This window comes from Balaenoptera musculus, chromosome 10 (genome assembly GCF_009873245.2).
Source record: "Balaenoptera musculus isolate JJ_BM4_2016_0621 chromosome 10, mBalMus1.pri.v3, whole genome shotgun sequence".
NCBI classification, from domain to species: domain Eukaryota; kingdom Metazoa; phylum Chordata; class Mammalia; order Artiodactyla; family Balaenopteridae; genus Balaenoptera; species Balaenoptera musculus.
Genome location: NC_045794.1, coordinates 42,948,936 through 43,001,120, shown reverse-complemented (window position 1 = coordinate 43,001,120; position 52,185 = coordinate 42,948,936). Strand labels below are relative to the sequence as shown.

Genomic DNA, 52,185 nt, shown 5'->3' with positions numbered 1-52,185 from the left:
GAATGCTGGTAGCTATATATAAACAAGCAACCAAGGATTCTTAGATAGGTAGGAAGGGAAGTAAAGGTATAGGCTGATGGGACATGGGAAAGGCTGTCAAAATAACTTCAATTTCAGTTTCAAGGGGCCATAATCCAGATTCGATCATTTTAGACACAGGTTGGTATTAACTGAACGTAAAATACGTTGGAGCTAGATCTTGGTTTCTAAATACCATTCTCCAATAAAAAGAACAAAGGCTCCTTGGAGAAATGGCTGATCTAGGGCTGGGGCAGGGAAAATACAACATGAGCCTGAAGCATCTTGTGTATCAGAAAGTAAGAAAGTGCTCAAAAAAATAAACGGATGTAGACATATCAAGGGGACACAGAAGTCAACTTGAAAGCACTCCCAATGTCCAAAGCTGGGACAATTCCATCAAAATAGTGTATAATTGGATTATAACAACCCACCTATAAAATAAATATACGTGAGTACATGCTAGTTTAAATTAATGGAGAAGAAACAGTTTCCTCACAGAAGCTTAATTCCCACCAACCCCATTAAGAGTGGCCTAGACTTACTTCCAAATAGGGAAAGAGAAACAGTGGAGAAAGCAAGCAAACACTACCTTAACCAGGTGCTGAAGGTTTTATCATCAGTAATGTCACGTGGTTATCACATACTCCTTGATAGGATGTGATGAGAAGGGCATTTCACCTGTGTGGGTATTTTTTTTTTTAAAAACCTGTAAGCTCAGTCTAATAATGAGAAAAAAATCAGACAAATTCAGACTGGGGGATATTCTACAGGACATGGCCAGTACTCCCAAAGACTGTCAAGGCCATGAAGAACAAGAAAAGACTAAGAAACTGTCACAGAGAAGACTAGGGAGACATATCAACTAAATGCAACATGGTATCCTGCAATAGACCCTGGAACAGAAAAAGGCCAACAATGGATGAAGCCCATAAAGCCTGGGATTTAGCTAAAGTAATGTACCAGTGTCAGTTTCTTAATTTTGACAATGTACCATGACAATGTTAACAACGGAGAAAACTAGGGAAGGGGCATATAGAAACCCTCTGCACCATCTTTGCAACTTTCCTTTGAATTTAAAAGTATTTCAAATAAAAAGCTGAATTAAAAAAAAGTTGGGCCTGCCCCTGTTCCTCTGGGTCCTCCACATTTCTATGTAGTCGTGGCACACTGATTTGGTCATGAAACTCTTTACCCAGGAGTTAAGTGTAGGACAACTGCACTGATAAACATGTATGTAACAACAGTGTAGCTGGAAACCTTTGTTGGTTTTAGTATATGCAGTTATAACCATATTCTCCCCATTCCCAACCCTCTCAACACACCAGAGACATGGCTTTTTATTAAAAAAACTTTTTTTAATTGGTTTACAAAGGAGCTACAGACTACATTGAACTAATCTTTGTACAAAAAGGCAAAAAAAAAAAAAAAAAAAAAAAAGCCCCAAAACACCCAGAGACAAAAGGTAGGGGGAGAGACAAGAAAGGAAGATACAAAAGAGCAGGAAGAAACTAAGACAAGAGATTAGCATCATACATACACAAGATCAAGGGGAAAAAAGAGCAAGAAAGATGAGAGAGCATTTAAAAGTTATTTCCCCACACAGCCCCGGTGATAATCGGATTGGAACCAACAACAAACACAGCATGAGGTTATTAAGAGATTTTAAAAAGGCAACAGTGGTATGGAGACTGGTTATTGCCAGTGTTAAGAGAGAGAGAAATAATCTTGTTTTAGGCACCAGAGACTGGAGCACTGCCCCTCCCTCCCAGAGGAGGAGACTCGGGAAGAAGAAGCAGGCCCTGGAGCAGCTGCCATTGGTGTGTGTAGACGTGGTCTCCTCAGGTCAACCTCAGCATGTTTTCCCAAAATCTTTGTGCCCTAGACTCTAGGTGAAAGCTATGGGATGCCACTGGGAGAAAGGGGTGATCAGAAATATGAAGACTTGCCCTTGTGCACACTGTTCAAGAGCAGCTGCTGGGAAAGTGGGGGCCTGGGTAGAGAATCCCATTCCTCTGTGGAGAAGGCACAGTGTAATTCCTGAAGGTGAGAAAGAGGAAAACACACACCCCAGGAGAGGTATCAACAAGGTCCTCACCACAGGCAGCCTCAGCCCCTTATGTTATGCTTTTTTCCAGATACTGAAGGGAGCTGAGGGACAATCACCATGCCTCTTCTTGCTCAGCAGGGACATGGAAGGCTGGGCTTGTTTGATAATGAGGAAAGGAGAAAATGGGACAAAATACTCTTTTCCCTCAAATGAACATTGGGGAGGAAATCTTTTTGGGTTCGGGGAAGTCAAATTAGAGAAGAGCTAGGAGGGGAATAAAGCCAGGGACTCCCATTTTTTTTCCCTTTCCCAGACTCCAATCTAAGGCAAGTGAGCTAAATCTGGAAGAGGGAGTAGGAATTTAAGCTTAAGGCTGCTTACTGTCCTCCTGGGGGCTGGTGTTTAGGGAAGGCAGACAAAGAAAAGAAACAGGTCAACCTCAAAGCTGGTCTGCTCATCCTCCTAGATGAGGTCTGTACCCCAGGAGTAGAGCCAAGAGAGGCACCAGAGAGCACACAGGCTCCTAAACAAAAGTAATAACCTACCCATACTTTATCAGCAGTTTTCAAAAGCAATGTTTTCCGGGACTGGAGAAGTGCCATATCCTCCTCCCTTTCCCCAAAGCTACTGCTGCCACCTTTCATCCTTGCACATAAGTTACTGGCTCTCTTCTAAGGGAGATGAAACTCTGAGATTTCACATTTCTCCTCCCAACTCCAAGAGGCTACTCAGCTTTGAATAGGGGAAAGGAGAGTTATGCAAAGGGCCCCTCACTTGAGGCAGCTAGACTATCCTCATTTCCTTGGTACCTGGATCAGAACTCCTTTGATCTGATCCCAAGGTCCAAAAGGCATCAGGGTACTTACAATTGAATGAAAACTTTAAGTAACTAGCACCAGGGCTCCCCCAAAGCACAAGAGGGGCCTGATTAATACCCTCAGAAGAACCCCTCAAAAGGTATATAAATTTATTGCGTCCTAGCAAAGATCTGCAGCTTCCAGTATTCACACAATGTGAAGATATTAACAATACAAAATATATTCTGAAGTCAAACATCTGCAGTTCATAGTGCTTTCTCAGATTTGTTAAAAAAATACAATGCTTAGTTTCCTATATAGGATATACAAAAGCAAAAAATATATATATGTATATAGTAGAAATAAAATCAATCAGCCATAGTAATTTACAGCCTTTGTCTCTAACCCTCCCCCAATCATAATCTTTACACCACACTTCAGTCTATACTTTCTGGGATCAAGAGTTCTATCTATTCTGAACTCTGAGAAATGTCCGTTAAATTGCATTCTGCATAGCACCCACAAACAGAGTGCCAGCTGGGAAGTCCCTGAAGGAAGATGGTGTGGGTTGTTACTGCTCTGGGTAAAAAGTCAGACAGTCAAATGATAAGCAGATAAATGTGACTGGGCAAACTGAACGGACAAGGGAATAATATTACCACTCCTCTGGGCACCCCCCACCCCACAAGGTTTGGTCATTAAGAAGTTAAATAAAAAAGCAACTCTTGAAAAAAATTTAGAATCAATAGCCTGTCAGTTACATTAATTTCTTCTGGCAAAAAGTTCAGGGAAAGGGAGTTTCATCAATAAACTCCTGACTCAAGGAATGTGGGCTCCTAACTTCCTGTGGAAAAGACTGAGTGACTTACTGTTGCTGGGAGACAAAAGCAGAAGCTGCTTCAGTTTTAGGGCCAAACAAGATACTGGATCTGGAGCTTCCTTGGTAAGAAGAAAATAGGGCAAGTGGAAAGAACTGGATATAAATTCACTCATGCTAATGAATGGAGTTGAGGGTAAACCAGCATTCCATTCCAGAGAAAAACATCATCAAATAACCTTCTAAAAGCTTGTAGGCTTCAGCATCATTAAGCTAGTTTATATCTAATAACTTCATACTGGGGAAGATTCCATTCCTTGAAATCTCTAGCGAATACTCACACTTCAGTGAGTTATCCTGCCCCTTTCCTCCAGAAGATGCCTATGAACATGATTACAGACATAAAATAACAAGTTCTGAGTTCTGCCTTTCAGAGGGGACAAAGGGTGCGATAAGTGGCTGGGCATGGATAACTTTTACTTCAGTATTAATAGAATTTGATCTGGGGAGAAGTTCCTTGCAATACTTCCTGTGTTAAAAACAGTATTAAGTCTGCAGAGAAAGGACGAAATGGAGTAAACTTTTGTTTAGATTAAGTTATTGTATTTCAGGTTAAACAACAACACAAACTTACCCAAACCCTAATTTGGATAGATTTTATATAAAATATATAGTAGAATTATAGCATCATCTATTTGTAGTCAAGGTAAATAGATTCATGAAAGGAACTAGGACTCTGCTATAGATCTGGATGTTGGTTTCACTTTCAAACACAAAAATAGTTTCTTCTTTTAAAAGTGCAGTAGAATATCCCCCATTCATAATTGTAACTAATTTAGCAAAAGCAAAGAAATGACCTCAGGAACATACCCAGGTTTTAAGATAGATTTCTAGGTAATGGGCCTGAAAGGCATTTGATCTGAATTTGATTTATTTTCCAACAATTTCAAATATTAATTTCTCATCTGCGTGTAGATATATACAGGCACAAACACACATTCACACACAGTCATACACAAACACTTCACTTTCTATCAGATTAGGGTAATTTTTTATTGCAGGTCTCTTATAGTATTGGCTAACAGAAAACCTATCCCCAACCTAACAGATTACACACATACACACAGCCATTTCCACACTTCCTCACAGTGAAAAGCTCTCTGACAAGATACCAGAAGGTCGAGAGAGACAATGTTTTAATGGCTGGGCCTTGAGGACAACTCTGGTTGCATTTAAATCTCAGTGCCAAATGCACTAAGAGTTCCCTGCCGCTATAATTTTTGGATCAGTCTCTTCAGCAATCAGGCCACGGAGAAAGCAGGATGGTTTTTCCTGATCTCTCCTATAAACCACAGTGGTAAGACAAGATTTCTTTTTGTTCTGGGCTATCATTCCCGTGATCGTGTGTGCTTCCTTTCCCCTTAGGAACCACCCAAGGAAGAGTTAAGGGAAAAGATCAAAGAACCACTGCCTTGCCACTGGTCCATGCTCTGGAGTTTTGCAGAATGGAAACCCAGAACAGGTTCATTGGCTGATGCTCCTTAATAACATAATGGGAAAGAAACTACTGGGGATGTTCAAAAGAGGAAGTGTATTTCCTTTCAGAATGTGAACTCAGAAGCCCACACATCAAAGCTGAGAGCTACCTTGGAAGACAGTTGTACAAAGGTCCAAATAATCCACTAACTCCTGAACTGGACTACTTGAGTCACTTCCGCTTCTGAGCACATCATTTTCCTATTGAAAGCCCCTACCTATTATTTGACCATCTTTTCACAGTTTATATAAACTGATCCCAGATTATAACCTTCAAAGGGTCTCTTGTACAATTCCATAGAAGGACTTCTGATTCTTGATGCTTAGAGCAGCTAATGAAGAGAGAGGTGCCTTTGACTCTCCAGCGCCAAGAGGGTGCCTGCGTCAGTAGTATTTTGAACACTCTCTTCACAGCTACCTCAAGCATTCGCCTGAGCTTCAAGGCTTCTCTATTCTGCTGCTGGGACTAAGGACTTTAAAAGAATGACAGAAGTGCCTCATCCAGGGACCACTACCAAAAACAAAGCATGAAGTGATCAGGTGAGAGAAGGGGAGACAGAAATGGTTGAGTCAAGGAAGGAGTGCAAGAAGCTGATCCCAAATTAAAAGACAAAATTAAGAAAGGAAAACATTATGTATGTATATATAAACTAAAAGCAGAGCATATAAATGCTTAATCTGGTGGGAAGCCAAGACAACATCTATAGAAAATCTTGATGTGTCACAACAAGGCTCAGCCATAAGGAAATAAGGCAATATAAAAAAAAATGACCAAGTTATTTTGGTCACAGAATGGTCTCCTTCCTCCTCCCAGCCAACCCCTGCAAATGCATCTCTATATATCTTTTATATATATATATATATATATATAATATAGAATCTGTTTTTTGTTAAAAAGTATTTCAATGATCATATATATTTATCAAGGCATGATGGCTTTAGGAAAGGGGGGGGATCCATCATGGGGGAGCTGAGAAGGGAAATGCAGGAAGTGGAGGCTGGGGTAAGAAGTGTTAAGAAACTGTTTGGGGTCAAACAAATGCTCATCAAAGGGTGGCACCAACAGAATTTTCACTAATGTTTCCCACTTCAAGGAGGTACTGATGATACAGGTGGATGCCAGGACCCCATCTCTTCTCTTGTATCCCTCCCCCAATTCTTCCCACCACCATGCATTTTTAATGCCTCATGGCTCTCTCTCCCACATGTCTCTTGGACCCATGCTACCTTGCATCCCAGGGTTGATGGGTATGGCCCATATGTCTCTGGCCCCGGGTGCCTGATCTCAGAAGCCATTGCCACTGATATTAATGGACTGCAGATCTGCCACCTGCATGACGTTGATGCCACTGTTGGCAAGACGGGCAATACCCTCTGGACAGATGGCCTCCATGGCTACCATGTTGGTGGTAATGAGGGCCGAAGGGGTGGCAGTGCCGCTGCCTTCTGAACCTGCCCCACTGTCCAGGGGCAAAGTGCCCACACTTAGGGCTACACCTGGGCCTCCCTTCTTATTCTGGTGGGTCTTAATATGTTTTGACAGGTGGTCACTCCTCATGAAGCGCTTGGGACACTCAGGGCAGGCAAATTTCTTCTCACCTAGGTAAAGGAAGAGAAAGAAGATGAGAAACTCACATCTCAGGAAGTAGTGGTACCTTGTCCAATTCACTGCTTTCAAACTATATAAGGCAGAATAAAGCTAGTCCTAGAAGGTGATTACAAACAAGAAAAACCTGGTGACTATCTTTTGCCTTTTGGGGGAACAAAAAGTAAGTAAAGGCTGGGGAGTACTCAGAAAGGAAGGAGTATAGCAGAAAAGTAAGGCAGGACCTTCAAAATCCCACTCAAAAGCTAGCTCCTTCCTTCTTAAGGGTTTTCCAGATTAACTCCAATTCCATTTATGATCCATACATTCAGTTTCAAACATAAGTTGCTCAGAAATTTTAGTTATTCCATAGGTATATTTTGTGTATTTTTCTTTTTTTGACTTGAAATGTTAGAAATTTCTTTATTATTACTCAATAAGCACCAGCTTAATACTGCAGAAATTTCAAATCACTCCCCAAACCCAAATTCTTGATAAAGAGCTCTTTTAGTAAAGACATGCTCTCTTCTCTCCTCTGTATAAAACTTTACAAAATAAAGGCAAAGAACTGTGTACATCTTGCTGTAAATGCTGCCCATAGCTGTGGAGGCAGTGTCTGCCCAAGGCTCCCTTTACGGTCCAGGTCCTGAAAGACTCTTGTTCATGAACTGTCTCTTCGCAAAGCGAGTCCACCACTTGCTGGGTTTATCATCCTGAGGGTCAAAAACTTTCTCACAAAGTCTCAGTCCAGTCTCTTGCCTCAGCTGTTGTAAGTAGGCCCTCATCACTTCATCTTCCTGTTTGTTTGCAGGTTTGGCGTAAATTGCATTAAGTGGAAAACCAGGCTCTCCAGGAATGGGAAAATTAGTGATTCCCAGTGTATACATTTCTTTCTCGCCTTGGCTTTTAGAATTGCAATTTTCTGAGTTTCTTTAGACACTCAGAAATGTAGAGAGTTATATATATCAAGATCCTATCAGCTTCATTCTTAATTTCATAGTTTTTGAAGAAGACATTGGCCTTGAAGTAATAGATAGCTTCATCCACAATATCTGTATCTTTTGTCTCTCTAGGAGTGGGTCCTTTGAACTGACTTCTGATAGGCAACAGTGCCATGTTTCCAATGAGTGTGGTGTCAGGGTCCATGAGGGAAGAGTGGTAAGCCGGCATCTTGAAGGCACCCAGGTTTCAACCCCAATGAGGAGGATCGGGTTAGAGCACGGCGCTATTTTGTGTCTTTTTATTCTGGTCTATTACTACCTCTCCCTTCCCCAAGTTCCTGCTCACCTGTGTGTGTGCGTTTGTGCCTCTGTAACTCGTCCGAACGTGTGAAGCGCTTCCCACAGTATGACCAGGTACACATGAATGGCCTCTCGCCTGTATGCCAGCGCAAGTGTGCCCGTAGGTGTGATGTCTTGCCATATACTTTGCCACAGCCTTGCATGTGGCAAATGTGCTGTTTCTTCTTGCCAGGATCCCCAGAGCCCCTGGAAGAGAGAACACAACTATTCATCATTCATTCTAGAGACAAAAATTAAAGAATCACAAAGTATCCATCATAATTACTGGATCCACTCAAAACTAATCCAAAATTTTATTTAAAAAAAAAAAAGCCCTCTCTTTAGTATCAAAAGATAAACATTTAGTTGATTCGGATGTTTGATGTTTGAAGAGATAATCATTCTCAAGGTGACTTGTGAAATGTGAGAGGCATTTTCTTATATTTTTCGGAAGTTAAGTCTCAATACAAGCATTTTCCATGAGAACTACTGTGAATATGGTGACATGGTGATATTTTTGGCTGGGAACTTACTTAATGAACAAAGCGTCTCTCCATTTAAGCACCTGGTGGAGAACTTTAAAGAAAACATAATATTTTACAACTATAGAACTTTTCTCCTAGAATAAAGGTCAAGAGCCAAACACTAAAGATTAAAAGCTGAAAAGAGGGCTTCCCTGGTGGCACACTGGTTAAGAATCCACCTGCCAATGCAGGGGACACGGGTTCGAGCCCTGGTCCAGGAAGATCCCACATGCCGCAGAGGAACTAAACCCGTGTGCCACAACTACTGAGCCTGCGCTCTACAGCCCACAAGCCACAACTACTGAAGCCCATGTACTGAGAGCCCGTGCTCCGCAACAAGAGAATCCACTGCTATGAGAAGCCCACGCACCACAATGAAGAGTAGCCCCTGCTCACTGCAACTAGGGAAAGCCTGCGCAGCAACCAAGACCCAAGGCAGCCAAAAATAATTAAAAAAAAAAACAAAAACTGAAAAGACAGAGCAATATCAGAGACTTCAGTGGAAAAGGACGATGGGATGGATAAAAGTTAAAAGAGAGGAAATAAGGATCCTAACTAATTCAAGGTATGTAAAAAAAAATATTCCCTATATGGAGCAAATCCTAAGCTCCTCTCAGGAAATCAGTTCTGAAATGTTTTTGCCAAACCAATTTGTACCATGTGTGAACCATTAGTGGGCACTGGGGAGATTTCCAAGAGGGATTTTTCTTGGGTTTTAACAGCACATATTAGTGGGGCAGGGGGAGGGGGGAACCAACCATAATAGAAATGAAATCATACTGAGGTAGAAATCACAGAATTTCCTTCAAAAACTTAAATCCACTTTAAGCTTTGTGAGAGGGAAACTCTATTGTACTCAAGTGTTTCTGATTCAGGTTTTTCCTGTAATATAGGGTAACCTACAAAGAATTCAAATTATTTTTTGTTTTGGTACATTTATTTTTATGTTTATTTTTAATGGAACAAAACTTTAACAGATTTTTTTCAAAGGCATTTAAAAAACTACGTGGGGGCTTCCCTGGTGGCGCAGTGGTTGAGAATCTGCCTGCCAATGCAGGGGACACGGGTTCGAGCCCTGGTCTGGGAAGATCCCACATGCCACGGAGCAACTAGGCCCGTGAGCCACAATTACTGAGCCTGCGCGTCTGGAGCCTGTGCTCCACAACAAGAGAGGCCACGATAGTGAGAGGCCCGCGCACCGCGATGAAGAGTGGCCCCCACTTGCCGCAACTAGAGAAAGCCCTCGCACAGAAACGAAGACCCAACACAGCCATAAATAAATAAATAAATAAAATAAATAAACCCAAAAGTTTAAAAAAAAGAAAATGTTTTAAATAAAAAAAATAATAAAAAAAAAACTATGTGACTTTTGGGCTTCCCTGATAGTGCAGTGGTTAAGAATCCACCTGCCATTGCAGGGGACACGGGTTCGAGCCCTGGTCCGGGAAGATCACACATGCCATGGAGCAACTAAGCCCACGCGCCACAACTACTGAAGCCGGCGTGCCTAGAGCCCGTGCTCTGCCACAAGAGAAGCCACTGCAATGAGAAGCCTGCGCACCACAACGAAGAGTAGCCCCCACTCGCCGCAACTAGAGAAAGCCCACGCACAGCAATGAAGACCCAACGCAGCCAAAAATAAAATAAATTTATTAAAAAAAAAAGACCCAATGCAGCCAATAAATAAATAAATTTATAAAAAACTATGTGACTTTCTATTCTCCTTCAAAATCAGTGACTTGAAAAAAAGAAAGTAACCTGGAACTCTCCAGAGATAATACTGAATAGCCAGTACACTAATGAGAAAATTCATCAGAATTCTGTTCTGTAGGACATATTAGATTCCTTGATGGAAGAATTTTCTACCCAGAATAAGTATTTTTATCTATTTTGAGAGAAAAAAAGATTATGGAAAACTCATGATTTTTACACAGCCACTGTAAAAAATCATTACAGTAGGTATGTTTCTTTTTCTTTGCCAGGCTGTTTTATAAGCTATCTTGTTAGGGGACTTCCCTGGTGGCACAGTGGTTAAGAATCCGCCTGCGAATGCAAGGGACACGGGTTCGAGCCCTGGTCCGGGAAGATCCCACATGCAGCAGAGCAACTAAGCCCGTGCGTCACAACTACTGAGCCTGTGCTCTAGAGCCCGCGAGCCACAACTACTGAAGCCCGTGCACCTAGAGCCCATGCTCCTCAACAAGAGAAGCCACCGCAATGAGAAGCCTGTGCACCACAACAAAGAGTAAACCCCACTCGCCGCAACTAGAGAAAGCCCGCGTGCAGCAACGAAGACCCAACACAGCCAAAAATAAATAAATAAAATAAATAAATTTATTAAAAAAAAAAAAAAAGAGTTGAAAAGGATCAGAGCTGGAACCAAGACCTCATATACTGGAACCAAGACCCCATATATAATCTAATCAAAAGCACTGTACTATCTCTGATCCCTTTGCAACACTGCCAACACCTAAAAATTAAAAAAAATAACCCTTTCTTTTTACCTCCAAGTCTATTAATTTTTCTTCTTTATACTCTTAAGAGATTGGCTGAGTCAACTTACCTTCCTTCACTATCTTTACAGTAGGGGCAGGTGCATGCTTCCCGCCGGGTCCTCCGACCAGCTTGGGGTTGGGGATCTGGGCTGTTCTCTCCTTCCTCTCCGCCTGTTGGGTCATCATGTATTCCATCACCACCAGCCCCATGGAGGCCAAGCTGAGCTCCATGATCACCTGAAATTAAGAGAGTAAAAGGGTCAAGGTGGGAAGTAGGGGAGGTCATCACAGCCGCAGGCATATCAGTGACACTTCACTTTTACAGCACCATTTCTTCAAAACTTTGAAGTCACATTCACTGATACTGCCCATACTTGAAATCTCAAGAGTCAGAGTTGAAGAGACAAAGAGCCAATAAGTCTATGAAAACATGCTCATTCTCACTCAATTTTTAAAACGCAACTCTATTTATAATAGACTTGTAATTTTTCACCTACTAGTTTACAAAAAGTTAAAACTCTAATAATGCACAGAATTGGCAAGGATACAGGCAAACAGGCATTTTTATATACAGGTGGTGATAAATCAGTACAAACTTTTTTTTTTTTTTTTGGCTGTGCCGTGCAGCTTGCAGGATATTAGTTCCCCAACCAGGGATTGAACTTTCGCCCTCAGCAGTGAAAGTGCGGAGTCCTAACCACTGGACCACCAGGGAATTTCCAGTACAACCTTTTTGAAGGCCAATTTGGCAATATTATTAAAAATTTAAGTGCACTTCTTCAAAGAAGTTTCACTTTGAATCAGCAATGTCCTATGGATATATTCATGAGTACATAAAGATATCTGACAGTAATGTTTTCTGTAGCTTTATAATAACAAAAAACTGGAAAAAATCAAAATGTACACCACTGAGGAACTAGTTAAGTAAATTACGATAAACTTATGCAATGGACTACTATACATGCATTAAAAAGAATGAGATAAAGTTATGTACTGTTATAGAAAGATGTACAACAAATCTTATTCATTCCCAGAACTAAAGTGCTATGGAACCAACCAAATGGAAGTGACTAAAAATAAGACTTTAAGGGATTCCAAACTAGAAAACATACAAAACTGGAAAGAGGAAACTTCCTAAAATGAGCAAAAAATTGTGCTGAATATTCAGTGGGAAATAGTACATGTACATTATAAATTTTAACACAAAGAGAAAAGGAAAGAGCTGAGGTCAAAGTTAATTCTTTTTTTTTTTTCTTTTGGCCATGCTGCACAGCATGACAGAATCTTAGTTCCCCAACCAGGGATTGAACCCACGCCCCTTGCAGTGGAAGCACAGAGTCTTAACCACTGAACTGCCACGGAAGGTCCTCTAAGTTAATTCTGTGTAGCTAGATATACACCCCAGGAAAGTTTCGGTTTGGGATTGGATGCTTTTCAGAATGCTACAAAAGGAAGAAAATATCGTGCATACAATCTATTATGTTACTTGATGTCATTTCCTTTTAAAGATAAATTTGTGGACTTCCCTGGTGGCACAGTGGTTAAGAATCCACCTGCCAATGCAGGGGATACGGGTTCAATCCCTGGTCCGGAAAGATCCCACATGCTGTGGAGCAACTAAGCCTGTGCACCACAGTTACTGAGCCTGCCCTCTAGAGTCTGCGAGCCACAACTACTGAGCCCACGTGCCACAACTACTAAAGCCTGTGTGCCTAGAGCCTGTGCTCTGCAACAAGAGAAGCCACCACAATGGGAAACCCATGCACTGCAATGAAGAGCAGCCCCTGCATGCCGCAACTAGAGAAAGCCCACGTGTAGCAACGGTCCCAACGCAGCCAAAAATAACTAAAATTATTTTTTAAAAAATAAATAAAAAATAAAGATAAATCTGTCTGAATCACTATAATTTCTGTCCTGGTTAAATTAAAATAGATAAATGCTACAAAGCTCCAGGCCAGTGTTTCTCAAACTTTTTAAACTTGCAACCCACAGTTAAAAAATATATATACGACACTGTGACCTAGTATATAAACATGTAACTGAAAGAAGTTTCACAAAAAATGCTTACCCTTATGATAAGCAGGGTATTCTGAAATTTTCTAGACTCTATTTAAATTTTGTTTCCTTAATGCTGGTCATGACCCAGTATATTGATTTTATGAGTTACTAATGGGTCACACTTGACATTTTCAAACACTGCTCTAGGCCAATAGACAGAAGCAATGTTTTAAAGGAATAGATAACATTCTTTTCAAGCTTTCAAATCTACTATCAATAAGCATTCACCTATGAAAGCACCTTGTAAATAAGTTAATGACTCTATCCATATTTAAGATTCCAATAAATGGAGAGTGTTGAAATGGCCAGCTTTGTTTTATCTATTTTATAAAGAAGGAAACTAAATAAATGGGGTAGGTCAGACTTAACATCTAGAAACCTAGGCTCTTGACTTTACTTCTGTACCTAATTTCAACTCTTTTCAGCTCATCAATGTAATTTTGAGTCACAATACCTAATAAGCAGCTCTCTTTGTACTTTCTTTCTCACTCTACCACGTCTAAGCACCAGCTTATTGCATTAAAATAAATTTAATTTGAATATTTTGAGATTTTCATGATACTGGCAGAACTAAAACTGGGGAGTACTGGAGTACAGGTTAAGAACAAGTTTTTTTTGTTTTTTTGTTTTTTTTTTTAAAGCTTACCAGGTTCAGATTATTGCTAATCATTCCTAGCAGTTCTTACTTTATTTATTTATTTATTTATTTATGGCTGTGTTGGGTCTTCGTTTCTGTGCGAGGGCTTTCTCTAGTTGCGGCAAGTGGGGGCCACTCTTCATCGCGGTGCATGGGCCTCTCACTATCGTGGCCTCTCTTGTTGCGGAGCACAGGCTCCAGACGCGCAGGCTCAGCAATTGTGGCTCACGGGCCTAGTCGCTCTGCGGCATGTGGGATCTTCCCAGACCAGGGCTCAAACCCATGTCCCCTGCGCCGGCAGGCAGATTCTCAACCACTGCGCCACCAGGGAAGCCCAAGAACAAGTTTTGAAGTAAGACAGACCCTAGATAAGAGTCCCTACACTATGATTTGATTAGCTTTTCTGGCAGTGATCAAGTAACTTCTCTAGTTATTAATTTCTCCATCAGTAAAACTGGGATGAAATATTAACAATCTCATAAAGTTATTGTGAAAAACAACTGAAATAATACATGTAAGGCGCTTAGCACACTATCTGTCACATAGCAAACATTCAATACATTGTAGCTATTACTATTAGGAAAATATCTTGTGGAAAAAACATAGTGAGAAATCATGGAATAAGATACACCAGTATTTCATTTAATCATTCCACCTTAAAATTGTATGTGTTACTGAGTGGAAACTCCCCCTAGTGGGGATGGAGAATTTATCCTTAAAATAAGCCAAATAGCTCAGCAGACAAGACAGGATGCTAGTTAGTACTGCCAGTGGTTACCTACTAAAAATTACCTTCAGAAGAGAAATTTATAAAACTGTAGATCCAGCTATCTATAATAGGTCTTTAGAAATAAGACAAAACTGTGGTGCATATCAGCAGATCATCTTCTTTGATCTATTTTCCAAGCTAACCTAACTCCATTAAAATTTGAGAAGCAATCCATTAATCCCCAAAGTTCTCCCTTGTCCCAATCAACTGGAAAGAGGCAAATCTTTCTCCACTTTATTGAAATATAACAGTAATATTCAAGATAGGCATAATACACTAAATAGGGACACAAAAAAATACTTAGATATCAGGACTACTAAAACTAAATCTCTAACCCTCTTTTCAAATTCTTATGAAATGGACAGTCAAAAATTAACATCCTCCTGGACCCCCACAATGATTTCAAATTTTTTTAAAATAAGAAAACTGAGAATGGGCTTAGATAAAATGAACAATTTTGAATTTCATTTAACAAAAAGAAGGGATAAAATGTCAACAAAGCATCAACATCAGACCAAAATCTGTTTCCTGCCTCTTTTAATAACAGTTTTAGAAAAAGAACAGTTTTATCTTAAAATGTGGCACTGGTTAAGCAATGAAATAAATTAAAGATTTTCCTTTCCATGATTAAAATAACTGGTAAACCAAAGGCACAGTTTAACGACAGTCTTGCCCAACCCAGTGGTTGCCTCTAGCATCAGTTTCTGAAATAGCTATGGCAGTTACACACTTTTTTAGTTTCCTCAAAGTGAAGAAGTGTGCTGAAGTCATGAACTTTCAAGACCACCACATGGTAAGTCAAACACCCTATTCTTCTCTGAGAAAAAACTTGGGTAATACTAAAATAAGATGAAATAAGAACCTCCTCAATAATTTTCAGAAGGGTGGTTCCCATACACTTCCCTATTTATCTGCTTTCTGAAACGATTTTGGGAACACTGTGTTCTTTAACTTTAATTCAGTAAGTATTAATACAGTAAGACTAAAACTTTAAAACTATACCTATATTAAACACACACTGGGTTTTCTGAATATGTTTCAGTTTACACAACAGATTTAATTCAAAGAAGCATATCTCAGACCACAAAGTGTTTGTGTCTTTTCAGCCATGTTGAAACAGAATATTGGTAACACCACTTATGCCTGAGGAACAGGGTATCCAGAATATGGCCCCAAATCAAGAAATAAAAACGTCTCTAAGGACTTCCCTGGTGGTCCAGTGGGTAAGACTCTGTGCTCCAATGCTGGGGGCCCAGGTTCGATCCCTGGTCGGGGAACTAGATCCCGCATTCCACAACTAAGAGCCCACATGCTGCAACTAAGACCCCGCATGTTGCAACTAAGACCCCGCATGTTGCAACTAAGACCCGGTGCTGCATTAAAAAAAAAAAAAAAAAGTCTCTAGTAACAGAAATAGATGATTCACAATACATAGGGATCCAGGGATTGAACCCAAGCCCTCAGCAGTGAAATTCCTAACCCCTGGACTGTCAGGGAATTCCCCTTTATATTTCTAAATAATAATAATTTTATTAATCTAGTTGCCCAGTCCAAACGAAGTATATTAGAGGTAGCAAATTAGAGAAAAAGGAATAGAAGAATCATACCTTTAATGGCACAAAAACTGACAACTGGGAGTGATATATATAAATGACCCACAAATCCATCCCTATATTGACTATTTGGTTACTCTTGAAGTACAGTCTAATGTAGAAGAGATAGGATAAATGCTTGATTCTGTCAATTAGTAGTTTTTAAAATAATGAGTTGGTTTCCTAGACTCCTTAAAAAGTGACTAATGAGTTTTCCTTTTCTTAAAAATCAAGTTTCTTGAGATACAATTCACATACAATAAAAATTCACCCTTTTAGTAAGTTTAGACCAGGGTTCTCAAACTGGCACCATTATACTCCGCAGGAGACATCTGACAATATAGGCATTTTTGGCATCTAGTGCTGCTAAATATTCTACAATGCATAGGACAGCTTTGCTCCTCCCCGCCCCAATAATTACCTGGATCAAAATGTCAATAGTGCTGAGGTTGAGAAACTATGCTTTAGATAAATGTATACAGTAAGTAATGTAACCACTAATAAAGCACGATACAGAATATTTCCACCACCTCAAGTAGTTCCCTTAAGCCCCCCCCATAGTCAGTCTTTTTTGCACTGATACAAACTCATGGATTTAAACATATTTGATGCTTCAATCCACTGCAGTTATTATTCTTACTGATGCTCAAGCTATCCTGCACTTGGCCACAGAAACATCAAGTTGGCTCCTTTGTTCTTTGACAAGACGTCTCACGTTTGATATTAATTTTCTGCTCTAGATCTAGAATCAGCTATTTCTTCAAGTATTCCTAGTTTCTTTTCATGGGAAATTAGTATTCAGGTACCGTAATCTGGTCCTCTAGTCATTTTAGTTATTTGAAGCTCTAGTAGATTCCACAGAAAGGGATCATGTGAACACTATTTCCTTTATTCTTACATGTTAGTGATCTTTATACTTGGAGGTCTATTTGTCTGAACAGAAAATTCTTGGTTGTTGTTTCATTTCCTTGATTCTCTTAAATGTTAATCCATCGCCTTCTAACACTAAACATGCTGTCAAAAAGTCTAGTGAAAATCCATTTTCCTTCATTTGTAAGTGATTAGGTCTTTTTTTGCTAGGATGCCCAAATGTCGTTTTTCTTTAAAGTCCATCAGTTTTAATAGACTATGTCTCAGTGTTGGCCATTCTGGGTCGATTTCCCCAGGCACATTTTTAAATTTTTAAAATAAATGTATTTATTTATTTAATTTTTTTGGCCTGCCTTGGGTCTTTGTTGCTGTGCACCGGCTTTCTCTAGTTGCGGCAAGCAGGGGGCTACTCTTCGTTGCGGTGCGTGGGCTTCTCTTTGCGGTGGCTTCTCTTGTTGCAGAGCATGGGTTCTAGGCGCACAGTCTTCAATAGTTGTGGCACGTGGGCTCAATAGTTGTGGCTTGCGGGCCCGAGAGCACAGGCTCAGTAGCTGTGGCTTGCAGGCTTAGTTGCTCCGCAGCATGTGGGATCTTCCTGGACCAGGGCTCCAACCCGTGTCCCCTGCATTGGCAGGTGGATTCTTAACCACTGTGCCACCAGGGAAGTCCCTCCCAGGCACATTTTGGGAAAGTTTTCTTTCTGTCCCATGCATTTGGCTGTTTTCTTCCTTGGGAACTTTGTTCACATGAATGTTGGTTCCTCTTTGCCTATATTTTGTATCATTTCTTCTCAAACCCCTTTACTTCTTCTTTTTTTTGTAATATTTATTTATTTATTTATGGCTGAGTTGGGTCTTCGTTGCTGCACACTTGCTCTTTTCTCTAGTTGTGGTGAGGGGGGGCTATCCTCCATTGCGGTGTGTGTGCTCATTGTAGTGGCTTCTCTTGTTGCAGAGCACGGGCTCTAGGCACGCGGTCTTCAGTAGCTGTGGCTCACAGGCTCTAGGGCGCAGGCTCAGTAGTTGTGGCACACGAGCTTATTTGCTCTGCAGCATGTGGGATCTTGCTGGACCGGTGATTGAACCCATGTCCCCTGCATTGGCAGGTGGATTCTTAACCACTGCGCCACCAGGGAAGTCCTTTTTTTTTTTTTGGTTTCTTTTATTTTAAAAGCTTCCCTCTTTCTATTACATATAAAAAATTAATTGCTTTACTTTGTGTTTTTTGAGTCATATTTGTTGTCATTACTTTATGTTCCTTTTATTTTCATCTTTATTTCTGAAATGATTTTTTTCTCTTATTTCTAATTTTTTTGTGTGGTCCATCAGTTCTCTTTTCAAATTCTCCTTTTCTCCAATCACCTCAATTCTGAGATTTTTCTAATTAGAATGTAAACTTTCTCTCATAACTTCCATCGTTTCCTAAATTAGCTCATTTTCAATTTTCATCTGTTTGGTGAGCATGTCTTTCCAGGAGCCTTCCACTGCCTTAGGGAATTTTTCTGCTTCTTTCTGTTGTTGCTATTGCTATCTTTTGCTAATAGTAATTTTACATGGATTCAAACTCATTTTTAAACTTAAGTGAGTTTTCCTGAAATTTTATGAGGAAGGGGTATGAGCCAGGATGGGTTTTCTAAGCTTCATGGCTTTAGAGATTTTCTCTTATTTTTGAAAAGTGATTAAGAAACAAAACACAAAACAAAAAACATATAACTCTTCCTTCTTTCTACCCCTCTGCTCTTTCTCTGACTTTTATCTTGTCCTTTTCTTTGTTCCTGTCTTGCTCAAAGTGGATTCTACCCCTAGAAGTTTCCCCTCAGTGCAGTTTTGCATTAGAACTTCAGTTTGTTAATTTCAAAAGTTGCCACAGTTTATCTCCATTCCCTCCTACTCACCCTCTAAGGGCAGAATCCCTTCCCATTTTCAGTTACTGTTCTAGATGTTTCTCCGGTGAATACCTGTTGGTGATTTAGAGGTTCTCCTGTTCTCAGGGCCATCAGAAGCCTTGTTGCCTTCCCTCTGCTTCCTTCCCTTCACAAATGCCAATAATCAAAGATCTACAGTTCATTGTAGATATAAGGTTTGATTGTAAAGTTTTTGGTTTTGCTGTCCTAGTTTCTCTAGCTATTGTAATTTTTTTGTTTTGGAACAATTTTAGATTGATAGAAACATTACAAAGATACTTCAGAAAGTTCTTGTATATTCTTCTTCGTTTAATGTTAACATCTTACATAACCAAAGTACATTAGTCAAAACCAATAAATTAATATTGGTACAATACTAGTAACTAAACTGTAGACTTTACTTGGATTTCACCAGTTTTTCACTAATGTCCTTACTCTCTACCAGGATCCCATCACAATACCACATTGCATTTAATTGTCATGTGTCCTTAGGCTCCTCCCATCTGTGACAGTGTCTCAGTCTTTCAAGACCTTGACACTTTTGAAGAATACTGGTTGGTATTTTGTAGAATGTCCCTCAATTTGGATTTGTCTGATGTTTTCTCATTAGACTGGAGTTATGGGTCTTGGAGAAGAATACCACATAAGTGAAATGCCCTTCTTATCATATCATTTTAAGAGGTACATGATATCAACATACTCTGTTTTTAGGAGGAAGATCCAGGAAGATTTAAAAAGCTGGCTGCCATTATGTTCCCACAATTTTCAGTAAATAATCTTTTGAAAGTTTTAAAGTAAAAAAAGAGGGCTTCCCTGGTGGCGCAGCGGTTAAGAATCCACCTGCCAATGCAGGGGACACGGGTTCGAGCCCTGGTCCGGGAATATCCCACATGCCGCGGAGCAACTAAGCCCGTGCGCCACAACTACTGAGCCTGCGCTCTAGAGCCCATGAGCCACAACTACTGAAGCCTGCATGCCTAGAGCCCGTGCTCCGCAACAAGAGAAGCCACCGCAATGAGAAGCCTGTGCACCACAACAAAGAGTAGTCCCCACTCCACAACTAGAGAAAGCCCGCGCGCAGCAACAAAGACCCAACGCAGCCAAAAATAAATAATAAATAAAATAAATAAATTTTAAAAAATAAAAGAAACAGAGTCATTCATCTAAAATAATTATTTAGGTGGACTCTTCATGCTCTATGTGTGGTCAGTGGTATGCATATGTATGTGCACTAGGCTATGGCGCTCAATAGCAGATACTAATTCTTTTTTTTTTGGCTGCTCTGTGCAGCATGTGGGATCTTATTTCCCTGACCAGGGATCAAACCCACGTTCCCTGCATTGGAAGTGCGGAGTGTTAACCACTGGACCACCAGGGAAGTCCCAGCAGATACTAATTCTTGTTCCCAGTTTTCAATCTCTCTTTCTTTCTGCCTAAAAGCCACCTGATTTTTGTTCAGGGTAACAGTGCGCCAGGTTAAAAATATTCTCCTTCCCAGATTCCCTTGCAGATCAGGAGTAGCCAAGTAACAAGGTCTTGGTCAATCAGGTATAAAACAAAATTGCTGGATAAGACTTTCAGGAAAGCTCTTTAATTGGGAACAACTAGGTTTGCTTCCTCCTTTATCCTGTCTGGAAAGAGGTCACAATGACCAAAGGTGGAGTAGTTGCAAGCATGGCAACTGTCTCACACTAAGGCAAAAGTAAACGTGGCAGGGGTTCCTACTGTTACCTGGAGATGCCACACCAACTCTGGACTCACTACTTCCAGATTTCATATTATATGTGAACAATAAACCCCTATCTGGTCAAGCCACTGCAATAGGTTTTCTAGTACATACAGCTGAATGCATTCCCTAACTACAAAAAAAAAAAAAAAAAAGAAAAAGGGAATTATGTTTTCTTAACGTGAGTCATGACTACATTGGGCATACAAATTTTTCTTGACTGCAGTCTGTATCTCAGTATGTTCTACCAGTATTTTGTGTCACTATTTTGTGTGACTCAAATTGATGAGAGTCTTTAATTTTCTTTGTCCAACTCCCAGAACTATGCCGTAAGTGGGTAAGCATGTAACAAAAAATTCTGATGATAATTTTGTATTAAACTAGACCACATAAGAATAGAGAATGGGCAACAGAAATTTATTTCCTTCTGCTCCAGAATGCAAGCCCTTGCTAATTCATCAGTAACTTGTGTTCTATACAAATCCATATATATACCTTGTTTCTAAACTTATTTATTACACATTGAATCTTTCCTGTTTTAAAATTACCACAACATATTTTATACACACACACACACACACACACACACACACACACACGCATGTATAAGTTATAGGCTTTACTACATATAAACTTACTTAAGAGCTTATCCCTATAGTGCCTTATACCACCATGTGGACTCCCTAAAGGCAATCTGTAGAAATGTTTATCAATTATTTACTGTCTATTGCTCCAAGTACTATACAAAGCTCTGAAGATTCAAAGAAATAGTTCTCACTGTTGAAAAGCTTGTAGTTCACTAAAGAGAGAAACAGATAATTTCAAAATAATGATATAAATGTTACAGTAAAAGCCATTCAAAAGATGTTCCAGAATTGAAAAGGGTAATTTCTCCAGTCTGGAATTTCAGAGAAGGCTTGCTTCCTAAAGGAACTGAGATTTGGGCCAAACTTCAAAGAATGCATAGGAGTTAGCCAAGTGAAAAATGTTGGTAAGGGAAGGGCATCCCAGGCAGAGGGAAGACTATGAGCAGCATAAAGGAATGTAGTGGAGTGTGGGATGATGGTGGAATAGAGGGAGAAGATGTAGGTGGAGAGATGAACTTCAAAACAGATGATATTATTAGATTCAAGACAGATATTTAAATGACTGATTTTTTAAAAAGGTGATGGTAGAGTATGGAGAGATAAGCATTTTCATACAACTGCTAGTAGCATGACTGCACTAAAGCATATGTCAGGGAAACAGCACGGTGTGTGTAGGGCATGTTGGCAATACAGACCAAGTCTTTAAGATGTGACTAATATTTAACCCAGCAAGTATACCTCTAGGAATAAGGACACGTGCCAGATATTGTATCAGGCTCTGGAGATAGATATAATCCTGGCCATTATAGAGCTTCCCAGCTTCATTATCTCACTGGGAAGACACAAAATGAAATCAACAAGTATAATATCTGTCCTATAATTTGTATATTAAAGTACTAATAAAACACTCTAATAAGAGAAGTATTAGAGTTGGGAGGGGAACTATTAGAAGGAAAAAAGTGGAATATTCTGGGCTATTTCATTAGATAATGGTGAGAGATAATAAAGGTCTAAAGTAGGGCAGTGGTTCCAGTAAAGAGAAAGGCATGGATAAAAAAGTATTTAGGATTTAAAAGAAAGCAGGATTTAAGTGGCTGAATACAGGGAACTTAAAAGTTTCTGGGATATAACTGAAAACAGCAAGACTGCCAGGGATATGAACAAAAGACAGGCAACAAGCATTTTTAAAGATTTTTCGAAGATACAGACTAAGGGACTCATTAAAACTAAATAACCCAGGGAATTCCCTGGCAGTCCAGTGGTTATGACTCTGTGCTTCCACTGCAGGGAACCGGGGTTTGATCCGTGGTCAGGGAACTAAGATCCCGCAAGCTGTGCAGTGCAGCCAAAAAAACAAAAACAAAAACTGAATAACCCAGTAAATTCACTCCTAGGTATATAATCAAGAGATATAAAAACACCAGGCTTCCCTGGTGGCGCAGTGGTTGAGAATCTGCCTGCCAATGCAGGGGACACGGGTTCGAGCCCTGGTCTGGGAAGATCCCACATGCCACGGAGCAACTGGGCCCGTGAGCCACAATTACTGAGCCTGCGCGTCTGGAGCCTGTGCTCCGCAACAAGAGAGGCCATGGTGGTGAGAGGCCCGCGCACCGCGATGAGGAGTGGTCCCCACTTGCCGCAACTAGAGAAAGCCCTCGTGCAGAAACGAAGACTCAACACAGTCATAAATAAATAAATAAATAAATAAAAGAACGTGAATTTCTTTAAAAAAAAAAAAAAATGTCCACACAAAAACTTGTATACAAATGCTCAAAGCAGCATTAGTCATAATAGCCAAAAAGTACAGACAACCCAAATGTGTATCAACTGATGAATGGATAAACAAAATTCGGTATACCCACACAATGAAATATTATTTGGCAATAAAAAAGAATGAAGTACTGATACATGCTACAACATGAATGAACCTTGAAAACATTATGCTAAGTGAAAGAAGCCAATCCCAAAAGACCATATATTGTATGATTTCATTTATAAGAAACATTCAGAACTGGCAAGTACATAGAGATGGCAAGTAGATTAGTGATTGTCTTGGACTGGGGATGAGGAACGACAATGGGGCATGATAGCTAATGGGTCAAGTGGTGTTTCTTTTTGGGGTGATGAAAATGTTCTTAAATTCGAATTGTGGTGGTAGTTGCACAATTCTGTGAATATACTAAAATCCACTGAACTGTACATTTTAAATGGGTGAATTATAGAGTATATGAATTATAGCTCAATAAAGCTGTTTTAAAAAGCAAACTATAGTTTAAAAAGTTCTTTTTTAAAAAAGGAAGGAAGGAAAAAAGAAAAGGTTCAAAGGGGAAAAGTGAAAAGAAAAACCCTACACTGTCAGGGATGAGGGGGGTACCACAGGAATAGGGAGACAGAAAATATTTATTTTTTATTTACTTTAATACAACAAATCTTTATTTCACCTCTGTTGTGTGCCACACACTAAATTTAGGTTCTACGGTCAAGGACCCAAACTCTAGTGAGATAAAACACACAGAAAAAGGTATCTCTAGCTGCCTTTTTTGCTCTGGATGTCAGGAAGCTGAGAGACAAACCATATGTTCAAAGTAACTTTAGATATTGAAGTTACAATATCACACCCTTGTCACACTTCAAAAATAATTCTGGGCAGATAAAGTTCAATGTTTACAAAAATGTCTGGAAAGAAAGACTGGAAAAAAATTTAAAAACACTAATATTGGTTTCTTTAAATGATGGGTTGACTTCTTTGTATTTTTCATATTAAACAATGAAAAATAAAGGGAGGGAGGGGAGTTAAATACACACATATATATATTTAAATACGAAAAGAAAACAATTATTAAACTTTTAGGGACTTCCCTGGTGGCACAGTGGTTAAGAATCCGCCAGCCAATGCAGGGGACACGGGTTCGAGCCCTAGTCCGGGAAGATTCCACATGCCGTGGAGCAACTAAGCTCGTGTGCCACAACTACGGAGCCTGCACTCTAGAGCCCATGCTCCGCAACAAAGAGTAGCCCCCACTCGCTGCAACTAGAGAAAAGTCCGCGCGCAGCAATGAAGACCCAATGCAGCCAAAAATAAATTATTAAAAAAAAAAACTTTTATAAGGCATAGACCGTAGAGATCTATGTTATGATTTTTTGAACTCATTAAAGAAATCACAAAAGAAAAGATCAATTCATTTGACATACAAAAATGAAAAGCTTCTGTATTAGAAAAAGCCAGTAAGAACTTGAGGAAGTTATTTTCAGCAAATGAATTTCTTTATTTAAAAAAAGAGCTCAGGCAAGTTCCTAAAAATATTATCATGCCAGTAGACAAATCAACTGGTATGATCTGTAAACAAGCAGAAGGAGGGCTTCCCTGGTGGCACAGTGATTAAGAATCCATCTGCCAATGCAAGGCACATGGGTTCCAGCCCTGGTCCAGGAAGATCCCACATGTCCCGGAGCAAATAAGCCCGCGGTACGTGAGATCTACTGAGCCTGCACTCTAGAGCCCGTGAGCCACAACTACTGAGCCCGTGTGCCACAACTACTGAAGCCCATGTGCCTAGAGCCGCTGCTCTGCAACAAGACAAGCCACTGCAATGAGAGGCTCACGCACCACAGCGAAGAGCAGCCCCCGCTCACCACAACTAGAGAAAGCCAGCGCACAGCAATGAGACCCAATGCAGCCAAAAATAAATTAATTAATTAAATTAATTAATTAAAAAAAAATAACCCGCCTGCCAATGCAGGGGACACGGGCTCAAGCCCTGCTCCAGGAAGATCCCACATGCCGCGGAGCAACTAAGCCTGTGCGCCACAACTACTGAGCCTGCGCTCTAGAGCCTGCAAGCCACAACTACTGAGCCCGTGTGCCACAACTACCGAAGCCCGCGCACCTAGAGCCCATGCTCCACAACAAGACAAGCCACCGCAATGAGAAGCCTGCGCACCGCAACAAACAGTAGCCCCCTCTCACTACAATTAGAGAAAGCCTGCGCACAGCAACAAAGATCCAATGCAACCAAAAATAAAAAATAATAAACAAGCAGAAGGAAAAATATTCAACCTCACCAATAAGCAAAAACATAACTTATTTGGGGAAAGGTCAGAGTCCATAAAAATGCTCGTCACTGAAAAAAATCCAACTATGGAAAAAGTCATTTGAACAGACACTCATCAAATTATTTACAACAGCAATAGAAGAAATGAATTAAAATGTAAATAAACTGTTCAAGTAACCTGATGGACTACTAGGCAGTCAGTAAAATTTATGATTAATTAACGTATAACAGTTTAGACAAAATGCTTATGCTATATTACCAAACAAACCAAGAAACACATTACATGCATACTAAGAAAAAGGACTATGCTAAAGAAATACTGCGTTGGCCACAAAGTTCATTTGGGTTTTTCCATAGGATGTTACAGAAAAACCCGAACGAACTTTGTGCCCAACCCAATACATACATTAAAATTTATATAAAGTAGAGCAAACACCAAATTGGTGACTGTAATGGGAAGTGCTATTAGTTTTGTTTTTCCCCTTTCTCCTTCTCATATTTTCTATAGTGTAATTATACAACTTTTATCATCAAAAACACCTACACAGTGAAAACAAAAATCAGCCTATGCATCTCCCCACTTTTTGGTATATTAACAGTGTTTTGCTTTTGTTTTTCCAATATATTTGGCTGCGCCGGGTCTTCAGTTGCGGCACTCAGGATCTTCATTGCCACATTCGGGATCTTTTAGTTTCAGCATGTGGGACCTAGTTCCCTGACCAGGAACTGAACCCAGGGCCCCTGCGTTGGGAGCATGGAGTCTTAGCCACTGGACGACCAGGGAAGCCCCTATCTTTTTTCTTTTTAATTTATTTTATTTTTTATTTTTTCAGTGGACCTGAAACTATCAATGTAGAACTGTTTTTTTTTTAATTGGACTATAGTTGCTTTACAATATTGTGTTAGTTTCTACTGTACAGCAAAGTGAATCAGCTATACGTATACATATATCCGCTCTTTTTTGGATTTCCTTCCCATTTAGGTCACCGCAGAGCACTGAGTAGAGTGCCTTGTGTTATACAGTAGGTTCTCATTAGTTATCTATTTTATACATAGTATCAATAGTGTACATATGTCAATCTCCATTACAGCGTTTTTAAAAAATTGGTTCTTCACATTGCAGAAACTGCATAGTTTTCCTTAAGTACAGGGCAATCAGTCAGCACAATGATTGCAAAGGCTCTCACCAGTAGGTGTCGCTGTAACTAAGTGATAAGTGTTTTAAAAGCCCACCCTCCCAGGGAAGAGTGTTTAGGAGGAAGAAAAAAAGAGGGGAAAGGTGTGCAGTGTATGCACAAATTTTAAATGGGACCATTTGAAGAACTATAATTCAGATGTCTCTCCATCAAAACTACATTTTTTCCCCCAGTTTTGGTAATGTTTCCTTAACTAAACACTCTCTGGTTTTACGTTATCCATCGGTACACATTTCCTTATTTTTCATGTCCAAGAAAACTAAGGATGTGAAAATTTGATCATCATTAGTAACATACCAAAATTCTTATAAATTCCAAGACTTTCACCTACTTCCCATCTCTGTCAACATCATTCCATAGTGAAAATTGTTTTTCAAGACAGAGAAATGAACTAAAATTGTCTTATCTTTCCGCCAGCTCTCACCATAGTGATTATTTCCTGGGAAAGGGACTCACTTTAACATCCCTCGCAAACTAGCTATAATTACCTATTATTATTCAGACTGTTATGATTTAAAATTCATTTAAATATATAATATATACCAGAGGAAAGCTGTGGAGAAGGAGCATAAAGCTTAAGAGAATATAGTCGGGCCTGCGAACATGGCGCTGCGAGTGGCGCGCAGCGTGCGGGCCGCGGTCTGCAGCCTGCGCGCCATCTCTGCGCCCAACGCGCCCTGCCCGCCGCGGCCTTGGGAACTGCGGGCGGGCGCCGTCTGGGCGCTGCGCACCGGCCCCGCTCTGCTGTCGGGTCGTAAATTCACAGACAAACATGAATGGGTAATAACAGAAAACGGTGTTGGAACAGTGGGAATCAGCAATTTTGCACAGGAAGCTTTGGGAGATGTTGTTTACTGTAGCCTGCCTGAAGTTGGGACAAAATTGAACAAGAGGAATTTGGTGCTTTGGAAAGTGTGAAAGCTGCTAGTGAACTCTATTCTCCTCTATCAGGAGAAGTAACTGAAATTAATGAAGCTCTAGCAGAAAATCCAGGACTTGTCAACAAATCTTGTTATGAAGATGGTTGGCTGATCAAGATGACACTCAGTAACCCTTCAGAACTAGAGGAACTAATGAGTGAAGAAGCATATGAGAAATATATAAAATCTATTGAGGAGTGAAAATGGAACCCCTAAATAAACTAGTTTGAAACAACTTAATCTAGCATAGTTGTCTTAAATTAGTGGTGGATAGGTTTTTAAAAAGCAACTTTTAGCAAAAGAAACTACTTGAAACAATGTTGCCTGAAGAAAATACCCCTTAACTTCCTAATGATTTCAGATAAACACTATGCATCTTTTTCACAACACCCTGTGATTTTTAGGCTAGTCTCCAGTTATAATACTCAGAATTCCTGAAATTATCTGTGGTAACACTAGTTATAAAAATTATGTACTTCAAGGATAACATTGTTATCTTAACCTTATATAATATTGTAACTTGCTTACAGCCATCCCTGGATTTGGGTCAAAATACTCAATGAACTTGCCACTGGAAATAAATGACAGTGGAGAAAAGTTTGTTAGTTGTATAGTGTCCAGTGAAGAACATTATTATCTTAATTTTGCAATATACTGTGTTTGCTGGTGCTATTTTTATACAGTGAAGCAACAGCCTTGCAGGAAAATAAGAAACAGTGTAATAATAAAATATTCAACTTCTTAAAAAAAAAAAAAAGAATATAGTCGGGAATTCTCTGGTGGTCCAGTGGTTAGGACTCTGTGCTCTTACTGCTGAGAGCCCAGGTTCAATCCCTGGTCAGGGAACTAAGATACTGCAAGTCGCACGGCCCAGCCAAAAAAAAGTTTTAATAAAAATTAAAAAAATAATTAAAAATTTTAAAAGACACCCTTTTTTAAAAAAGAGAGAATACAGTCGTTTGGTTTAGTAAGAACATGAAAGTGATATAATAAATAGGAGAATGATAAAAATTAATTCTGGACTTATTTCATGCCTCTATCACTTCCCTGATTAAAGGAGAGATGAACACAATCCTAACCACTGGACCACCAGGGAATTCCCTTGACTGACTTTCGAACTGTTCATATTCAACCGACATTTTAAATTACTGAGAGCCTCTGATGATTAAAATTAATAAGGGCCATTACATACACTGTAATGCACTATAATGGTGCAGTTGGACAAACTTAGGTATGAATCCTGGTTTCACCACTTATTAGCCAAGGAACCTCTCTGAGCCTTACTTTCCTCAGGGGCAAAAAGGATACTGGGATAACTAATAAAAATTAATATACAGCATACCTAGCATTGTTCCTGGCACTTAGGAGGTACTCAATAAATCACCATATATTAAGAAAATAAAAAGGCTAAATGTGACTTTTAATGTTTTTTTCCTCCCATCTACACATGTACCCTTACTACCCACAGTATGTGCTTTTGAATTTATCTAGGGGAGTTGTAACACCAAATTCTATCATTAGTGTTTAAAACAGCAGCAATAAAATACTGTAAAACAAAGAATAAAATGCACTGTAATCTAACATTTTATTTCTAACCACTGGATTTACCACTGAAAAAGGATAATCATATTGAAGTCTTCAAATTATACATAATTCCCATTAATAATAGCTTGGGGTTGATTAGTAATGCAGAAATAACTGTTCTGAATACACAGTGTACTTCTGAAAGGAGAAAGAAACTGTGGATAAAAGTTCATGTTTTCAGAAAATTTCCTAGATAAAATATAGCAAGGAGATGTTGTTTGATGATAAAGCACGAAAGAATGCTGAAGCAAAGTAGAGATGTACATAGTAAAGATAAGAACCTCAAACTCAAGTATCCTAGAGGCTTTTGCTAACAAGACCAAATTAATTTCTCTAGTAGGGCCTGAAGAAAAATGAATAATAGTAGCCATCTATCATGTTCTGTGAATAACAGTCTAAAAAATATTTATAGTACTATTAACAGTAATGGAAACCAAAAAGGGGGTGAAAATATCCCAAATTCTACCATCACAACAAATTAACTATTATTATCCTTTTCATCTTCCCCTCAATTACTATTTGCACAAACTTTACATATTTATAATCATAATACAGTAACATTAAGCATAAAAATCTGAATTAATATTAAGAAGTAACTCTTCAGGGGACTTCCCTGGCAGTCCAGTGGTTAAGACTCTGAGCTTCCAATGCAGGGGGTGCAGGTTCGATCCCCAGTTGGGGAACTAAGATCCCACATGCCACTCGGCGGGGCCAAAAAAAAAAAAAAAAAAAAGAGGTAGCTCTTCGGATCCATACCATCCTGAGATCCCTGAAGTGACAATGTAAATAGGCACGTACATATTGGGTACCTTTTAATGATAAGGCTCTCTAAGTTTATGCCCACAGTGCAATTCTATAATCTGATACAGTACAGCTGACATTTTAAACCTCCCAAGCATAAACTCCAAGGTAACTTTTTAATATGACAACTAGACTTCCCCTTGTCTTAATTTGTCCCGTTTACTAGATAAATACTAAAAGCAGATACTCTATTTATATCTAGTGTTACAGAAACACATCACAGCTTTAAACTGTCAGTGACAGTATGACAAAAGAATAAAAGATGGAAATGCTACTCCATGAAAATATACAGATGTTCATCTATGCATTTGTGAACTCCTTTTCCTAAACTGGTTTCCTTCAACTTTTGCTTCATATGGCAATGAATAATTCAGATGTATGCATTTTATTTAACGTATTCTGAGTTTTCTGTTCTGTTCTTTTAATACTGATTATGTAATAAATGAATCAGCTAACATACTCTTGAGACTTATTCTAAGAAAATGATTTAAAATGATAAAACTGGACTTCCCTGGTGGTGCAGTGTTAAGAATCCGCCTGCCAATGCAGGGGACACGGCTTTGAGCCCTGGTCCTGGAAGATCCCACATGCCGCGGAGCAACTAAGCCCATGCGCCACAACTACTGAGCCTGCACTCTAAAGCCCACGTGCCACAACTACTGAAGCCCACGTGCCTAGAGCCCGTGCTCCACAACAAGAGAAGCCACTGCAATGAGAAGCCCCAGCATGCCGCAACTAGAGAAAGTGTGCACGCAGCAACGAAGACCCAACGCAGCCATAAATAAATAGATTTAAAAAAAATAATAATAAAAGTGTACAATTCAGCGGCATTTAGTGCATTCACGATGTTGTGCGACTACCACCTCCCTCTATTTTCAAAACTTTCATCACCCTAGAAAAGCCCCTCTGTCCATTAAGGAATCACTCCCCATTCTCCCCTCACCCCATCTTCTGGCAACCACTGTCTCTACGGATTTTCCTATTCTAGATATTTCATATAAATGGAATCATACAATATGTGACCTTTTTTTGTCTGGCTTCTTTCACTTAGCAGAATGTTTTCCAGGTTCACTCACATTGTAGCATGTATCACTTACTTCATTTCTTTTTATGGCTGAATAATATTTCATCAAATGGATATACTACTTTTGTTTATCCATTGGACATTTAGGTTGTTTCCACCTTTTGGCTATTATGAATAGTGCTGCTATAAACATCTGTGTACAAGTTTCTGTGTGGATGTACGTTTTCATTTCTCCTAGAAATATACCTAGAAGTAGAATTGCTCACTTACAAAATTTTAATCTAAAAAGTATAAACAACAATATTCATCAGAGCATTACTTATAACAGTGAAATTTTAGAAAAAAAAGTACATCAGTAGGGTTAAGCATATCCTAGTACAAACATACTATGGAATTCCCATACAATCATTTAAAATGATGATGTAGATGTATATTTATTATTAGTTATGGAAAATATGTTTATGATATTCTATTCAGTAAATGTAAGATTATGGAGAATTGTGAATAGTATGATTCTACTTCATAAAACAATATGCAGACTTCTTTGTAAATTGTATACAAAGGTACAAAAAGATGTCTGGAAGGATGATCACCAAAATTTCAACAGTGATTTTCTTCGGATAGTTAATGTTCAATAAATTTTTACTTTACTTTCAGTATTATTTGCATTGTTTAATGTTTTTACCAACATCATTTAAACAGGTTACTTAAAAATATATTTAGGGAGTTACCTGGTGGCCTAGTGGTTAGGATTTTGGGCTTTCACTGCCTTGGCCTGGGTTCAATCCCTCGGGAACTGAGACCTCATAAGCCACGCAGCATGGCCAAAAAAATAAATTTTTTTCCTATCCTCAAAGGTATGTTTTCTAATTTTAGCTCTGTAGATCTTTATAAAGTGAATGCTTTGAATTTTCCCATTTCCCACACTGAAACTGTAATTTACATAGCAGTGTGCGTAACCAATGTTCTCCCTTTAGATCATTTATTCTGCACCCATATGTTTATGGTACCAAACATGCTCTGTATAAAGAAAAACAGAGGTGGTTCCTGCCCTTCAGGCATTTAAGATCTAAAACACTGACATACCTAAAATTGTACAAAGAGCAGCTAACAAATGTTTTAGATATTTGTTTGTATGTATTTGTACATCTATGAATTTACATCACCACAAAGAATTGAGCAGCTATAATCATCCTTGTTCTTAGATGAACAGAAGTCAAGAAATTCCAAAATCACTAAATTAAGTCGGTTCAGACCTAACCAGTTTCTCAATTTTTTACTTTCCTTTTGCGATAGAAGATTAAAACAAGCGAGTTTACATACACAACCAGAACAACCATTACTTGATAAAACACACAGTTCAGCAGCAATTTTAAAAAATTTTAGGAGGGCAGACAAATTTTGTGAGCTTTAATAATATTTATAATGTACCATTTTGTGAACTGGGATATGGGTAAAAGAATATCCATTGTATTATCCTTCACACCTGCCTAGATGTCTTAAATTATTTCACAACCATTTTTGAAGTGTTGAGTTTTTTCTCGGGGGGTGAGGGTGAGATACGTGAGACAGGAATTAGCTGAGATTACAAAAGGAAGTAAAACAGTGATTGAGTAAAATCAAGTTCTAGAAAGGTAAAAGAAAAAAATAAAATTGTTTTAATGTACAGAAAACCAAACAACTCTTAAGAAAACAGGGACAGAAAAATGATTCATTGAAACAGAAACTGAGAAACCTAATTATCATTATATGGAGTGTCAACAAAGTGTTCATCAAGAAGAATGTTTTTCTAGCAAACAGTCTGCACCAAGTTCATAACCAGGCCAAAGAGAGATGAAGAAACAGAAAATCCACGGGTAATCCTAAAAACCTCTACTGTCAACTACTGTTTTTACTAGAATGGTTTATGAAAGAACAAAGCATACTGGTTGGAATTTACTTCCTTTGGCAGTTGTGGTAGTTCAATGACTACACCAATGGACAAGAAACATAATGGGTGAGAAAGAACGTGAAGGTCTAGACACAACAACTTGAAAGAGCTGCCTTCAACTAAGTGATTAAAATCCTACTTTTAAATGGATGGGAAGACAGAACTTTTATTGGGAGGTGGGCACTAATATGTGTTGAGAACCTATTATGTGCTCTCACATGTTCTCTACCTCATTTAATCCTAATAATCCCATGGGGGTAAATATTAATACTAACTAACTCTCTTTTACAGATAAAGAAACCTCAGCTCGGGCTTCCCTGGTGGCGCAGTGGTTGAGAGTCTGCCTGCCAATGCAGGGGACACGGGTTCGAACCCTGCCTGGTCTGGGAGGATCCCACATGCCGCGGAGCGGCTGGGCCCGTGAGCCACAACTACTGAGGCTGCGCATCTGGAGCTTGTGCTCCGCAACAAGAGAGGCCATGATGGTGAGAGGCCCGCGCACCGCGATGAGGAGTGGCCCCCGCTCGCCGCAACTGGAGAGGGCCCTCGCACAGAAACGAAGACCCAACACAGCCAAAAATAAATAAATAAATAAGTAAAATTAAAAAAAAAAAAACAAAAAACCTCAGCTCATAGAGGATGAAGAACTTCCCCTAAGTCACATAGCCAGTAAGAAGCAAAGTTATGATTTGGATCCTAGTGTATCACTCCCCTGTCCATACTGAATATCTCATTCAGGACAAACTTTCTTTTTCTTTCACAAAGGATTTTCAATTACTGCTAGTTTCAGAGCTGGAGTTATTTCATCCAGCTAAACTGTTCAATCTTATACTACACAGGATGTGAGACTTGTTCATCTGCAAAAACAGTATTTAAAACAAAAAACAAACCGCAGTATTTTGGCTTTAAGATCCCACTTACAGTCCGTCATCTATAACTTCCCATCCAGAAGAGCACTAACCAAGTAGAAAAACTTTTCCCAACAACTGTTCCCAATCTCCCAACAATTTTGTGGATTTTTATATTGTACTTTCAAAGAGTCATTTCATTTTCCCTCCTAACAGCAGCATAGCAAACAGGAAAAAAAAAAAACCAGTACTCTTTAGCAAGTGCCCGTGTTTGTTCATAGTACCAACATCTCACGGGAGGTTGGGAATAGAAATGGGGGTGGTGTGGAGGTGGTATAAGAAAACAGGAGACATGACACAATATGACTCACTTATAAACAGAACCATTCACGTGCAGCAGTAGCTTTCATTTTCAGCCTCCATTTCAGGTTTCAGAAGGCAGCTGCATGGGCCTGATGGTGGTTTTGAACCAGAATTAGAAAAGCCTCAGAACTTGACTTCTGAACAGAAGCTCATGTTTTCCAAACATAACCTTTATATTTTTGTTTCCTCTAGGTACAATATTGTAGAGCATGCTGAGCACAATGCCAGGTATCTCCAAACCATCCGCTACTGTGGTCCTGGGATACCTGGGGGTCTTCAGATGATGCAACATTAGTAGTCCTTCAGTAACATTCTCATTAAGAGAATCATTCTGGACAATACTATCTATAATACTGAGCCTTTATGGAGCTAAACAAAATGAAAAGTTTGTTGTAAGTTTGATCCTTAGCTTTTTGGAAAGGGACAAATTTCTTGGGTGGCACCACTTTTAAACAGCATCAAACTCCTTTGCAAGCAAAGCAATGATTAAAACCAAACAGTCCATGGAGTAAAAATTTTCAATACTAAGAAAGAAGTACGGGAAATGAAAGTGCCTATTTCATGTAACCCCTCTTACATGTGCCTATTTCTTAAAGTTTAAATGCCTATTTCTTAAATTTTTATGGTAAAACCCATCTAGATAATGTAATATGATAATATTTTATAATGTCTCCATTCTGGTTATTGCAATAAAATTTTAAGACTTAAGTCAATTATTCATCAGAATGTTTTCAGGAATAAATCAAAGAACCATTAGTAATTTAAGTCTGGATGCATCTGAATTTCACATTTCAGTTAAAAATAGTACAACGTGGGGACTTCCCTGGTGGTGCAGTGGTTGAGAATCCACCTGCCAATGCAGGGGACACAGGTTCAAGCCCTGGTCCAGGAAGATCCCACATGCCGCAAAGCAACTAAGCCAATGCGCCACAACTACCGAGCCTGCGCTCTAGAGCCTGCGTGCCACAACTACTGAAGCTCACGTGCCTAAAGCCCGTGCTCCGCAACAAGAGAAGCCACCACAATGAGAAGCCTGCGCACCTCAACGAAGAGTAGCCCCCGCTCGGGAAACTAGAGAAAGCTCGCATGTAGCAGCAAAGACCCAACACGGCCAAAAATAATAAATAAATAAAATAAATATTAAAAAGAAATGCATAATAAAAGACCCTTCACAATCCAGCCTCAATTTCCCTTTAAAAAAGAAAAAAACAACATTGTACCTGCTGTATTAAAAAAATAATAAAATTAGGACTTCACTGGTGGCACAGTGGTTAAGAATCCCCCTGCCAATGCAGGGGACATGGGTTCGATCCCTGGTCTGGGAAGATCCCACATGCCACGGAACAACTAAACCCGTGCGCCACAACTATTGAGCCTGTGCTCTAGAGCCCGCGAGCCACAACTACTAAGCCCGCACACCTAGAGCCTGTGCTCCACAACAAGAGAAGCCACTGCAATGAGAAGCTTGCGCACTGCAATGAAGAGTAGCTCCCGCTCGCCACAACTAGAGAGAGCCCGCGCGCAGTAACAGACCCAATGCAGCCAAAAATAAATTTATTAAAATAATAAAATTAATTTAAAAAAAAAACATTGTATATCATGACAATTTTTTTTCCTTTTTTTTTTGCCGTGCCACACAGCTTGTGGGATATTAGTTCCCCGACCAGGGATCAAACCAGGGCCCCCTGCAGTGGAAGCTTGGAGTCCTAACCACTGGACCGCCAGGGAATTCCTTATCATTAACAATTCTTCATGTGCAATCCTAAACGGTAATAATTCCTGTCTCAAATCTCAATCCTTGAGCTCCATTTTAAGCATCTTACATTACAAATATCCATATTTAAATAATGTAAAAGCAGCTGGATATCAGCTATAGTGTATTAATGATCTTGCTCCATTAGATTAGGAAATCTGGAAATAATCTTACAGGAAATCTGGAAATAATCTTATCTGGAAATAATCTTATAATCAGACAAAAAAGCTTAAAATGTAGTTCTAACTGAAAACATAGTATGGAAACGTAGTTTTTTAAAATCTTTGTTTATAGAAGCTAAAAGCAAAGCTACAAAATATATTTCCTCAAAAAATTAAAAACAGAATTACTTGGGAGTTCCCTGACGTTCCACTGGTTAGGACTTGGCACTTTTACTGCCGGGGCCCAGGTTCAATCACTGGTCGCGGAACTGAGATCCCCGCAAGCCGCACAGCATGGCCAGAAATAAATAAATAAATGAAAAAACTAAAAATTAAAAAAAAATAGAATTACCATATGATCCAGCAATCCTACTTCTGGGTACATATCCAAAAGAACTGAAAGCAGGATCTCAAAGAGATATTTGCACACCCAAGTTCACAGCCACACTATTCACAATTGCCAAGAGGTCAAAGAAAGCCAAATGGCCATCACAGATGAACGGATAAAGAAAATGTAGTATATACATACAATGGAATATTATTCAGCATTAAAAAGGAAGGAAATCCTGTCACATGCTACAATATGGATGAGCTTACAAGACATTATGCTAGATGAAATAAGCCTGTTGCAAAAAGACAAATACCCTATGATTCCACTTACACGAGATATCTAAAGTAGTCAAATTCATAGAAATACAAAGTAGAATAATGGCTGCAAGGCGCTGGGAAGAGGGGGAAATAGGATTTTAATAGGTATAGATAGTGTTTCAGTTTTGTAAGATGAAAAAGTTCTGGAGATCTGTTGCATATCAATGTGAATATACTTAATATCACTGACCTGTACACTTAAAAATGGTTAAGATGGTACATTTTATGTTATGTGGTTTTTACCACAATTAAAAATACTTATTTAAAAATATCTATATAAAAAAAAAATCTATATTACTTTTCATATTCTTTCGTTTTAATCAATTTTTTCTAAAACTACATAAATGCTAGGGATTTAACAGCAACCAAGCAAAAATATCATTAAGTACATCACAATATATATACAAATCTCTTCCCTCTTTCCATGCATCTTCTTTTACAAACTTGAGCCAAAATTATAAGTAAAAGTAAAAACAATTAAGTATTAAAGGACATGACAGCCTTTTTATTTATTTTTTAAAATAAATTTATTTATTTTATTTTTGGCTGCGTTGGGTCTTTGTTGCTGTGCATGGGCTTTTCTCTAGTTGCGGTGAGCGGGGGCTACTCTTCATTGCGGTGGCTTCTCTTGTTGCGGAGCACGGGCTCTAGGCATGCGGGCTCAGTAGTTGTGTCTCACGGGCTCTAGAGCGCAGGCTCAGTAGTTGTGGCGCACGGGCTTAGCTGCTCCGCGGCATGTGGGATCTTCCCGGACCAGGGCTCGAACCCGTGTCCCCTGCACTGGCAGGTGGATTCTTAACCACTGCGCCACCAGGGAAGTCCATGACAGCATTTTTAATTAAAAATAAATAACCTGACAATATATAACACAGTACAACGAGACTATAATATAAATCCAAAATACTGTGGGACCCTATTATTTAATATATTTTGGTGCAATCCTCAGGATTAGTTGTGTGAAAACTGGTTCCCCCCTCCCCGAAATGCACTAAGTGTAGGTAACTATAACGCAACAGCAACTGGAGCTCCAAGAAGGCACGGGAACATATCTGTTTCAATGAATTCCAAGAGCCTAACACATCTGACACACAATAAATGCTCAATAAATTTTGCTAAACTTTGGACTTCCCTGGTGGCGCAGTGGTTAAGAATCCACCTGCCAATGCAGGGGACACGGGTTCGAGCCCTGGTCCGGGAAGATCCCACATGCCGTGGAGCAACTAAGCCTGTGTGCCACAACTACTGAGTCTGCGCTCTAGAGCCCACGAGCCACAACTACTGAAGCCCGCGCGCCTAGAGCCCACGCTCTGCAACAAGAGAAGCCACTGCAATGAGAAGCACACGCACCACAACGAAGAGTAGCTCCTGCTCACCGTAACTAGAGAAAGCCCGCATGCAGCAACAAAGACCCAACGCAGCCAAAAATAAACAAATTTATTTAAAAAAAAAGAGAGAGTAGTAGTGTAGTGGAAAGGATACTCATCTGAAGTCAGAAGACCTCTATCACTCTGTAAATTTTGTCACTGACCTTTGGCAAGTCACTGAATCTTTCTACACCTTAGGTTTCCAAAAGGAGGGTACTGGAGGGACTTCCTTGGTGGCACAGTGGATAAGACTCCATGCTCCCAATGCAGGGGGCCCAGGCTCGATCCCTGGTTGGGGAACTAGATCCCACATGCATGCCGCAACTAAGGAGCCCACGAACTGCAGCTAAGGAGCCCACCTCCTGCAACTAAGACCCAGCACAACCAAATAAATATATTTTAAAAAAAGGAGGGAATTGGAGGGGATCCTCACCCCCACTTCTAAGCAATCCAAACAGGGTCAAGTTAATGAAGAACATATGGAATAATCTGAAAAGATCTATCTCAATAGCATTTAACCTTACTTAGATTATTTGCAGCAAATATTTGATTTCCTATGAAAACCGTTTAAAAATTTTTTTTCAGAGATGCAGATTTTTTGTTTTGTTTTTGTTTTGTTTTGGCCTCACCGCGCGGCTTGCAGGATCTCAGTTCCCTGACCAGAGACTGAACCCAGGCCCATAGCAGTGAAAAGAGCTGAGTCCTAACCACTGGACCACCAGGGAATTCCTTCAGAGATGTAGATTTTTAACTGAGTTCTCTCATCTTGTAAAGGGCAAGTCTTTGTCTTGACCTGGGTATTTTATATTTTAACCCCTTCTTTGAAATCATTAAATTATTATTTATTTTGCACATAGATATAGGGTGAGAAGGATTCATAGTAAATTAGACAGGCACGCCCAACTTGTCAAACAAGTTATACTATGCAGTTTCCATAAGCCACTCAAGAGTTTAAAACACACTGGAGTGAGGGCCTTCCCTGGTGGTCCAGTGGTTAAGACTCCACGCTCCCAGTGCAGGCGGCCCAAGTTCGATCCCTGGTCAGGGAACTAGATCCCGCATACATGCTGCAACTAAAGATCCTGCACACCACAACAGAGATCCCGCGTGCCGCAACTAAGACCTGGAGCAGCCAAATAAATAAATGAATATTTTTAAAATAAATAAATAATTAATTAAAATTAAAAACACTGGAATGAAAAGTATAAATTCAAATTACAGCCCAGATTTGCAACCAACTCTGAAGAAAAAAACTTTCTTCAGAAACTTTTTCAGGGTCTTTTAAGGGGCCCAATTCTTAAAACCTAGAATAGTATTAACAATGTAATCATAGTGTGGCATATACCTTTTAAATAATGCTTCAGAACACCAGGGCCTGCATAATAATGCTAAATGTTAGAGAAAGGGATAGTACTATTGTGATATCCCTTCTGTAAGAAATATGAAAAATATGCCTGTTTTTCAATTAAACAGCAAATTGAAAAATTTCAACTAATTATTATCTATTAATGTTTACAGACACCCAATCAGAAACTTACAAAGCATTATGTAATAAAGCTTTTCTACAGATTTTCATCTTACATTTAAAACATTTTCAAGGAGGGAAAACAAAACAATCAGAAGCAAGGAATGAGCAGAACTAAAGTTTTAGTGCCAACATTTATATGCTACTTTACAAAGTAGAACAATTAAAGGGAAAGGGAGATATGAGAACAGATAACTAAATTTTTCTGAAACACTAGGCACCCTTGTGCTCGTTATTTAATTAAGAACTAAAATGGCCACATTACACAATGCAACGGGATTTAACAATGACGTCATTGACAGAAAGCTACTGGAATGAATAAATAGGAGCAATTGAAAAGGTCTCAAGACTGCCTTCTCAGTCTTTTCAAATCAATCAAGGCACCTAGGTTTTAAAGGAGACCTTTTCTACTTACACTGAACTCGTTTAAAAAGCACTTAAAAAATCACACTAAGAATCAAATATAATATTAGGTACAACAAATGATGCAGAAACATTTTATATTTGATAAAAGTATATTATTTTAAAATAGAAAATTCTGTTGTATAACCTTTTGCACTAGAATGTTAATTTTGAACACATTTAAATCATCTAAACCTACTTATCACTAATGTTCAAATGAACTAGTCTAAAATACAACTCTCTTAACAAATTAGGTCTCAGCAATCTGACCCCAAGTTTAGCGACACTTGGCAAACCAACTCTGGTATCGCATTCAACTTAACTTCTAAGAGGAGACATTTTCCTGACCCCGATAAAACTGAGCAGATGTGAAATTTTTATTTTTAGTGCCAGAAATTTGCTTCTTGAGTGAATTATAGCCATCAAGGAAATGTGCTCTATTCTCTTGCCAAAGCCCACCCCTGCACTCTTTATTAGGCAGAACTCCCACAAAGTCATCCAAACTAAGTCTTTCAAAACCAGGCCCCTCCTCAACCTGGGGGAAGAGTTTTCTGGATTTAGTAGTGGCTGAGAAAAATCTGAAGCTTTAAGCTTAAAAAAAAAAAAAAAAAAAAAAAAGCAAGATCTATGAGCGTATGACTACAAAATGAAAGGAAAAAGGGTGCTGATAAAGGAGAAAGGGTGTTGATTAAAAAAAAAAAAAAAAAAGCTTCTAACTTAAAAAACAACAAAAACTAAGAGCCCATAGATCATTTCACTGTCTGGAAACTAAACTCAGTTTACTGGGTGGTCCCTTCTTCACCACCACCCACCAGGGGCAGAGCTGTGAAAAACAGGAATACAGAGACGGCGGGCTTATTTGGTTCTAAGTTTGTGCCTTTGCCTGTACATTCAAGCAAACAAACATAGTGAAAGTCAAAATGAGAGCTTAGAAGATTTTTAAACGTTACTTTTTAAAAATAATAAATATGGGAATTCCCTGGCGGTCCAGTGGCTGGGACTCCTCGCCTCCACTGCCGGGGGCGGGGGCGGGGGGGAGGAGGGGGGATGGGTTCCTTAGATCCCTGGTCGGGTAACTAGGATCCCACAAGCCCTGCAATGTGGCCAAAAAAAAAAAAAAAAAAAAAAAAAAGTAAAGTAAACATACTAAGCTGCAGTCTTCCACAACCATGTAATAATAATGTCTCACTTTGCAGAGTGCTATCTACCTACCTCTCTGTATCTTACAACATGATTTGATATCCAAAGCTCTTTCCACTACATCATACTGCCAAGAGGTTGAGTTTTTCTAATAAAATAACTATATACCAGAAAAACCATATATCAGAAATAACTATACATGAGGCACTTTGTAGCAGCCACACAACAGCTAAGGAGCACTAAGCTTCCAGGAAATGACTTTATTATCTTTCATTAAGGCTGAAGTCAGATCAATTGAAGGGGAAAAAAATGTTGCACAAGTATGACTAACCAGAAAGGAAGAAATATGTATCTTCAGAAACCACTATTAATAAAGCAATCTCAACTCACACAAAATGGCCTTTCAGAGCCTCATTCTCTCCTTAGTGAATGTCAAACTGCTGCTACCTTACAAAAAGGCATGCATTTTCTAGAGCTCAGAGACCATCAATAACAGCTAGGTAGGTAGCCCTATCTTATGACATAGTAAATGGCAGACTTCCCCAGAGCATGATTTAGCAATGAAAGTGTCTCAGAACTGTTCCTTAGAGCTGAAGTTATAAACCTTTTAAAAATTGCAAGGATCCAAATTATTACTAACTAGAACAATCTCAGTTTTGCTTTCCTTTGAAGAGCAAAACTGCTGGATACAACAACCTAAGAGCAAAGAGAAAACAAACACAAATGTAGATTACCCAGAAAGTGTCTAATTTTCCAGGCTGTTGGGTTCAGTTTTTATTAAACTTTTCCCATTTCTACTCCCATAATTTTTAGCCTATAAAACACTTGCCAGCTCTAGAGCCTTAAATTTCAAAGAAACAAAAATATCTTTTCTGAAACATTTTAAACAGTCTAAAGGATTTCTCATGTCCCAAGTTAAAACTAACAGGTAATGAATGCCCCAGACTAGAACTAACAGCAAGTAGTCTCATCACTTAAGTGCTTCCCAGTATCTCAAAGTACTCATCTAGAAAATAAGGCAGCTGTATGAGATGATTTTCTCAGGTCCCTTCCAGCTCTAACTTTCTATTCCAAGATCTCCAATTCACTAAGAAAATTACTGTCTGTTAAGGCTCAAAATGTACTAATTTTAAACACACTACAAGACTGTAAGAAAGTAGGGAACTTGAGCAGACCTCCCCAGCACAGATTTTCCTAAACTGCAAAAGGCAGGAAATATGGTTGCCTATTTGTTATCCTCTCTTACATAAGAACCAGTCTAAACGCAATGAGAACTCTATAATAAAAGTAAACAGTTAATAAACCCACACATATTCCAAAAGAAGTAGAAGTTCGGTGGTATTAAACTATTTCCCATCATAACTTGTATATATCATGCCAGAATATAAAAATGTGTATGTATCCTAATGTGCTTTATTAAAGATTAGCTCCATCACCATGGAATTTAAAATGATAAATTCTAAATAAACTTTCACCTTTTTAAATAAATGTTTTAAATTTCAAATTAACCAATACTAGTGAACATAGTTCAAAATAAATGACTGAATAGTAGCATCAACTGATTCAACATACATTCCAATATATACCTCTTCCCTGACGACTCTTTCCCCTTCAAAGTTCTCCTTATTCCCAACTCCTCTCAGCTCCACCTCCCCAACTCCATTCTGGGCCCCACTCCCTTTCTCGCCCCTCCCTTCTCATCCACACACTACTTTCAAAGCAGACTAGGAAGTGGCTCTCTAATCTAGGAAGTATCAGAATCACCTCGGAAGCCTAAGAAACAAAAAATAAATAAATTTTTAAAAAAAAGAATCACCTATGAAGCTTGTTAAAAATACACATAAGTACTTTCAGGGTAAGTAGGAGTTGAAAAAATTAAACCTTGCTTGCTCAGAGGGTACGCTCTTCTGGTTAACTAAAGATTAACCAGGGAACTTATTTTGTTGAAAAGTCCTTTGGAATCCATCACTTTTCCCTTGCTTACAGTTCATGAGAAGTATCTGATGATTTAATAACTGCCCTACAAATAGGTTAAGTTTATAATCAATTCCTATCCCGCAGGGGTGAGCCCTCAGGCCAAATAAAGCCCTCAAGGTAAGAATGGTTTTATATTTTTAAAGTGTTGCAAAAACCAAACAAAAAAGTACATGTAACTGAAACCACATGTGGCCCACAAGGCCTAAAATATTTACTGTCTGACAGTTTACAGAAAAAGTTTGCCGACCCTTGTTCCGTAGCACCAAAGGCACTGAAGTACAGAGACCCCAGGGACACTGCCCAGAAGGGCTCCTTTCTCATCAGATTAACTGAGGAAAAAAAAAAGATTCCATTAAGTCAGTTCCAAATGACTTAGAATCACTGCTATTTCTCTAATTGACTTGCCCTCAAGAAAGTGTTACCCTCAAGAGGTTCTACTCCCTTCTTTAGACTCAATAGTTTCAGCTAGGATGCTAGGTAGCTCTGGAGATAAATACAAAAGATTTCAAGCCTTACCTGAGGCATTTGCTATAGCCAAGGGCAGACTTGGAAGCTGGTGCACCTGGATTCCTGAAGCACCCAATGCACTGAGGTTAATGGTCTGGAGGCCAGGCATGGAGGAGAGTTGAGCAGCATTCACAGTGACTGTGCCGGCAGGGATGGAGGCAGCTGAGGCAATAGGTGTAAGGGTGGTACTGCTGCTGCTGGTCTGCCCCAAGGAAACACCCTGCATTGGGGCCAAGGTGATTGTCTGGGCCTGTGGGTTCTGAACTTGGAGGTTCTGCAGCTGAAGAGTCTGCCAACTGACCTGTCCATTGGGCCCCACTGTTGGTGTCCGGATGATGATAGGGCCAGAGTTTGGAACAGCCTGAAGCTGAAGGTTCTGGAGGGTTTCCTGGGAGATAGCTTGAGTTGTAAAGGTCTGCCCTGACAGTGGGGCTGCTTGGAGGGCCTGGAGGGCCTGTCCCCCTTGAACTAGCTGAGGCTGGATGAGAATTTGTTGTTGTTGCTGCGTCTGCTGGTTTTGCTCTCCCTCTTTTTGTTGACTTGCTTGCAGTGAGCCTCCAGATGTCTGGTTCTGCTGGATGTTCAGAGCATCAGATCCCTGCAGCCCACTGACCCTCTGTGGTGTCTGGCTTTGAGAGTTGGTCCCTGCTGATCCGCTGGTGGTAAAGTTCATAATTCCCATGTTGCTGGTGGTAGTAGTTGTTGAGTAGCTATTGGCATTGGTGAAAAAGGAGCTGGAACTGGCTTGTGATGATACCAAACTGGCAGAACTGATGGCAGTCCCTGAGGTGACAGGCTGTGAGCCACTCTCCTGGGACCCAGAGCTGCTGATCGTGACTGCCTGAGAGCTAGGAGTCAAGGTAGCTGCGGAAACGCTGTTGACAGGTAGCAAGGTAATATTCCCATTCAGGGCCACTGGTACATTGGTCACATACTGAGTCTGTCCTGAGAGTACATTATTAGCCAGGCCTTGGAGGGGGACAGCCTGCTGGAGTAGGTTTGGCATAGCAGCAATGATGTTGCCTCCACTTCCTCGATTTGTGATGATCTGTTGGTTTGCACCTGGTATGATCTGTATCTGACCTGAACCATCCTGCTGCACTTGAGCCCCAGTGGCAGCAAATTGCAGCTGTTGCCCATCAACGGTCTGGAACTGTGGGATTACTTGATACTGAATATTAGGCATCACTCCAGGCAGTCCTGTCAGGACTTGCTGGTTCTGTAGGTTGGAGGTGGCAGCCACAACATACTGCCCACCAGAGACCGTGCGATTCTTGGAAGACTCACTGCCATTGTTGCCATTGGTACTGCTGCCACTCTGTTCCTTCGAGGTAGGGGTAGCCCCAGAGGAGGAAGAGATGATCTGCCAGCCATTGGCACCCTGGGAAAGTTGTGTGGCTGTGAGGTCAAGCTCACCTGTGCCCCCTGACTGGCTTGGGCCCTGGGAGTTGTTGCTGTTTTCATTGGGTGACTCAATTCTGCTGCAAGTTGCTGCCAGCAGGGCCAAAGGGGATGGCTGGGATTCCTGGCCAGAAATAAAGGAGAGGAAAGGAGTTACTTTAGTGACACCCATCTGTCAGCCCAGGGGGTAGTACACAAAATATAAACAGCAAAACAGTGCAAAGAAGGAGAAAAAAACAAAAACAAAAAGCTGACCTATCTATATTGCTGAAATTCTCATTTTGGGGGATCTCCAAGCTACTTGTCTCTCTGTGCTTACTTCCCTATCTATAAAAGTTCAGCCCTTTCTTAAAAATTTTCCTATGAAAAGTAAGACAATCATCTACGAATATTTACATCCTCTCAACACCTTCCCCACTCTGTCCAGATCCTCACTTACCTGCCCTCCTCCTCCTCCACTGCTGCTGCTACTGCCTGTGCTGCTGCTTCGAGCCTGAGAAAAGGCACCACCACCATTACCATTGCCCCCATTATTGCCACCAACTCCTTTTTCAATCTTCACCACAGCTGTCATTTCATCCATGGAGTGATCTTGGTCTAAAAAGAATTTAAAAATAACTTAAAGTTGGAGAAAGGAAAAAGAGTAAAGTGAGGAAGGGTAAAGGAGGCTATGATGAAACAGAAATGACTAACAGGAAGGTGAAAGGCGCCAGTATGAAGAAAAAAAAAAAAAAAAAAGGACTGGGGGAGAAGGAACAGTTGTAGGACCAGTAGATGTGAACTAGGCTAGGTGGTGCCAAAACTGGGCCTCAACTCTCCCTTGCACAAAATTAAACTCAGAAAACATTGAAAAGGTGCTTTTGATATAGGAAATGTGAAGGTCGGTGGGCATGTTGAAAGAGTTTAAAAGTATCCTGGGGAAAAAAAGGATAGGTAAGGCACAAAACAACATGTGGGTAGATGGAAAGCTTGCTGAAAGTAGGGTCAAAGGAGATAGGGAAAAAGAAAAATTCAAGTGTAAAAAATAACAAGAGGAAAGGAAGAGAAAGGGGAAAAGAACAGATAAAAAGTTTGAATGGGGAAACATCTGTGAATACTAGTAAGGGGCTAAAGAGGTCCAGGGGTTAGAAATCAGGCGTTTCGGGGCGGCTACAGGGCGGGCCCTAGAGGGAAAGGGCGGTTTCGGGGTGAGGGGCGTGGAAAGGGCGGGACGGTAGGGGGGAGGGGTAATTTGCGGGGGGGAGGGGTAATCTACGGCCGGGGGGTGGGGGAGGGCCTTGAGGCCGGCGGCGACCAGAGGGCGGACCAGGGAGGCGGTTGGCCCGGGCGGGGCCTGCACTGCTCGGGCCGCCCCCGCGGCTCCAGCCCCCGGCAGGAGGAGCCTCAGGCGGGCGGCCGAGTAGTGGGGGGTAAGGCCCGTCCCCCGTGGCCGGGGCGGGCAGGGGGCGGGCGAGGCCACGCTGCCCCCTCCCCCGGGGCGGGTGGCCCATCCCCCTCCTCCGCGGAGGCCCCGCCACTGCCCCTTCTCCCTCCCTTCCCTCCGCCCCGGGCGGGACCAAGGCCGCCGCCGCCGCCTCCCGCCCGTCCCCCCTACGGCGGGGACCGCCCGGTCGGCCCTCGCGCGCGCCCCCTCACTCCCCTCCCACCCCTAAGCTTGGAGTGGACTCATCCTTACCGCTCATGGTGGCAGCCGAGGGACGAGCTCAAGGGGGTCCTGTCCGGGGGGGTTGGGGGGGGCCAGGAAAAACGCGGACGCTGACGAGGCAAGCGAACCCGGACCGGACAGGGAGGGGGGGGGTAAGGAGGAGGGAGCAGCGCGCCACAAGCCCGGCCTAGGCCCCGCCCCTTCACTGCTGCCCCGCCCAATGAGGGAGGGAGAAAGGAGGGACTTGCAGAAGAAAGACCGGTAGATTGCCCAATGGTAAGACTCGCTTGCACTCTTATGGCGTGCAAGACAAAGTTGCGTGCGAGGTGTCCGCCCAAAAAGAGCGCCCTCTCAGTTTTAAAGGCCAATGAAAGACGCAGGAAGTGAAGGTGGGCGGGAACTAAAGGTGATAGGCTTGAAAAGAAGCCAGTCAACTGCCAGGCGGGCTCCCTGAGAGGTAGGGATAGGAAGAGCTTTCATTGGAATGACAGAACAACAACCAACCAGAACCCTGGACGTGCCTGGGCAAAGTCCTGGTGGGAGGAGGTAAGAAGTAGGCAGGAATGGGATAGGATGAAACTGATCAAAACCAGTCAGAAATCAGGCGGGCAGCCAGGAAAGTTATGATTGGATTAACACTGAAAAGAGACACGATAGGACGCAAGTTGACATAAATAAAAGCCAATTGAACGCCGCGTGAGCTCTGAGGGCAGGAACCTGGAGTGGGCAGAGGAGAATTGGCGTCTCCCTCAGTCATTCAGTCCAATGAGGCGGCGGGGGAAGCCTGGCACCGCCTCCAACTTAACCAATGGGCGTTACTAGAGCCGGAGGGAACAGGGCTGTGCCAGGAGCAGTCCGTCGCCATTTTGGCCCTCCTCAGGGAACGTCTTCACCGTGATTAGGTAGCAACGCTTCAGCGGAACCGTGCAGTTCAACAAGTGTCAGGGCCGAGCTACTCGGCGCGTAGGTCTGCCGTGACACCAGGGCTCGTTTGAGTCTTAATTTAACCGCTCTTAAAAGTACTTCTCAAGTCTCACTCTCCCCCGGGTGGGCGGACAGGCAAGCGGGTGCCTCTGAATGTGGTGTAAGCCCTGTAGATACACGCGCAACGAGATCTGGCGAGGGTGTTCACACATTCAGTTAATAATGTGCTGACCAATTTGCACGGTCTTTGTGACTGCAGCAAACGCCATTTTATTAAATTCCCCCCAGACAGAGGTGCTAGCTACTTAACTTAAGGCAGGTTAACTTCTCAAGAGCTTGCCTTTGAAGGCTAAAGCATGTTGGAGAACTTCCCAGAGTCAAGATTCTGTAAGCCACTTCCCCTCCCCCCGCCCCCTTTAATTGTAAATACAGTCTAAGCAAAAAGCAAGCTAGCAAGATAGAGTTCCTGCTTTTTGCAACTACAAAGGTTAAAGGAGATTTTTCCTGAGACACCTGAATTTCTGGTCTCCCATTCTGCCTCTCCTGTATCCTAGTTTTGGTGGAGGCAGCCTGGGTGGTTTGTCAATAACACGACAAGGTCATTCTCTTTCTCATTTGTATGTTATATGTTGGCACTTCATTATCTGCAATTCAGCACTTGATAGTGTCACGTTTTGAAGTCTGGATTCCCCCAAAACTGAGATCTCTTGCTGCTTTGGGCAAGGCCTGAAGGTGAAAGCCTATAGTGTTAGGTGCCTAGGTCAGCTAGGCATCTTGCATTCCTTATGTCATTCTCATAATGAAGATATTAGTATTAGAGATATTATGTATTTTATAAGTGAAGAAATTGAGGCTGGGAAGTAACTTGCCCAAGATCACAAAGCTAATGAGTTGTACTGCCAGATTCCAACCCAGAATAGTCCCACAAAAAGTCTTCTATAAATTCTTAGGTGAATAAAGCAATGCCTTGTATAACCATTTATGAAAATGGGCTTAATAAAAAAAATACTTCTTTTAATTTTTGGCCACACCCCACTGCATGTGAGATCTTAGTTCCCTGACCAGAGATCGAACATGCACGCCCTGCATTGGAAGGCGGAGTCTTAACCACTGGATGGCCAGGGAAGTCCCAAGTTTATTTAGTTTTAAAAAAGCTTTTTATTGTTACCTTCTAACTCCTGAAAAAAATCCTGCCCATACTTCCAGGACGGCTCAAATGGTATCATACTCTTATAAAACATCACATTTCCATTAATATCATCTCTCCCTAGGTCAAAGTTTCTCAAAATATAATATCAGAGTCTTTATCTGTATCCTCTGGACTGCTTTTTTAAAAAGGTGGATTCCTAGACCCCATCTCAGACCTAATAAATGAGATTCTCTGGGGTGGGTCATGAGAATATGCATTCTTAAATAGCTCTTTCAGGTGATTAGTCCCTAAATCAGAGTTTAAGAAACACTAAGGGAAGAAATTGAAGAGAAGAAACTTCCAGAAGGAAAGAAACTTCCTGGAGGGAAGAAGCTGTATTACTCATCTTTGTAAACCAAGCTCTGGAGATTCCAACAGCTGTTTAGTGTATTTAGCAAAGGACCACACCCAAACTTGCTGGGGGGGAGGGAGGAGGAACTAACACCGAAGAGCAGCCCTCTGAACGTTTCACGTGTGCTGTCTAATCCTTTCAACCAATTTAAGAAATTGTCATCCTCTTCTACAGATGAGAAACCTGAGGCTCAGATACTTCAGTTAAATTATGACTGTTTAGTTTCAACGCTTGTGTTTTTTCCAACAATTCTAAGCTAGTCTAAGCCTGAAATGGGGACTAGGGTTTGATTTTATTCCAGGTAGTGAGAAAAAAGGCCTAGATTTAGACTCAGAAATTCAAGAGCCACCATCCTTTTCACAATACTCTCTCCTTGCTTCTCCAGGACAAGACAGAATTCAGATCCTGGCTAGTGAGGGATGTCCTCAACATAAGCCTGTTTATTGATAGTTCCTGAGAGCATATGGACATGATCCATCGTGTCCAATTCATCTGTGAAAACCTGAACAAATTTTCTTTTTTCTTTTTAATTAATTAATTAATTTATTTATTTTTGGCTGCGTTGGGTGTTCGTTGCTGTGCGCAGGCGTTCTCTAGTTGCAGCGAGCGGGGGTTACTCTTTGTTGCGGTGCATGGGCTTCTCATTGTGGTGGCTTCTCTTGTTGTGGAGCACAGGGTCTAGGCACGTGGGTTTCAGTAGTGGCATGTGGGCTCAGTAGTTGTGGTTCGCAGGCTCTAGAGTGCAGGCTCAGTAGCTGTGGCGCACAGGCTTAGTTGCTCCACGGCATGTGGGATCTTCCCGGACCAGGGCTCGAACCATGTGCCCTGCATTGGCAGGCGGATTCTTAACCACTGCGCCACCAGGGGAGTCCCCATAACTCTTATCTTTGATAAGAACGAACTCTAATGAAGTCTGTCCTACCTCCCCCAGCTACTGAACACTCACTCTGTCCACCATGCTCTTTTTACATACATCCATTAGAGGTAACTAAATATCACATCTCCTCCAATCAGACAAAGCAGTCTGAGGGCGGGGATGATACCTTTTCACTTTGTATCCTCAAGGCCTGGGATACAGTTGACACCCAGTAAATACTTGATAAATGGAAGGGGAAGCCTAGTCCCCAAAATCCTGAATAGGTCTCCAGATATTACAATGCCATGGATTGATTCTCAGCCTTCGGTTGGTTGCCTTTTACAAGTTGAAACTGATTTTGAAGCTGCTCTTTGATTCTAACAATTTCCCACTTAGCAATCTGGTAACGGGAACATTTTATAAATTAAAAGACACAAATGATTCAAAATTCTCCTTTTATACCATCATTGTAACCTCCCTCTCAGTAAGCTTTCAACTACAGCTGTTAAGAACAAAACACACTGACTAAAATTTCATTTACCTGTCCTACCTTCTCCAGGATAAGGGAGTGTAGGAAAGAAAAATAGTCCCTGACAAGAAAATAAAGTCTCAACGGTCTTATAAACCTTTACATTCTAGCTCTCTGAACAGGAAAACAATCCTAGATATTTCACATCATGCACGCTCAGGTCATTTGCAAGGCAATGGTGACTTGGAGAAGCTAAATGGATCACCACAACATGCCCTTCAGTCTTTTCAGGACCCTGCAAAGGCAAGTAACTAAGAAAAGAACTCTAACAAGAGGTAGTTTCTTTCTGTTTGAGAAGCCCAGAATCTGTTGATGAAAAATCCGGGACAGGCTACGGATATTCTTTACTGTTATTATTATTATTATTATTATTATTATTATTATTATTATTTAAAATGACTCATTCTGCATCTTTGCCGGCTTTGTTTCCTTATCTGAGATGCATCATGGTTCATCCCTGCCTAGACTCTACCTGGTACTAGGAAGGCCGTCGTCCAGTCCGGCAACTAGTCAGTCGGTGGCTCTGGTGGTCTTGAAGGCCCTGGACGAGGAAGAAAGGCTGTGGGAACGGGGGAGGGGTTTTTTGTCTGAGAGTTGGGAGGCATAGTCAAGAACACAATTTAGTTATTGTTGGAGCTGAACTCTGGCCCAAACTTCTGGAATATTCTCTTTTCTGAAGAAGACTGCAAGAAGACAGGCCTGACTGTAAACCCAGCTGATGGTCCCTGCAGCTTGAAGACCCTTTGGCAAATAAAAGCAGAGGTGGTTTCAGGCATGGTGGGAAAGAGGAATAGAAACTGCTGAGAGACACGATCCATCTGCGTTCTTGACAGCTAGAGGAGGCAAGCTGGAGTCACCAGGGAGGCTCAGAGAGGAGCCTGGACCCCACAGTGAACAAGCAGAGAGCTTCACTGAACATTTAAATCTGACCCCTAGGGACTCCAGCTTAAAACAAACACATAATCAAAACATTTCCCTCCCTCAAATATCCAACCCCCTCAGGCTCCTCAGCTCACCAGACCTGGAAGGAAGCCTGTGCTTACTGCCAAGTTACCCTCACCAGTCACCCCCATCGCCACCGCCACCCGGACCTCTGCACCCCCAAGGTGACTGGGGTACTGCGTGGCAGTTCAGCATTAAAAACAAAACACAACCAAAGTTCCTCTTTTAACCAAAAATGAAGCAGTTTCCTTTTCTCCTTCCTCTCCTGGGGAAGAAGCCCTGAGACCCCTCCAGAGTCCAGAGCTGAGAAGAGAGCTGCACCGCCCCCAGCTTGCCACTCCCAGAAAGGAGAATGGCCCCGACTGGTTCAACAGGTCTATAAAAAGGACCTGCCCTGCCGGGGAACCCACAGCAGAGGCTGGAGGAGGAAAGGGGAGGGGACCGGAGGGGCGCCGGCGGGGGCTGGCCCAGTTTCCCCCTCCCACGGTACTGGGGCCACCCTGAGGGCGGGCAGAGGGCCGGGCTGGGGGTGGAGGGAGCTGGATTCATAAACAAACCCGCCTGGGCCACGAGGTGCCAGAGGAGTGGGGTGGGGTTTGCCGGCCTCTCAGGCCCAGTCTGGAGCTTGGACACTGGTGTGGGCCGGGCCGGCGCCTCTCCACCCCCAGTTTCCGGCTAGGGGTGGACCAGCTGGCTCTCCCCAAGCGCATACCCCTCCTTCCTGCTTTGCCCTCCCTCCCTTGAGCCCGAAAAGCCAGCTGAAGTTCGTAGAGGCCTGACACCTGACTTCTCTCTTCTCCCGGAAGTTTTCACTGTTCCCCCAGGAGAGTGGGTGGTTCCTGCGGGGGAAAGGCCCTGGAACACCATGTTCATACCTTCTTGAGGTGCCCAGGGAGATGGTGGAGAGG

General features: G+C 41.0%; 2 protein-coding genes, 1 non-coding gene and 1 pseudogene across 3 annotated transcripts; 2 read left to right on the top strand and 2 right to left on the bottom strand.

Moving 5' to 3' along the window:
- Window positions 1-4,716: 4,716 nt before the first annotated feature.
- Window positions 4,717-46,623, bottom strand: SP1 (Sp1 transcription factor). The gene is made up of 6 exons (XM_036865583.1): window positions 46,516-46,623; window positions 45,280-45,437; window positions 43,449-44,964; window positions 11,171-11,339; window positions 8,091-8,290; window positions 4,717-6,817 (listed from the first exon to the last, which is right to left on the bottom strand). The coding sequence occupies exons 1-6, from the start codon at window positions 46,520-46,522 to the stop codon at window positions 6,504-6,506; spliced, it is 2,364 nt and encodes a 787-aa protein (XP_036721478.1). The 5' UTR covers window positions 46,523-46,623; the 3' UTR covers window positions 4,717-6,503.
- Window positions 7,171-8,063, bottom strand: LOC118901869 (actin-related protein 2/3 complex subunit 3-like). The gene is given in 2 exon segments (XM_036865584.1): window positions 7,171-7,720; window positions 7,722-8,063. Coding segments are annotated over 2 exon segments (537 nt in total). The 5' UTR covers window positions 7,974-8,063; the 3' UTR covers window positions 7,171-7,435.
- Window positions 27,081-27,613, top strand: LOC118901870 (annotated as a pseudogene).
- Window positions 28,186-28,258, top strand: TRNAK-CUU. Its single transcript has one exon. It is a non-coding gene; the product is annotated as a tRNA-Lys (tRNA).
- Window positions 46,624-52,185: the final 5,562 nt, after the last annotated feature.

Coding starts and splice junctions, on each gene's coding strand:
- SP1 (XM_036865583.1), bottom strand. Junction 44,965..45,279: donor GTGGAGGAGGAGGAGGGCAG/GTAAGTGAGGAT, acceptor ATTTCTGGCCAG/GAATCCCAGCCATCCCCTTT. Junction 11,340..43,448: donor GGCTATAGCAAATGCCTCAG/GTAAGGCTTGAA, acceptor TCTTAATTTCAG/GTGATCATGGAGCTCAGCTT.